The following is a 61,825-nucleotide window of genomic DNA, read 5'->3' on the forward strand; positions in this document are numbered from 1 at the left end:
TATGACTTACATTTCTTCAGTCAATTTTGCTTTACCAGTGTGCGGTCACCCTAAAATTTAAATGACGTCTGAATGTCGATTAGAAAAACGGAACATTCGTGGTATAAGTGATATTGGTCTATGGTATAAGCACAGAATAGATTAAATTTAATCTTTTCTGTGGTATAAGCACAGGGTATATAAAAATACTAGATAGACGACTACGACTCCCTATTCCTACAATGTAAAAATTATGAAGCCTACAAAATGCCCGAGATTATTTATCTATTCTGTGATTTGTGGGCTTCAAAATCATTTCCAAGTCAACTATCTAGTATTTTTAGGTATATATAGGTATGTGGGTATAAGGCTCTCTAGGTATTTGCGGTATAGGCTGAATTAAATTGATAACATTGATAACAGTTATCATTATTTATTTTGAAATAGGTAGGAGAAATAATTTTCAATTCGTTAATCGTTTTGTTTTAAAAATTTCATATTTTTCAACACTTTCATTTTTTTTTAGAATGTTATAAGAATAAAATAATGAAAAAAAGAGTCGTAATAACTGGTATGGGTGCCATTTGTCCAGCTGGTGCCAATAAATATACATCTTGGAGAAATATTTTGTCAGGAAAATCGTTTATAAGAAAATTGGACAATGACCTTTATAAAAACATTCCTTCCAAAATCGCGGCGACTCTAGACGGACTGGAGGATTTGCCAGGATCAGTGCCTAAGAACAAATTACGTACAATGGCCCCTTCGACTCGTCTAGCACTGATTGCTGCCCAAGAAGCAGTTGATGATTCAAAAATATTTTCATCTACAGTCGATAAAGAGAGTATTGGAGTCAGTGTAGGAGTGGGTATGGTAGACTTAGAGGATGTGTGTCAAACAGCCAAGGCTTTAGAAATAAGTTACAGTAAAGTCAGCCCATATTTTGTGCCACGTATTCTACTCAATATGGCAGCTGGCCAAATAAGCATGACTTATGGCATACAAGGACCCAATCATGCTGTGTCTACTGCTTGTGCAACCGGAGCCCATGCAATTGGTGATGGTTTTCGTTTTATTCAGTATGGACAAGCAAAAGCAATGATTTGTGGTGCTGCTGAGTCATGTATAAGCCCATTGTCATTAGCTTCTTTTTGTAGAATACGAGCACTATCTACTCAAAATGATAAACCAGAATTAGCATCAAGACCATTTGATGTAAATCGAGATGGTTTTGTTATCGGTGAAGGGTCTGCTATGCTTATACTAGAAGAATTAGAACATGCTCTCAATAGAAACGCTCATATTTATGGAGAAGTTCTGGGTTATGGTTTATCTGGTGATGCTTCACACTTAACAGCACCACCAGAAAATGGCCAAGGAGCTTTACTAGCCATGACTAGAGCCATTTTAGATGCTAATGTAGACAAGACACAAATTTCATATGTAAATGCACATGCCACCTCAACTCCGGTAGGAGATGCCATCGAATTAACGGCAATTAAAAGACTTTTTGATGAGCACTGCATTAATGTACATGTTTCATCCACAAAAGGTAGTCATGGTCATTTACTAGGGTCAGCTGGTAATTTAGAGAGTATTTTTACAATTCTTGCTTGTTATGAAGGTGTTATTCCACCAACAGCAAATCTAAACAACATTTGCAAAGAAGCTGAAAATTTAATTTGTGTTGCTAAAAGTCCAATGCAATGGAAGCAAGAAAATAGAATAGCAATAAAAAATGCATTTGGTTTTGGAGGTACAAACGCATGTCTCTGTTTTTCTAATTTTATTTCATCATAAAACTAGTATAACTTTAAAACCTAACTATATGGATCACAAAATGCTAAAGCTGTAAGTGATTTTTGATGTCCTTCATATTCACGTTCTATGTTGCCGCTTTCTACGTTCCATAATCTTGCCATGCCATCTGATGAAGCTAAAAAATAAGAAAAGAAAATCATGAAGTATAATATTATGTATCCACTATAAAATTGTAAAAAATGTAGCACTGCCAAATAAAAGTTTATGTATCTAAACCTGTTAACAAAATATAAAAATTAGTTTTACTATTTTACTAAAATAAATATCCACGTTGCATGTTCATACAAAAACTGAATAAATGTAATTTGATGAAAATAACTATTGATGAATAATGACTTATGAGTTCACACAAAAATTAATATTTTAGATTTAGAGATGTAAGGACCTTATAGAAATAACTTTCTATTAATAAATATGAATACATTTTTATCTTCAATGCTATTGATTATACAGTGGACGCCGCTTATAATACTCACATTGGGACCAACACAAAGTGAGTCTTATAACCGAAGTAGGAAAAAAAATTAATTACATATTTATGAATTTTATTTTACTACATATTTTTCTTTAATTTTAATACTCTAATACATATTACATGTGACATAAGTATTATTGAATAAATTAAAAAAATTCTGATAAAAAATTAAAATTACAATATCTACATACATTAATAAAAAATTATAAAAGATGTATGTATAATGTACCTATATATTATTTATGAAAAAGAATTGTGATTTTGTTTTTTTTTTTAGTTATAAACTAATATTCCGGAAATATATTGGAAAATGTGAAAGACGATACAATTTGTTGTACATACACACATAATAAAGCAAAAAACATTAATTTATTTCTAAATTTTGACCAAAAATGTTTATTTTTTACCATTTTTTTTTTTACAAAATTTGAGTCTTATAAACGAATTGTTGAGTCTTATAACCGAAATTTTTATGAAGTATTGGGATACGTCCGGACCGTTTCAGACAATTTTGAGTCTAATAAGCGACTGAATCCTATATCCGTGATTCTTATAAGCGGTGTCCACTGTATTATAAATACCAAAAACAAATTAATTAGTTAAGAGCAGAGGTGGAGGGATGTAGGATTATTTGAAGCAACTGCTTAATGTCCAAAATGGGTGTGTGGCCGAGTCCGAATGGGTAATGTTTAATTATAAGACCTAAACACAAATATCATGACAAATATTATAATTTAGTTATTAATGGTCTCTGCTACTTGTTTTGGTTCAATAGAGGGGTGGCGGTAAAAATATTAAAAGTAAATGATATGCTTCAAAGCCTCCACAATTTTGCAATGCCACTGGTTACATTAACCATAGATCTAATTTGTTATAAGCTTTTTAACCTTCTTCTTCTAGTGGGGGTTTCGGCCTCCAAGACCAACTCTGTAAACAAATTTACAAGTATCTCTTTTTATCCATTGACAACTCAACCCAGCATCCATTCGGTACTACTGCTACCACCTTTCTTATTCTATCTTCTAATCTTAAGAGAACGCAAAACCACCATTAGTTGTCTCCATCTTACAAGTATTCAGTATGGAAAATTGTACACTCAGCAGACTACGTTTTACTCTAAACATAATCTGCTGAGCATATTATAATGTATCTAAAAAACAGTTTTTTTCCAACCACCTCTTCCTCAATGACCCTTTACATGCAGAAATTTGTTTTTCTCCAAATGTGCCCAGCCCACATTAATCTTCTCTTTTTAATTATTTTTGTTATATCCAGTTTTAGAAACATGTTTATTAATTTATAAGTTGTTATAAATATTCCCAATAATACCTGTCAATAAATGTTCTGAATCATTACTAAACGCTGTATCCCACACCCATCTCTGCCGTTCATCTTTTAGTTCTTGTTTTAAAGAAAAATCACTAGTTTTCCAGATAAAAGCTGTTCGATCACCTGCAGTTGTTACTAACAATCTATTACAATTAAAGAAATTAATCGGAGATTAATATAATTACAAGTCAAAATTATTTATATTCTTACGTTGAATCAGGACTGAATTTACAATGAAGAGCATACTTCCTGTGAGCATTCATTTTGTGCTCTGGACTTAGTCTAGAACCATTACCGTTATAACTCCATAGGTAACAGTTTCCTTTATTATTTACAGAAGCAACATAATTTGCACTAGAATCAATAGCCACGCATTGTATAGATGCATCAACTTCAGGTATCTAAACTTATGAAAAGTTAAAACAGGAAGAAAATTGAAGAACTGCATTAATGTTTTACACTTACAAGTTGTTCATTGTGATCAGTTTTCAAATCCCATAAATGAAGCAAGCCAGACTGATCACCTAATATTAACTCACCTTGATTAGGATGAAGACAAATACTAGTGATAGGAGCAGTTGTTTGAAATATACGCTGACATTGCAAGTTTCTAGACCTGCTCAAAATATAATAATAACTTGTATGTTATTTTGTGTAATTTAATCTTCTTTTGTACCTTAAATCCCACACACGGGCACTACAGTCTTCACCACATGTAAACATCCATTTACCATCTTCATGGAATCCAACACCAGTAATGTTTTTTGATATTCCTTCATAGTTTAAAATTGGATTTGGATTGCTTGAATTTAAGTCATACATACGGATATGTTGAAACCCTGTAAAACAAAATACCAAAATTAAGTACACAGTTAAATATGGGATTTAATTATTTAAAAAATTACCTGCAGCAGCTAAGAGTTGTCTGTCGGGTGTGATTTCCAATGCATTTACTTGCTAAATGAATTAGTCAAGGATTCTATTCACACAAATTATTTATAAAAAGTTTAAAACAAAATATTTTAATATTATAATTAGTTTTATCATGTTAGACAAACTAATGCCTACTACAAATGTTTAAGTCACAATACAGAGTACATACAATGACTCTCAGTATATTAAGTACACAGTATTTGTACACAGGAACAACATGAACAAAAATTATGTTCCTACTACATATATATTGAATTAAAATTTTTCACAATTTGATTCATTCAACTTTTATCTAGACAAGAAAGTTCAACAGATTTAAAGCAAGATAAATATTTAAGATTGCGTCTTTAAGGATACAGAATCTAAATGTGTTAAGCTTCTATTGCAAACTCCAGTATTTGCATGCCATAACTTAATGGTGTGATCATATCCTCCAGTAGCCAACAGTACCTTTTCAGTTAATGCATTGTCTACCATTATTGAACTTTAAGTTAATACATTGATGGAGAATATCTGAATGAATAATTTAAAACTTTATTTTTCGGTGACAAAACTAATACATCCAAAATCAATTTAAAATTTTACAGTTTAAATTCATTTTTAATATTAGGAAAATATAAAATAATGGTATTTAATAATTGGGCTTAACAATATATTATGAAAATGAAATTGAAATATTTGAAATATGAATTATGAATATTGAATTGCGATTTAAGACTAAAGAATGACTCAATTATGGTTTTTATTTATATTATGGGAAATTAGGAACATTTTAATATTATTATTATTATTATTATTATTATCATCTTCGTTCGTGCTAAAGTTAAAATGTTCATATCACGTCGTGTCCAAATTATTATCAATTTAACAGTTTGTCAATTTACACGATCAGACATACGCGTGGCAGGATAAGGCAACACTGAAGAATTCCCGTCTTTCTCTCACTCATTAGTCATTGGTGGCTGATGTACGGCAGATTGCAGAGTGAAGACTGCAGACTGATAAGTCAACTATAAAACTTAACTATGATATTATTATGATAAATTTATATTTTATTTTAGCAAAACTCTAAATCTAAATTCTAAAGGTAATATACTATTATTGAGTATTTGAATTTTGTTACTGTCTGTAATTGTCTACTGATGTCTGATCCTTGATAATATAATGTGTTCTTTTCAATAGTTGATTGATGATTGCTAATTGCTGTTGTGTTTATAGCTTTCTAATGACATTCGACCGAGTGGCGTCATGACATGATTGTTTGAGTTGCAAATCTATTGTATAAACAAGTCGACAATTTACTTAAATAACACAAAATCTAATGAAGAATTAACCAAACCAAAATGGCTAACAAAGGTAAATGAGATTTATAAACTATTAAACTACTTCTACATATTATAAGATAATAATGATTAATATTAGGTATATGAAGCTATTTTGTGAAAATTGGTAGTACAGACAATATTGTGATATTATTAAAAATATATCTAGTCAAAATTACATTTGAACATATTATTTTCTCTTTTAACTTTGAATTAAAGTTGATACTTGTAGAATTTATTGAAATAATATGTATTTTAGTGTCATTACAATTGGGAACTATAAAATTATTATTTTCTTTATATAATAGAATTCTATTTCTACAATACTATTCAGAGATTATCATCATATTATGTTAAAGTAACTGTTATTACCTATTTTATTTAATTAACTTATTTTTCCTTTGCAGGTGGTCCTGAAACTGAAGAACAAACCAGATTAAGGTTTCAAGTAGAACTTGAATTTGTTCAATGCTTAGCTAATCCAAATTATTTAAACTGTAAGTTTTAATTTTTAACAATGGTATTTACAAGCAATTTAAAAAATGTATTTCTTATTTTTCTACTATTCAGTTTTAGCTCAACGTGGATACTTTAAGGATCAGTCTTTTATTAATTATTTAAAATATTTACTATACTGGAAAGAGCCAGATTATGCAAAATTTATTAAGTAAGTACTGATAATAATTAAACGTTATACCTCTAGATAGATTCCTGATTTTAACTAATCATCTATAAATAATTAGTTTGTTTATGTTATGTAACACATATCTATATTATCACATAATATTTTATTACACTTATGTGTATTATAGGCCTAAAATAATATAAGTATAGAGTAATATTAAATTTAACTGCATGCATGATTAAATATTAAATGCATTAACCTATTTTAATTTTTAACTTTATAAATCACTCACCAGTTTTTATATTTTTTTTTACATTCCATATGGATACTGACCATTGATATGCAATATTTGGTATGCTACTTAATTAAAAATGGAAAGTATTATTTAAGAGTTAATTTAATTATGAGTCCAGAAATTTAAGTCTTAAAATAATTTACCATGTATATACCATTATGAAATACCAATAGTATATAATTTATTAAATTCTAAAAATAAATATAAACATTTGTTCAGCATTTTAGAAAATTGTATTAACTATTTTATAATAAGAATGTGTGCTTAATTTTTTAAACCCATCTCACATCCTACTTCAAAAACTTAAGAGTATATTATATAGTATATTTAAAAAGTAATAAACAGTGATGACATTTTTAAAATAATTATAATCAATTAATTGTGAATCACACTTTATCAGTTTTATTTTTATAGTTTGATCATCAATTAGTATAGAAATCGATTTAATTAAGAAAAATAAATGAAATGTATAAATACTGAGTATAAAATACAACATGATGACATACAAATATATAATAATTATATTTTTTTTAAATAACTTACAGTTTACTCACAAAGATTTTTAAATTGTTTACAGGTATCCCATGTGTTTGTACTTTTTAGATCTTTTACAGCATGAACCATTTAGAAAAGAAATAGCTACTGCTATTTGTTCGAAATTTATTGATGATCAGTTGTTATTGATTTGGCAACATTACACTAGAAGGAGAACTAAATTGATTCATACTGCATATGAGCACAATATGAATATGATGAATAAATCTGGTACATCAAACATTGGACAAGCACAAACTAATGGCACAAATGGAATCATGCCAGCTACTATGCCCATTCCTAAAGTGATGCCTCCTTAATTTACTATCATTTATAATTTAAGATTATTTTATAACTTATTGTTGTATGTATCTTTCCATGTATAAAATGTGCATTAGGTTTTTAAATATAATTATAAGCTGTTTATCTGAAAATAACTTTAATTATTATGTATTAACTATTTGCATTAACATATTTTCACATTACCTAAAGTGATTTTTAAATAAATCAATACTTGAAACATACAATTTTGCACTTGATTGTATTTTGAAAATTAAAAATGTATTCAATTTAATTCTGATTGAATTATATGAAGGGTATTTATTTAAAAGAAATATCGTTTTTAAGATTTGTTATTTTATATTTGTAAATTGTAAATTTTTCATACATTATAATGTCATTTTTGTGAGTTGTATACTCCAAAGCAATTGTTAAAATATAAGACGCGTTAGGTCCGTTTCACATAAACACGTATGATATGCGTCCATGTGAAACGGTCCTTAAAGTATCAAGTTCATATATAAAATTAAATATAGTATAATACAAGTAAACAAAATGATATAATATTGGTTAATATTTATTTTCTCAGGCATTACTTGTTAAAAATTCAAATCAACTCGTTCAGCTCTGTACATTTCTATAAGATACAAGTTATGCCACAAAATCCCCAAAAAAACTTAATACAATTATAAGATAATCACAAAGCAACAGATGAAACTGTGCATGATACAATGGATTAAAAATACAATTTTTAATGATATTAACCATGTGATATGTTAGATCTTCAATGTAAACCGAATAGATAAGTGAAATATAGGTATGGTCTTAAATTCTTAAATGGGTTTTTGGTTAACCCATAGATAGTAATTATATTATATTAAATGTATTAAACTCTCAGCTCAGCAGTGAATGTATTGGTGTTGCAATACTGTGTTTTATTTTTTTAAATTTATTAACATGTCTATTATTGCCATTTGGAGCATTAAAAATAGTTCTATTTCTATCTTAAACATTGAGGGTGGTTTCAGGTAATTAATTTGATCTAGTTGATACTTTGAGGGGTCAAAAGTAAAAAATGTCTGATACCTTTCAAAATGACGGAATATTAAATCAAAACTTAAATTATGCCTGTCCAAAACTAGACGATTTACGATTTATAATAATGAAATAATGGCTATAGATTGCCTACCCAAAGCGCCGTCCTGAATTTATTCAATTTTATGGTAAAAGTGAACAAATATCGGCAAACGTAGATAGAACAATCAACAACAATTATTGTCTTAGACTCTCCCTACTTTTCAATCAGCACTTCCTTGTACTACAATTATTATATATTAATATCCAAATCAGTTATTCATAAAACTGCTGGTGATTGATAGTACACTCATTTGGTAGTCATATAAAGACATAAAGTAAACATCTTAATAGATTTATTTTAGGTATGTAAACCTACCTCTACAAATTGAATAAAATATGTTTAACTTAGGTACGAGAATATAAAAATGAATATACTTACAGATATTATCTACACATTTTAAATTGTAAATTGTACTTGTATAATTAGTCCACAAGTTAATATTACAAGTTTACATTTTAGTCCATGTGTCTAATTAATACAAAACATCTAAAAAGTATACCCATTTATCAATGGTGTGCATATACATATGTGCAAATATTAAGATAACAATAAAATCTAGAGTCGTTAAATTATATTTTTTATGACGATAAATGCAAATTATAATAACACAAAAAACATTCCTAGTATAATTCATAAGGGTTTAACGAATTTTGTAAGGAATATTTACATTCAAATATATTTGAGTTTAAACAAAGTGTTAATGATTCTTAGGTTCAGCAGTGAGGTGTAGCCTGCAAGTAGGGTTTTGAATAGCTGCTATTGGAATATTAGAACGTTGATAAATGTGATGATCTGACAAAAACATTACCTATGTGGCTATGTCACATTGTCACACGAGGTACCTATTGCAGGCGGCAACCTATAGTGACTAGCATGCAATTCGCAGTGCACTTAGCACTTAAATCAAAAATATGCACCAGGTGTAGTTATTTGTTGTACGATTACATTTTAAAAAACGCGACTTGTGCATACGTAAAATAACACATCTCGTTTCAAACGACAACAGTGAATCGGCCGTGAATGTATCATGAATGCAACCCGCGGTTGCCGCAACGATATTTCTGAATTGCTCTCGTCGGCCGAAAGATAAAGTCGTTATAGTACTTGATCCTCGATAGGTTCATGTAGATGATCATCATTTTTCTCCGTGATATCATTATTCATTCCTAACGTATTTAAAAAAGCTGTACATTTGCGGTTTATACATCGCCATTTTATTTCGCCTGAAGCTAACGGACGAGTTACTTTAGAATATTTAAAATTTTATAAAACGAAAAGTGGTTGTCCACGTTGGGATTCAACTATGCGTGCCATCGTCACAGTTGTGTAAACACTACTGAAACGTCGTTTCAAAAGTCCAATACAAAAAAGAAATTATTTGTCTCAATGTATTTATATAATAACACTATATATTTTAACACTCGTTAACACGATAAAGTAAATAGATACGTTGAAATCAGATCAAATTATGTCGTGCTTATTATATTTAATTGGTCAAAGTTAACGACCAACCTTTTTTATCACCTGACATTTTCGGGCCGAATCGATTTATTTTACTACCTGTAATTTCCGGGCCGAGTTTACAACAAAAAAGGTAACTTCGGGCCCAGTTTACATTTGCCTGTTCATGCAACCCAGCATAAGTCTGATAATATTAAAAATTGTATTAGTTGTTCTATGTATTGTTCTTTAATAATACGAGTAGGTAACCATAAGGATGTAATGACATTTGTTTTTGGTGATTTTAGACAAATATTTTATCGATAATGATACCAGTTACCTACCTGCGTGTCAAATAATCGAGGGTTTATCGTTTATTTTTATTATTTACAAAAGCACGGAGCGTGTCTCAAGTTTTCAACATTTAGCATGTGTGTCATAATTGCAATTTTTTTAAATATGGTTTTAGGAGACTGTTACTTTATGCTAGTTACTATGTTAATATTATATATTATAGAGCGACGCCAGTTATTATGGCTATCACCCAAAATGTGGTCTACCAATAATATTTTAAAGTATATTTGAGTTGTTGTTTGTTTGTATACTACGTTTTTATGAGTTTCCATCCTTATTGAGAGTCTCTAGACTCTAATACTTACAAATTGTATTCTCCTCGGAATAATATTAATTAGATTGGTAACTCTATGACGTGTAATATTGATTTATTTAATATACATATCACTGAGTTAACTGCTTCATTATATTTATTATAAATTAAATAAACTCAATCATGTTGTAACCTTTATCTTTTTATTTAAGATCTTTTTTTTTCTTCTTTTTATTCTTTTCGTTAAATCACTATATAGGTACCTACCTACCTACCTACCTATATAATTATCTTTTGATATAATATTTTTAATTGATAGATATCGATTTAATTTATCATAATTTACCTAAAGTTATTTCTATACTTGTTCACATTGAAACTGTCACTAAATAAATTATTGTAAATTGGAATATTTTCCGTAATAAAGATAATTATTATAAATTTGAGATATCCAATACTAATTTATCTCATGATAATATTTTAAAAGTTAAATAGGTACCAAAGTAAAAATAATAAATAATATATTCAGACATATCCGTATGCTACGCAGTAATGCTAATGCGAATATATACGATTGAATATGAACCATGTATACAGGGTGTATCAGAAAGAACCTACAGATTTAACAAACTAGTTATGTCTAACTATGTAATAACTTTTATACTACATGTTTTAATTTTGTTTTAATTTATGGTTATTGTCAATGATATAATATACAAAAAAAAAATATAGATAAGAACAACAGTTATTGCATAGTTATATTTGATTACACTTGTCGGCCATATTCTGTTATACACCCTGCAATACCTATATTATTCTAAACTAATTGCAACAGAATTTTTAATGAGAATAACAAAAGGAGTTTTTAATTAAATTTAACAAATTAATAAATTTACATTGCCCGAATGAAATCATAATAATTGTATGATAGAACGCGCCCAAAGTCCAGACAATTTTATTTTGTTATTAATATTATTATTATGAGCTACGTTTCGTATACTTATAGACTAGTTTTGGTATACCTCAGTATAATAATACTATATAGTTTACAACGCACAATTATTATATAATATTGAATACATTAATATAATATCAGAGTGTTATAGAAATTATGGAATGAAGGTAAATTTCTCGACCTCGAGTTATCGTAAAAAAATGTTGTAAAGGACGTATTTTATTAATCGGATCCCAAAGGTATAATATGAAGTGCCATAAATTAGCATGTTACACTATATACATAAAATAATAATATTATCGTATTGATTGCATCCCAGGGTTATTGAAACAACTATCCTATTTCTGTTCCAGTTGCGTTTACAGTTGACTAAAATATAGAGATGTCGTATTTTATTATATAGGTACGATGTACTTAATAAAATATATAATAATTTGTGTTAATATACATAATATATTATAAAGTATAGATTATAAATACGTCTTAAATACTATCGTAATTCATAGCTCGTTAAAAATTAACTAATTAACTATTTATTCTTTGTTTATAATTGAAGTGTATCGTAATAATATTATCCAAACTCATACGTTCTTCATTTACCAACGCATATTTAAAATTCGTATGTAGATACCAAGCTGACGAGGTTATTCATACCTACCTATAAATGTCGGGTCCTGTTCACGAAGATCCCCCTCCACCCTCGAGTAACAGAGTTGATTCCAAATCAGTGGCAATGTTTTGCAACTAATTTTTAACTGTTTGCAACCCAAAATTGTCATAATTGTCATCGATTTTTAATAGGTGATTGAGGGAAGGGAAACTTCACGTAGCCCAGAGTTGTCACATCGGTTCTACAAACTGGCAAACATTTATTATAAAATATTGACACTAATTTGGAATGGATCCGATGACATGGAGAAGAAAACTTAATAAAAAATTGAAATACATATTATGTACCTACGTTTTTATTCAACTTACCTAAATTTTAAATACATTTACAAGGTATACTTTTGAATACTATACATGTTCAAAATTCGACTTTTATAAAATTGTATTGAAATTCTCAGAAAAGATACTTTACTCAGGAATTAAAAATTAAAAATATATGCTGTCATTCGACAATGTAACAACTTTGAAAAACCATGAACAAACATCGTTGTTTTGCAATTATTACTTTAAATTACTTTAAAAAAATATTTCCAAAAACTTTTCAATACAATGATATTAGTATGTATCACTTTCCCTTATAATAGTTGGAATCTCATATGAATATGATCTGGTTTGGAATGTGTAATTAATAATGTATGATGTCATTCAAAAAAATAAAAATTTAAAAAGTCCTTAGTAACAAAACAATGTTTTGTAATGATTTCTTTGAATCTTGTATGAAAACAATTTTTTTCAAAAACATAAATACTTTTCGATTTATAATGACTAATGAGTGTGTTGTTGTTAAAAAGTGTCAATGTTACGTAACATTCCATACAGGCATGTATATACATTATGGAGGACATACCTTTATAGATATATTATACTTTGCATTGATTACCAAAGCACAAAATGAATTTGACTTTTCTTATTGTAGATATAATAACTACCTACTGAGATCTGATACTATGGACTATGGTAGATTGTATGTACTATCGAGGCTGTATTTGGTACTTAACAGTATATAGGTACTGCAGTCTGCATGCCACCAGCTGCCATATAAAAGTATAAATATATTTCATAACTCCACCACAAGATATTTTCTTACTCGATTTCTTCCTGTGAATCTCTTCGACACCCCGCAATACTCATTACTGAGTCAAGTTAACGAAGAAATAAAATAAAAAGAGTCATTTGTTGCACACAACGCGCATATTCTGGTATAATCTTCGAACAAAAATATTTGCGCTATATCTGCATTATAGGTTAGTGTACTTAATAATGTATATAATATGTTATATACCTATAATTTAAAATGAAATCGTAGACAACACGAAAACTGGCTTAGGCCAAATAGCTAAAATAGGTAATTTCGACAGAAAAATAATAACATAATAGGCGAGATGAATGAAACATTAATTAAATTCACTTTTCATTATTCAACGTTCGCTTGGACGAAAAGTGGAATGTAATATCCAGGCCCGAGGCCACTGAGTAAAATATAATAATAATATGCTAAACCAAAAAAATAAAATATTTATTCGTCAGAACAGACGAAATAATCAAAGCCTAGTTTCAATTACTCGTTTGATAAAATATTTATTGTCAAATTGGAGACAATCAATCTCGATACCTTTGTATTTTTTTCTTGTGTTACATAAAAGTAATAAATTCACCAATATATAGTGACACTCCTATACATAGATAAATATTATTATGTTGTATAAATATTTGCACCGTCGATAGTTTTATTATTAAAAAACACACGCACAATATTACATACCTACATAAGGAATGATTATATAAATTTACTATTCATGAAATCTAAATTAGAACCTTACAAATGGTCGAAAAGATGAAATGTTGACGTTCGTATTTTATGTACACAATATGCATTTTTCCCAATAAAAATGTATTACATTAAGCAAACTTTATTAATATTTAAAACTTAACATATGAATGTACGGGCCAAGCCGTTTTGTTTGATCACAACAAATGGGTTTAATACTCGCACAATAAATGACTTAAGCCTACACCGTACGACTATATAATATTTCAATTGAAACTTATGCATCCGATTGTGTATATGATTTTATCGTTTGATTAACTTAGTTTTTCAATAAAATGTCGGTCACGAATAAAGATTTCTACGAAGATATAAGATCAACGTTAATGCTGTACAAAATTATGGGACTAACGAGCCTTAAAAATGTATTTTATGGTCGAATAGATTTTCAATGGGGACCTAATCTTATATGGCCACTGGTATGTATTTAAAAACAAGTAACTAATATGTATATCAGGTATATCCTAACACTATTATAGGTATTATTATTTATAAATTATAATATACCTATTACCTAATATGTATTAGGTAATTAGTAATTACTATTACTTACTAACAGATTAAAATTTTGAGGTCCCTACATCTTAAGTATACCTACATTAGAACTAAATTGTTATTACCTAAGAACATTTTTACAAGTTTAGAACTACAACATGCTTTACCTACCTAAATATCAAAATAAAATTATAAAACACATTCAAAACAACCATATAAATTTCTCGTAAGAAATTAAAAGTAATTAAAAAAATACTCATAATTAATTCAAATGTTTGTTTTTATTTAACTACCTACCTATATACGATTTAATTTAATTCTTTATTATTTTCTTTTAAGGCTCTACATTTAAGTACCTATTTCATACTTATGTATAATTTCTAAATTATCATTTATAATAATTTTTGTAATCGTCATCCAGACAACGTTGAATGACGAATGTTCATTATAGTTATTACTTATTAGCGAGTAAGCTAATATTGTTGTGTAATATATATGAAATATAAATGATATTTAAATGAGTAATTTAGGTATTTAGGTAGGTATACAATTTTTTTTTATATGTGGCATATTTATTATTTTGATTTTTGAGAAAAGGAATTTTCAATAAAATTTTCAATATTCGACTATGAGAGTTTAGTAAATATGAAGAGTAATTACTATCAATTATTCGATATACCTACTTCATTACTTGTATAGGTACAATTACAGAGAGAAGTTTTTGTAATAATGTCTTTTATAATTTTTTGTGGTAGATTGATTCTGCTTAATTGAGTTGTAGTAAGTATTGAAAGTTTGATGTTAACGTCGAATGTTTATTAAACTTGTTATTTCTGTGTACATTGTATGATATAATAAACAATGTTGAATATAATATCAAAAAATTTGTCACTCGAATATTTTACAAAATGTTATAAGTAAAAAATTATATCATTGATTATGAAAAAAAAACATAACACATTTAGTTAATACAAGTATCTTGTTGATACAAAAGAAGATAGAATTGGAGAACTGACCACAGTGATCGATTTCAAACGACTGAACGTTAAGTATTGTCTAAATACAAAATTGTATAATAGAGTTGAACAACGAGTTAACCTTTCGTTAATAAACAGTGAATCAATTAAATTAAATTAGAAAGTTAAGGAATTGCTGCGATTGGCCACCATATATCCCTATTTGTTATTAAAAAAAAATCAATCGATTACAAGAAGTTTAAAATAGGTAAAAATTGCTTATGTATTTTAAATTTTAAATTTTAAATTATTATTCAAATATTTTGTATTGATTTGTATATATTTTATTTTTGTGTAAGATCATCAATGAAAATTTTTAGTACTATAAAAAATATATGAGGAAGAAAAACATTTGTTAAAATCTATTAACATTTAATACTGTTATTAAAATTATTATTTGGTAACCTTGGTCACCAAAATTTTGGACCGTCCTCGCTCAGAATCGTTTTCTTCGAATACAATGATTTATCATTCAAATTTAACACATCAATTACATTGCCAACTCAATGACGAGTTACACTTGACACCTACTTAACAGCAGAGCGGTTACCTATCTGACTGTTTTTTATAAATTATTATTTGCAACATATAGCCGAATAACATCAACCTTCATGATGATTTGATTAAAGATTTCATATTTTATTCTAATTCGAAAACAAACTGCTTATTTTTTAAATACAATTTTTTAATTATCTTTAAACTAAACAAAACATCATGTCTGATCTGAAATTCAAAACTGGACAGCTTAAAATGTCTGCTTGCTTATTAAAAACCTGAAAAACTGTAAACAGTACCATATAATGTAATTCCATAAAATATGAATTATATTGCAATACGCATTTTCATGATCGGTAGTAGACATTTTTAATCATACCGTGTTTTCAATGATTGTCGATCAAGGTAACATACATAACGCCATGCTATTTGTTGGTGTTGAAAGCCATAAGAAATCCGACAGCTACCCTGTGGTTTTGGACGATAAATTTCATACTGAGGGAATTTCTAAGTCAACTGACGTCGATCTACGTCGACATGCGTTTGCCGAAAATCATCGAGAACACAAACCGGTTCGATTCGAAATAAGGTCGGCCTACGGAACAAAGAACTCGGCCCCGCTACTACGTGATCGCCTATCTGGGATGTACGTTTACGTTGCTCGCGTGCGGCTGCATTGATATTTTGGTAAACAAAATTTCGGCCAAAGTGTTCTACGAATCGGTTTTGAGGTATGCGTTTTAAAATAGTGGCATCGCCATAATCACCGATAATATATTAAATCTATTAGGAACTCACGAGCAGACCTAGACGCAGATCTAGAAATTTCAAATGATGTGAAAAGATGGTTAAGGTTTTTTTTTTTTAGACAGCCGAAAAATATAAAAAATTATAGTTTTTCAAAATAGTTTCAAAATTGATATTGACAAAAAAAAATTAATCTCTGTCAATGTTTTCACCAGTACATTTCTAGTGATACCGGGCAATTGCCACCTGTAAAAATACATTAAATTCCCACCCATAATATTATATACTATGAATTATGACGCAAGGATATTGTGTTTCTACTTCTTTTTTATATTCCAGTTAGATCAAGTTAAGACATCTTGTGTTACATTTTCAAGCCCGAGGTATTAAAATGAAACATTTTATGAATTTTGATATTTAAAAAGGATTTGAACGTTTTAATATATTTATTTTAGAACCTGCGAACAACATTTTCAATTTATTTATCTGAAAAATCGTAATTACATGTTTACATTTTGAAAAGTCAAATACTTTGATAATTAAATTTGTTTAAAAGTTAGATCTCAATAAAATACAAAATTAGAAATCCAAACACGCTTTCAAAATCCATATCATGGAATTAGATCAATCAGTATTCAGAACATCTAAATGAAAATAAAACATCGTATCATGAAAACCAGTCCGATTCGAATCCCTTCAAGTGAAATAAAATGTGCTGCTATGTATCATAAAGGGTGGCAAATATCGAAAATATCCTATTCTTCGATTGTCAATCGACCAAATTCCAAAAAAAATAAATGTATAATTTATTAGTTTATTGAGAAATTAAGTATTTAAACACAATATCGTATAACATTATAGCACATAAAGGGGGAATAGCCCTTTACCATACCATATAGGCATATAGCCCTTACTCTTCTCTGATCTGCGTCTGCAGTCGCACATAAACGTATCGTACAAACAAAATGATATTGTTATCTGGGCACGCGGCACTGTTGAAATCACAGTTATTACTTATTAGGTGTTAAAGTCGGACACATTGAATTTAAATAATATGCACTGCAGAAAATACATTCGTAATCGTGTATAATATAAACTGCAGTGAAGAAAGTAGTTTATATTTATTTCGCACGTAAGGAAATTGACCAACAGAGACCATAATATGGGTAGGCACATATGTAGACGTGGGTGTATGGTGTTTTCTTATTATTATCATTATAATGTTACATAAAGTCGTAATATTATTACCAACTCGAGTCTATATATTATACTTAACTACCTATTATTGTTAAAATATTTTTCTTTATTTCGTTATAATAATATATCAGTTTTACAAAAGTAGGTAAATTGCAGCCGTATGGGTTACTTCAGTGTATACATGATATATTGATACAGTATAGTCTACGTAGGTACCCAATAACTAAACGAGTGCACGGGCGATGGAAATACAAAATACTATAATAAATTATATTATTTCTCTATAAAAACTAACACAGGACGCGTTTCTATAGACGATACTGCGGTGGAGTAGATTTGTGTAGCAAATTGTTCATCATCCGGTAATCCGGTTATCTGCGAACAAAATATAGAACGCAACGTTTTTTAGCGAACGATTTTAAACATCTCTCCGCAAACCCACAAAAATATAATATTTTACTGACTTTTCTTTTTTTTTATTCATTTTCTATTTTTTTCCTATTATTTGCTAGTTTATAGTTATTAAAATATGACATGCAAGGTATAAATGTCCAAGAGAATTTTTTATTTAGTGGGCGGGTGTGCATCCCGCGTAGGTGTGAATGTGTGATTAGGAATTTGAATTTTCTAAAACATTGCGTATTTTACTGCCCACTCGTCAGTCCATATTATATTACTCTCTTTGCGGGTCTGTAGAAACTAGATACGAACTCCTATATAGTGTGTCCCGAAAGCAAAGCACAATCATCCTAGTTGTCTTCACGGCCAATCTATATTACGCATCTAAATTGATAGGTTTTTTTTCAACAATACACGTCATAAGCCATTAAATCGAAATTTGTAGAGGGACTCGGGACACACTGCCTGTACATTGTTAACATAAAACCATTGTATTTCGCGCGCATACGATATAATATATATACTATGTCTCCATTTGTTACCACGCTGCCGCAGGTACATGAGTTCGATATTTCCGCTGCTGTACTTGCTGTTCTGCGACGAGATGTGCGTCCGCTTCCGGTCGTTGCGCACGCGGTGGCGCATGGAAGTGGCCAAGGTGCTCGCTTCCACGCCGCGTACCACGTGTCAAGTACTGGAATCGGAGCGGCTGGCGCACGCACAGCTCTGCGACCTCGTCGAGGAGGTGAGCGTAGCATTCGGACCCCGGCTCACCACGTACTTGCTTTTCGTGTTCCTCGAGCACCTGGCGCGGTTCTACTTCGACACATACGTGATGCCCACCTACAGGTATAAACATTCAGCGCTGGAGAACAAGGGCGTCAGCATGCTGGAGTCGTTGATGTTCCTGGGGCATGCCTGGATCGGTACATACCTGGTCGCCTATCTGTCCGACACGCTCACGGAATCTGTAATTAGATACATAATATTATTACGTCACTGCACGCATAAAGTCAGCAGAGATAGATGATAATGCACGGGTATAATATAACGATAAATAAAGAGCTGGACGGAGGCCCGTGTATAAGATGTCACACGACATTGCGAAATGCGTGTTCATTTCGTGAATTAATCGCTAATTAGCTGTATTTAAATGAGACAAATCCCTTTTTGCAGAGTACGTTTGCCCACTGCAGTATGAAAATAATATTACAGATCGTGTTGTATAATATTTCCCAGAATGCAGGTACATGTATCAACAGTGAATTGTGCAAAAACGTCGTCCAAGACTATTAGCATTTAATAATTCAGAAAATTATACACGAACGTGTTATAATTATTAATATTTTAATAAAAACAAAAAATAATGTAATACGGTTTACCATCCGTTTACCATTATATTATAAAATGTTTTTTCGGCATGATACGTACAATTACATAACAACTATTGTGTTTGTACTCTTCACTTAACTGTGTTCAGTATAAATACCGTATAATAATAAAATTGTTGTTCAATAGGTAAGCTTACCTATTAGGTATATATATGAAATAATAATATACATTGTTAGTGGTTTTTCCTAGTGTTTCATATTATGATATATTTTATCAAATCAATGTGTTCTATTCCAACATTATGATATTAAAATATCAATATTTTGAAAAACATTTCTGCTTCGGGGCATAAAATTCAAAACAAATATTTTTGTCGTTTGGAAAAAATTAAAAAAAATTAAATTAAGCTATAAAAAAGAAAAACATTTTTTAAACTATGAAAAGCAATTATTTTAAATCACTAGAGATGCACAAGTAAAATAATTGTAGCTCAATTAACGAGTGGATTGATTATGACGTCTAGTTCACGAAAAAGGTATTTTTCAACCTAAGAAGCTACACTAATAGTTGTTACAATCCACTCTGATTATCTGTACAGTTAACTTAAAAGACGTCGGGGGTGATTAACATTTTATGAATCCGTGACAAATGCTTTGAGGGAAACAAGTAAATTATTATAAGACCATTAAGACCCAGTGTTGCCCAACCACGGGGAGAAGCACTCGTAGCTGAATGTGGCTTTTGAGAATTTTTAGGTGGAGAGTACTTACAAATCGGAAAAGGCAGTAAGCGACCAAAAAAAGTTGGGAATCCCTGGTCTAAACTTATTCTATTTATTATAAAGTAATTTGAGACTACCGACAGGTTAGGTTTACCTATTTAATATACCTACATATACCTATAGTAAGTAGACCTGAATCTGGAACTCACGTGTTTGATCGTCATTGTCATTTGAGATCATATTACCTATCTCGTTATCGAAATGTTTTCGCCTGACCACATGAACATTATTTAAAAACACTCTAGTATCCGAGACAAAAATTAGTTTTCAACTATAACACACGACTTCCTATGCCATCCTCTAACTAAATAATAAAATAAGGCACGGTCTTCATATAAATTTAATTATTGCCGTGAAAATCAGCGATATTAAAATAATATTATGTACAATTGTCTATAGAGCAAAGAAATTATAACAGACTTAAGAAACATACCGATATGGAAATTACCCCAAGACTGCTCTGAACAGGTATATAATGAATTATAGTTATAAACATAAGTAACTAATTAATTTAAATCTAAAAATATATGATTCAGGTTATACATACAATTTTATAGAATCGTATTTAATATTTAAATAATAATAATATGTATTTAATTTCCTTTTCTGGCTTCCAGGTTACGTTAAAAATATAACATTTTTTTTCACAATGGGTACTTCCTTTACTTAAATGACAAATTGTTTTCATATATTTACATTTTCATTTGTTTTAACAGCTTAATAATTATTTATTTCTGAGAACTCCAAATATCTACAGGTTACACGTGGAAAATATTTTCAGTTTTATCCCAGATGATTATTTAACTTAATAGAAATCTCTGATATCTATTATATTTTTTTACAAACACTATTAAAAAAACAATTTTAAATATTCATATTAGATCTCATCATTTTAGGACAAGTTTTTAGCTTTTGAAAGAGTTACAATAACTTTTTGTTTTACATTATAATATGTATGTTGATGGATTGAAAACAATAAACTTAATAATAATAATAACTGCTATTCATGATAAAAAAATATCGTCTACCACCTTAATATGATTAAGTTATAACAAAATATTAACCATACTATACTTTTTTCCTTCAATACTTAAAATAACTGTAACCTATTCTGCAGTTTAACTCAATATGTATTAAATATTGCACAACTAAATTGTCTAAAATATTTAATAAATACAAATACATATCTATACCAAAACACACATATTATATTGTATAGTTTTAGATTTTGTCACGTTAATATATGTATAACAAAACGCAAATATGTATGTATTTTAATGAATGTATTGTACACTGTGCAGGTTACTTTCTTTATGTCTCAAGTACAGAATTCTCAAACCGTTATTACAGCTTCTGGTCTATTCACGGTCAATAAAACTATTCTATCGTCAGTAAGTATAATAGGAACAATAAACAATCATAATTTTTATCACCATCGCCATTCGTTTAATGGTGCTCATAAAATACCAGTCGAATTGATTTTGGGTTTCTTTTGGTGCGGTAAATAAACTGCAGCTGACTCCAGTGTTTGATAATAAATTGCATTATTGAAAAGTATGACATAAAAGTATATGCTAAGGGCTAACCAATTACACCAAGCCAATAACATTTAAAGTATCACTCGTAAGAATAAATATAGTTATACCACTACCTACTATTCAAAAAATACCAAAAACATTAATAATGTAAATAAACGAAACACTTTAAACTGTACTATACTGTGCTATACTAAATAATAGATATTTTTATTGGGGTGGAAATGTAATTTTGCAATTATTTAAAATCCATCACTATATAATGATCAGTATGTTGAGTACACTGCAAAGCATACGTCTTATCTCTACAAAAAATAAAAAATAAAAAACAATTTCACTTCAAGTCTTTGTGAGTGACGAATAATTTCTAAGAATATACGAACATACGTCATACTTAAGACGGATAGACGTGTATAGTCCACTCCACTCCAAACTACTCGGGTGAAGTGCTGTGTGGACGCATGTGTTATTACAGTAAATATTATAATACTATAAAATAATATGAGCCATTATTATCGCACTCGAATAACAATATTGAATATTCAACTGGGTGGGACTGTTTTTGTTCTTCAATTTTCCGAATTCTTTGAATTATGTATTCTTGACAGTGTCTACATATAGTACCTTTTTATATACATATTCGTCACTATGCATACAATACTCGTGTGGCACATTTATACTTTTAGCTACCATAAAAAGTGTTTTTCTAGACAATATTATACATAAAACATCGTTGTAAATCCAATAGAATCTGAATGTAAAACGTGCATAATTATATAATATGGTTGTTTCTCATAAATCGTATGGGAACGTGAATATTGTCAGCACACGTTTGTGTGTAAGAGATACCTATATATTATAAGCTTTAAGTGGTTTAAATGTGTTGACAAATCGTACATAACGCCAACGCGTTTGTGAATATTATTTTGCGTGGCATTGTACTCATTCATCGATAATTATTTATACCAATGTATGTACATAATATATAGCAACATGTAGTTCTGATTGTTCTATTTAATGATCAAAAATTATTTTAATATTACACAGCTTTGTTATTTTATAATATTATAAATTATTAAAATGTGTACGTATTAAATTACAATCATCAAAACGAATATTTCACAAAATATTTTTTTTACTTGCGAATCAATATATTTCTAAGATAACAATATTTGAATTCTGTAAAATATTATTACGGTTCGCATACCGTGTAGATTTATATGTATCATTATTTAATATTATTCATTAGTATTACAAATAATTTAATATAATACTTATTACTTATACGTATCCATATTATTGAACGCTCTGTAATTTATTCTCGTCTAATTATATTATCAAGGTTCGTTCATACTATTCTAGTATACTAATACATATTTTAGAATGCAAACATATTTTTCAACATTCTAATATAATAATGATAAAAATTTTTACTTAAAAAAAAAATCTAAATTGTACAAATACTGACCTAATATTTGTATCTCCAAGTTTTTATTGTACCTTACCGTCACCTTAAAAACATATCAGTAGGTACATCAGTATACACTTTTTCAATATTTAATTTTACGAGTATCAAGTCACCAAATCTCGTAAATTAAACTTGAAAACACACTTATTAATTAATATACTTAAACTAAATGCAATAATGTGTAAGGATATATTTTGGTGGATTATCATTGAGTAATAACCATAAAATATTCTACACTTGTATGAAATATAAAATTGCATAAAGATTTTTGGTAAAATTAACTGAATATCATATTATTATATAGGTAGTGTTTGATTGTAATTCGATGAATAAAAATTATGTTCAGTTGTCAATCATTTTTAAATATTTTAGGAATTTTTTTTTGGAAATATTTTATAGTTGAATATAATATAATAAAATTGTTAAGAAAAAATTATAGAAACCATAATATTACTATTCTCCAAATACTCAAACACAATTAATTAATAGGTACATGCACGATTATAATGATCATTAATAACTGCAAAACGATAAAAGCGAAATCTGAATCAAACAATAAAATAAACATTAAATGGCAATGTCAACATTTGGCAAATAGACACTAAATCACTAAAATTAAATATTTTCAAGTTTTTGTAAGCATATAATGCATATTTAATTCTTGGGTTTACAACTCCACGAGATGATGAAATAAGTAGATATTATATTATGATCATTTTATGTAGTTTACCAAACATGTATGATTAAAAACCAACATGATATTGAAATAATGAAATAGTTTAAGCTCTAAGACATAGTAATTATATTTCTCTAAAAATAAACTTAAGCATCTGTGATATTGTGAGACGTATTATTGAGGGTACTTATCTTCAATTACTTGTGTAGACATTATCGAAACAATAATGCATTTATAATTTATGAATACAAAACTTATTTACTGCAGTACTCCACGTTTTATAGACATACCTATTATATAAATATACAATTATAAAGTTTACGTTTTAATACCTATAGAATAAGTACATATGCACTTACCTATTACATTATTGTATGAACTTTCACTGTCATTGAGTAATCGGAAATTGTCTATGCACACATTATTTTTTGATATTTGTATAGAAATTGTGGTAGATGTGTTGATATTTAAATTTTGACCAACTCACATTTTTGTGTTTTTGTTGTTTTTTTAGATAATAATATCATTGGCTACGTACATTATAGTACTCATACAACTGGCGCCAGACTTAGGACGAGTATTTATCGAATAAATTGTGCAATATAAATAATAATAAATAACCATAATAATCATAAGTTACGAATACATTTAGAAATGTAATTTTACTAAACAATAACACACTCGCTTACTACCCACGCACACGGTGGCGACTCAGCCGATGCACTCTTTGGGGCACGCCCATGAAATAATGAAAAATAAAAACACGTCTCGAGGAATTTTTTCGTACACTTCAGGCATTCGTTGCCCTTCAAAAAATTCATATTAACAATCACCATCACATATTATATTTACCCGTTTGGATTGATCTCGTTTTGGTCAGGTTAAGCATAATTCGCCCAGGAAGTCAAACACTACGTAAATGGAACGATCGGATTTTTTTTTATTCTATGATTATTATTATTTAATTTTACATCGATAATGTTTCCCTCCATTATCTTCGGTTCCTTAGGGCGTATCCGTTAACCTTGCTCGCAAAGCGCAATGCAAGGCAATCAGGACTCGGGCGACGATCTTTTATAAATACGCTATCCACAAACACCAGACAGTACAGTTCTCGTTTTCTAGTTGCCGTAGCACAAGACAATATTGAAGAAATCATGAGCCGATTTGTCGTAAGTACCCACATTTTATAACACTATAATACAACTATATATTAGTATTATACATTTTAAGCTCCGCGGTGTCTGTATAAAATACATTTGAATAGAGACTTCGTAAGATCGATAAAACTACTGAGTTATATCTCATATTGTACGACGATCATTTTTTCATAAAAATATCCTTAGTTAAATATTTAAAAAAAAAACGCTGGAAATGACCGATCATATTTTAGCTAGAACTCTATAGCTCAATTTGTCTTATGCAAAAGTTTGATGCTAGTACTTTCATGAACACTGCAAACTATTCTCGTCTGTCGCTGCTTTAAGCGCGTTATAGTATAATATTTAATGTAATAAAATCTAGTCGATAGAGTTTAAAAATTTTTTTAAAATACACCTATTAACGCGTCAATACGATACAACGATAATACTAAGATGCAGTTTTCTTGCCTACGATACACACACGCCGAGAAATATTCTATGATTTCACTATGTGGTGCGTATTTTTTAAGTTTCAAGTCGGGTCTTGTACGGCTTTTGTCGTATACCTACGTGTGCACCTATGCTATTTCGAAGACTCGGAAATCGATAAAAGTCCTTTAAAAAATGAATGCTCGAAAGTCCGCGTCCCGACCTCTTATTATTATTTTGTGACCACCGTTCTTACACCGCATACCATGACGATTGCAGGTATTTGTCTCGATGGCGTTGACGTTGGTGGCGTTGGCAGCCTCCGCCCCGCAGAACGCCGCCATACTGACCGACGCCCGGTACCTGTCCAACAACGGTCAGTTCGGCGCCGCTTACACGCAGGGTGACGGTGTGGAGTTCAAGGAAGAGTCGGACGCTTCTGGTAACAGACGAGGCTCTTACAGTTACGTGGACCCCAACGGCCAGAGGCGCACGGTCAGCTACACAGCCGGCAAGGACGGTTTCAAGGCCACCGGCGATCACTTGCCAGTAGCCCCGACACCGGTCCCAGTGCCCGCTGCCCACGCCGTACCCGCACCGAAGTCGGGTTCATGGCAACAAGACCAATGGTGAGTGCACCCACAGTCCCTTTTCCACCCCTTCCCGACAAGGGTCGTAGTATAAGTAGACCGGCTGCGGTTGGGTTAGGGCTGCACTCGGCGCAATTTTTTTTCTTTCAAATTTCTATACCGTATACGCCGCCGGTCGCAGTCACGGTCAATACATTATTACGAGCGTCGTCTATCTCGGCTAATGACGCTTAATTATTGTTATAGTCATTGCAGTTCTTTGAGTATAAATAATGCTTGTTTCCACAATAGTTGCTGTTTGTTGTTGCTCGCGACAACGGGGGACTTCTACGGTCGTCGAGTCGACCGCTGCACAGTTCTAAAAATAACTGATATAGATGAGGTCTGAGATCGAGATCGCTACCAGGTTGGGTGTGCGTGTGCCGTGTGCGCGTGTGTGTAGGTCTTGGTGGTACAACAGCATATAGTTGACACTCGGTGGGTTTAGACAGTGTTTTATTTTTAAAACAATTTACCCGATTGTACCCAATATTATACTCATATTTTATTTGCACTTTCCGTTCGTAATTTTATAAAATATATAATTTCGATACGCGTTCGACTACCTACCTGTATATGAAATTAACCGTCGACTGTACAGGCGTATACGATTATTTTTTTACACATTTTTAGCCGGATATTAAACAATATAGTATTATTCCTAAATAATAGTGGATGGATACGACGTATATATATGTATTATAATACATTTTTACTCCGCTGTGGGTTTTGTTATTATTTCTAACAGTAAACGATGGTCTTGACATATATTATAATATTTATATGCTTAACAAATAATTACGATTTTATTATTTGGTTGGACACGGATTGTTATAATTGTCCACCACAATTATGATGCATTAAAAGTCTAAACCGCGGGTCCTCGATTTGTATAGGCCGTCAAACAACGACAATACCTAAAGGTACAACACGAGTTTTCCATTACATACTGGAATTATTAAACTGCTCGTATATTATTAAATTATGTTGACCTCTATCTATGGTGAACTTTAAGCCGAAACGTGATTTTTCCATTTTTAAATTTATTTCGAATTTATTTTAGGTCTCAAGCTCCAGCAGTCCCAAACCAATGGAACCAATGGAACGCCGAACCAGCACCCAAGAATGACGACGGACAATGGAACCAATGGAGCTCAGACGCAGCATCGAAGTCCGATGATGGCCAATGGAACCAATGGAGCTCAGACGCTGAAGCAGCAAAGTATGATGACGGCCAATGGAACCAATGGAGTTCAGAATCATCGAACGACGGCCAATGGAACCAATGGAACTCCGCTCCATCGACTGCGGCGCCAAAACACAGTCAATGGAACCAATGGAACTCCATCCCAACCACTGCCAAATGGAACCAATGGAACTCTGCCCCGACCCCACCACCCACGTCATACAACGTCAACCACGCTTCCGGCAAATTCAACTTGAACAGATCTCCAGACGGTTTCAGCTACACGTTCAGTCAAAACTGATGCGCACTTTTAGCTAAGCCCTAAGCAAAATACTAATTGTAAAATATTGTTCTTCAATCGATTTGTTTTTATATATTATTAAAGACTAGTCCACGTTAAACAAAAAAATTAATAAAACAATTATATAAAATATAATATCGTACAATCTAATTATTTCTGTCTTTCCGAAAACACATAAATAAATACTTATCGCTCATAGAATATGGTTTCGGGATGCTTATCCGTCAAAATCGTCATCAAGTCGAAATTATTAGTTACCTACATACAAACGTTTTACAATTGAAAATTGTTGATACGGTTTTGGACGTCGATTTCGATTTTCGATAAGTAATGCTCCGAAACACAAAACATATTCTATGAAACAACAATAACAAAAAAAAAAACAACAACATAACAACAACAATGCACCGAGTTTTCATTCACCATCAGTGTACGCTGCGAGCGATGACGATGGACCCGCAACGTACACGACCGTTACGGAACTGCCTGTCTTGTCCGTGTACACGTACTGTCCTTTGGTAGTACCATTACCCTGTCCGGCGAGCTGATCGATATGAGCCATTAGACTTTCCAGAGGTATTTCATTCGTGGTCGGTTCGGTAACGTCATCCTGGGTCGTGTCAGTAACGTCGTCCTGGGTCGAGTCAGTAACGTCGTCTTCGTAGTAGCTCCAAGTATGATCTTCCGACTCGTCCGTTGAAATCTTATAAAACTCATCGTCGTCGTCGGTCACGGTGAAGTCTGGAATAAATCGATCGATGGTACCTAATCTTCCAGGAGCACATCTCGACCTCGTAAGTACTAAGAAGAACACAACGGATTTTGCCTGTAAATGATAGTAATACATAATATAATTTCATTATTATTGATATTTAATGAAATAATTTATTTAATACAATACTAAATTTATGAATAATTGCGGTTTCGGTAATTATAATAATAATATAAAACGTGTACATGCGATCGGCTTTTGCAGGTAGACACTTACCAACAAAGATTTCATTTTAGCAGAGAGTGCGAGAAATATAATTTGAGCTTGAATTCATAGTTGCCCCGGGCTTTTATAGGAGGACGAATAAAAAAACAACAACAAGAGCGCTCCAGACCACGTTCAATGTCAACTGGTCCATACGCGTATTTAAATAATGATCGACATTGGGCGTATTCGTCGTTGTTGGTTTTAAATATTATTTTATTAGAACAATATAATTGTTTTTTTAAACATTTAATGATGTTATTATTTTATTTTATTCCTGAAATTTCAGCCCTACAAGACAAAACCTGCTATTACATATTTATTATTACTCATTATTGTTCAAATCGTGAGTTAACATATATATATTTATATATGTATATATAGCTATGCGGGCATATATACATATTATACTCATACTACTGGTGAGTAATGTTTAATCGTATTTGTCTATAGTTTTCTTATTTCCTTGCTGATTTGTTTATCTTTATTTTAAACAATCAACTTACAGATGTGACCGAAATTCACAAAAAATCTTAATAATTCTTTCTTGTCAAATAGGTAACACATAATAGCTGCCTAACTGAAAACACCTGTTGAACTATTATGATTTAAACATCTGACTAAACAAAACAATAATATTATGATTGAAAACTTAAAAACAATAATTTGTATTTTGTAGCAATGGAGTTCAAAAACACAAAAAAATTACCCACTTAAGAATTTGCTCAACACATCATTTTAAACTATGGTGTTTTTTATAATCTCGGATCTCCTCTTAAAATATTAATAACTATTGTATTAAATTACCATTAGGTAGCTAATAATTTTATATCGATTTACTAGAACTATATTTTACAGAAACTCTTATTGAAACTAATTAATTACATTTCAAATAATATTACGAATATATTCTCACCTTTAAATGATTCGTCTAAAAACATTTTGAGTGCCGCTTGTATATTCATTTAGTTTTTAAGGTATAAAACTGGGAAATAAATTGGAGATATAGTTATACACAGCTAAAATGCATAATAATATAAAAACTACTAAGTTAATTTATAAACAACGCATTTTACATAATTACACAATAATGAATAGGTATTTATTTACATATTTTGCAATAATATTTACAGTTTACACAGATTTCAAACCAATGTATTTTTTAACAATATGACAATGACATGTATGTATGTGGATACTAATATAAAACATCTTATTTTATTGCATTTTTGTTATAACAGTAACAACTACCGCTAATTCAGCATTCGGGACACAAAATGTCATAGAATGCACCTTTTTAAATATTTCAATAATTATCAATTAATAATTTTCATAAGAAACCTGTGCAGTGTGCATGATCCCAATGTTCAACAAAAAACGATTTATAACTGTAGAAATTTTAAGCACATACAAGTAATTTATTAACTGACGAATGAATTGCATTTTAAATCCAAACGCCCTATTGTTCGTTTTAACAAAGAAAATCCCACAACTACTCTCCCACCGAAATAAAAGTTATATTTTGTAGGTATTTAATAAATAGCAGTTGATTAAATATTTCTGTTGTTGAGTTGTCACAGATCGCATAAAAGTGTATTGAAAATACATGTACACGATATACATTAGACAGTCGTTATAAAATAATAAAACCAAAAAATTGTTTATTTTTATGATTATAGTAAATTAACAATAGTATTGCCTTGTTACAACGGTTATATTTATAATTAATAAGGCCCTTATTTAATGAACTAAAAATTTCAAATAAAAATCGAAAAGTTTTGGTTTACAAAAAAAAATCGATTTTGACGAAATCTGGTTTACCGTAAATTATATCGTTGCCCACCAACTTTTGTTAGTTTTTTCCACACACACACACACACACACACACATCATTATCAACCCAATAATACATTCCTCGCTTTGTTCAGGCATCAAAATCTAAAACGCGGGATAGTAATAGATATTAGAAATGTATTGAATGGCCAATGTTCAACAAAAAAATATAAAGTAAACTATACCGTCTATACCTACCTACTCTTAAACGTTTCGGTGAAAAAGTCACCTTGTGCACAACACTTTTGTTACATATTTTCGTAGTAGAGTATGCAGACATTGGCCTTTGCTCCTTCATATAATTCGATTTGACTTTAGTTTATTGGTTTATGATATGAAAATATGTAATGTATTATTTAAGTTCTTTGTACCTACTTCAGGCCACAATATATTCTCGTTTATCATGTGTGCAATTGATTGTTATGTAAATGGTATATTATACTGCAGCCCGTATGATTGTGATCATTGAGTAGTAGGTAGTTACTATCGTATGAATATTAATTTAAACACATTAAACTAATGTACAAGACGTGTACCTATGACTGATTAATTGATGAAAATTAAATTAACACGCTGTTATTTTAATAACATGTAAACACTTACAATACAGTATAGGTGTAGACTAATTAGAAATGTATGAATAATATTTCTAATGTTCGTTTATTTTTTTTTTCTGTTTTTTCGTTGTTTTAAACTCCGACTGCGTAATAAGGTATTTTTGTGAACTCGATCTAAGCTATTTAAGCATTGATAGTGGAAACTTATACTTTTGTTGAAAAACACTGTAGGTACCTACTTATGTTTGATATCTTACTTCAATGTCAGTATGTAACTATAAAAACTCATTGATTTTTTTGTTCAGTACTATCGTATATACTATATACCAACTGTAGTGGCATAATCTAGATATTCAATATTATTATTTGAGTGTAAGTATTATGCTAAATGATCGTGTCACACACCAAAATTATTCCATTGAATAATAAAATAAAAGTCGTTAATAATTTTCACTTGTAAAGAGGTATAATATAGGCACATTGCATGATCCAATATTAATTGTATGAAACCAATTGGGGCTTGGGGTGTAAGCCTATTTTAATGGTTTACTACCTATCACAATTTGTTTTTTGCATTCCATTCAGATCATAGTTTATATTTTATAATATGCATATAACAAACAGGAAAAATATCGTTAATTTCTTGCAGAAATATTGCCAATATTACACAACGTCGTAGGTATGTTATATTATAATAAGTACGCTTGTATATGTACACATTTTTATTTTTATTTCTATTTTTATCAAATACACTTATCGCTGATCAAATACACTACCTTAATAGGTATACGTATATGTTGCGTATTGGATCACGAATATTTTGTTTCACATTTCAAACAATTAGATATTATGGATATTTAAATTACTATTATAATATAATACATACACCTAAGCATTTATTTCATTATAATTTGTAACATAATTAGATAATTTATTATGAGACATTAGTCCTAATAATAATGATATAAAAATTAGTTTGATTAATTATCATTCGTGCGTATTCGAATTATTATCTAGACAACATTAGCTGCTAATTATTTTTACTTCCATACCAAATCGAACTTAATAGGTAGGTTAAGAATGGATATAATAGGTAACTGCTAGGATGGTATCGTATACCACAATTTAGAAAAATAATATTAATTTTCTAATTACATCTCGTTAATCGTGTGTAATCATTTTTTAAAAACCGGGAAAACCGTATTGCTGTAGATATAGTAGGTGTCGAGTGTATCTATCGTCATTAAGTAGGTCACTGTAATAGATGCAGTGTCAAATTTAAATTGAACGATAAATTATTGCATACGAATAATGACTATGCGCTGTGGCCAATATTTCTAAGAATATTTTATTGTATATTTATGTTGCCAAAAACATATCGCATGTTGCATATAATAATATTTTTTTAAATATTATTTCATATACCTACATTGTAAGTCAATACCGAAATTCCACGGAAATGTGTGAATAGTTTCGTAGTATTAGTATAGTTTCGTAATTTAAATATCCAATTTTTTCAACATTTGAACACAACATTGTAAAACTAATACATTTATCACTCTTCTCGGAATTTAAAATAATTACATTTTATGTTACATATTTTATATAATCCATAAATCCCTCTAAGTCATTGCATTAAAGGACTATCGACATACAAAATTAATATTGAACACATTAAAAAAAAAAAGATGTGAAACATTTAGTTGTTCGTTTTGAGGTGTGCAATTTTTGAAAGTATATAGGTGTACCGTAGAAATTTGTAAATTAAAGTATGGTAGAAAGACCAACTACAATTAAAGTTAACTCTCTGTCAATAGACTCTTAACTATTAGTATTGCATGGTCAATGAAGTATTAACTGGATTGATAAGTCACTGTGATGATTAGACCTACTCAATTGGTCAATACACAACCTATTATATATTATACAGACGAACGAGTTCTGTGATAGAAATTGTTATAATATGTGCGTAGGTACATAATAAAATGTAATAAGACTGTAAATACTTACTGAAAACATAGTCTAAACTCTTTAAAGACAATTTATGTATGAGTCGTAACCATATACCAGGTATAAACATTTAATTGAAGTTGTTAAGCTTGGAGCAAAATAATCGTTTCATCTACCTGGTTATTTTCTTTTTTGATCAATTCTAGTACGACTGTCCCCTGAGGGTACCTCAGCGGCGCCCTTACATTAAGAACAAATGATAAATAGTTGAATTGAAAATATGATTCTGTGTGGAGTTCGGTGTGAACCTACCCAAAAAATGATCAAGGTTTAGTTTTAAAAAAAATATAGATTTTCTGGAAAACTACCAAAACGTTTAAAAAATGACCTACTTAAAATCTAACCAGTGTCAATTTTAAATCCGTATGGATGATGGTGTTCATTCATCTCCAAATGTGTTTTAAACACAGAAATAAAATCAGATTAGTTGTCTGGTATTGCCGGTACAGCCTAGGTATAGCTCCAAGCTTAGTATTCTCGTTTAGTCCACATAGTTGGTATCTAATATAGCAGGGTATAACTTATACAGATCGGTGAGATGTAGGTACGACCTACGTACTACAAGCTCATTATTAACAATATTATTTCCAAATACGCATTATGAATACATTATTTGAATTGAAATATATACGATCAGTTTAGCGCGTGTTTAGACATTAAATATATCCAACCAATAAACATTATCCATTCTCCATAGTAATGTATAATATTGTACATTTTTCAAAAACAATATTTTTTTGTAGTGTACTTAATGAGTATCTGTACCCACGATAAAATAACTATGTGCCAAAACGTAAATCAAATATTATTTGGCAAAATGTCCATAACACATACACTACGATATAGGTATGTGGAATAATGCAATGGAATTATGAATAAATATAAATAATTTAAATAATGCGGTTACGTAAAAACCCGTCCACGAAAATGCTAATATTTGGCCTGATTTATTTTAATTTGTTCTACAATGTCGTGCTTTGAACTTTGAAGTTCGTTTCCTACGATATGATTATTCAAATATAATTACTTTAAGTCTTGTTTAACTCGATAGAATAACCATATTTGTTTTTGGATTCAATACCAACATATTGGACTGTAAAGACGCCCAAGACATGAATAATATATTTAATACATTACACATAATATAATAACTATACGTATAATATGTAATACCAATAACAATATTTTATTTGGCTGGTCCTTTGCGATTCCGCATCAAACGGTTTTTACTGAACACTCATTTTCACCACTTTTCTGGAAACATATTATATTAGTAATTATATTAGTATTATAAAAAATAAAGCTAATAATACGCTGTTATTTTTAAAGACAAATGTCCAAATAAAAAAGGGCTGCTCCTAATTATTGTGAGAATGATATTGGTTATATTTTTTAAATAATTTGTACCTATGTATAATATATATATATATTTACTTTATTTCTATGTTTTGATTTTTTAATACAACTTAGTAGTTTGGCCTCGCACTTTGTATCCGAATAAATGGCTTTTTAATATACGAGAGCATTCGAATCGTTTAATCATCTATTATATTATATTATATTATTGAAAAATAAGAATGAAGAAACGTAAATATATTAATTATTTACCTTGCCTTACACAGTGCATGTTTTGTAACATAGCGGGGTTAGCGATCGTTACTGTAATTGCAGTTTAGAATAGTACGTATATAGTTATCAATTAATAGTATTAATTCTTGAAATGGTTTGTCATAAGCATCAAAACAATTGCATTTTACATTTTACTATACCACTAATGCACGAAGACGTCGGTTTTGTGTAAGTAATATTGGATCCTAAATCAAACAGTTTATTTTTGAAAAAATGAAAAAAAAAATTTGTTTGTATGTTAGAGTTCTGCATATGGGTTCATTTTTCAGCATTTATGGAAATTTCAAGAAACGTGTAAGTATATTATTTCAGTTTTAATATAGCAATTAGAAACATGAAACAATTTAAAAAAAAATAACAAATAGGTAACATTTTTTTTAATGATTGTTTTAGATAATATTTTTATTTTATCCAATTAAACTTCAGCAGCTAAGGCCATTAGTTTTTCTTTTCCATAATAATGAATAGCATTGATTAGGCATAGGTTACATAACTTATATAAAATATTCTGATAACGTAAAATTTGAATAATATGTAATAATATAATATTTGTCATTCTATAATAATTTATTATCAGACTTTTACTTTATAATCAATAACACTAAACTGTGCAGTATGCATTCGTAGGAAATGAACATCGCAGGACATTGAACTTTTTATTTTTAATTAAATATAAGAGTATTAAAGCATTATGACGTATTTTCAAAGTTTTCAGGGGATAAGATTTTAAATACAAAATCAATCATTTTATGTACCGCCTATTTGAGGTAAGGGTAGCTTGCTATTCGTTGTTATTAAACCCACTCGTACAAGTGTACAACTACCGTCGGTACAAGTTATTAAAAAATTCACTCAAATAATGTGTTGACCTATTTCACGTAACGGCTTAAAACAAAATGTTTCAGAAAAAAAAACCAAGCTAAACGAATATTCAGCCTCCTATGATTAATTATAATTAACAATAATTATAGACCTCAAAACAACAATGCGACATGTCATAATATACAATTATTTACGACGTGTTACTCGTCAAAACTAAATTAATACGTTCGAAAATATTTTCGATTTTGATTTCGTTCAGAGCATTCCTATAAGTATGTAAAACACTGTTACTTATTAGTTGTATTACTTATGATGGCTCAATATTTTTGTCGTATTTATACTTATCGGTCGCACGTCGCCCAGTCGCCACGACTATCATCAACGCGTTTCCGCTCTGAAACGGAACCCGACGGATCGTGGGTTCTTATCACACTCTCAATAATATTGATTTACAAACATTTAACATTCACACACATAAATTATATTATTTGTATTTCGTCCGGGGGACAATGGAAACGAGAGCATTTATTCCGAGATAAAACGTTCGGTTTTAGTCGCTCGCGATCCGTTCCGAAATATTGTCATCGGAACTCCATTAAGACAATACTATATTATATTATTATTACAGTGACACGATGTGGTCGAAAACCGTCACTTTTACTGTTTATCTGTGGCTGTTGGTTGTCGTAGATTTCCAATTTGCGTTCGCCGCCCAAGATGCCACGTGAGTATAATATTTTGTGCATTTTGGTGTATTTCTCAATAGAATATATTTTTCCATTCGTTGAAGTCGCGACGAATGTAATAATATAATACATTATAACGGCGGTGGAAAGGCAAAATTATGACATGGCCATATAAAGACGTATATATCGCACCACCGACGAAATAGTGATTTTGACCGATACAGCAACTGATAAATTATCAATCGCGTTATTGCCTATACATAATCCTATCGATCGTATAGCCAGAGAATGTAATAATTTTAATATTTTTTATTGTTTTTTAATATGGGAGAATTGTATCCTTCTAATCAGGGCTTTTCAGTCATTTGATGTACATCACTAATATTATATCTTATAGGTAATTTTATTTTGTAAGTTTTACTTCTATTATTTTTTTCACTTAATCTAAATTACTAATGTACTACTTTATAATTCTTTGTTTTGTTACATAATAATATGAACTTATGTTATAGCGAGTGCACTAATTTTAGAAATATCGATTCTACTGTAGGTACATGACCCCGTATGGGAGTTTGCCCCAATGAATAAAGATAATAAATACACATTTCTAATAACGTATCCCTGAGATCGTTTTTTGGATATAAATTTAAATCAACGCTACTAAATCATTATTAACATTTAACCATATGTCCATATTAACAAAATTACAGTCATTCCTGAAAAATGCAATCTAGTGTGTCACACAAGTCTTGGCCTTTTCGCCGTTGACAATATTCTAAATCTTAAAGTAATATGTCTGTATATTAATCAATAAATAAATATTTATAGGCACGAAGACATCAGAACGGCAATATATTCATTCGCTCACTCGTTACGCGATAACGTGGACAAATTGGAGCGACACGAAAGGCGTGAAAAACAATCGGGTGATCAAATGCAAAATATGCTGTTGACGATCGTGAACAAGCAGAGGGAACAATACGTAGAAGACAAGGAGCTCGAGACGGCCATCAAAGGATTGGAGGAGAGCTTGAGCGCATTGACGAGAGCAGAAACAGAGGAGGTGAGAAACTTACCTAACGAAAAGACGTACGCACTACACACTATTAGAGAATATTATCCTCTATCGATGTCAAAATTATTCTGCACATCGATAAATGCACGATTCGGCACAACACCGATATCTTTTTAAGTTTAAAATACCACTGACCATAAAATATTATTATTTTTTAGTGATATTTTTCGGGCCAAAATGTAAATAAAACTATTAAAATTCGATTTTTATACCATAAACAGTCAAAGGCGCAATAATTACAATTTTTTATAATAATACCTACTCAAATATATTTATAGAATGACTAATCATACGATAGCTATCTAAATTTAAGTATTAATTCCGAAATTAGAGTCCTCATTATTAAGAAGCTCGTGAGAATAATAGAGTGGAAAGGATAATTTATTGTGAATTAATTAAAATAAAAACCAAATGGTGAAATAAAAAGCAAAAACGTAATGGATTTAATTTACATTATTTTAAGCCTTTTATTTTTTTAAATAAAATGAAAATATTGGAAACTGTTTCACCGCCTCGATAAGCGCTTCGTTGAAAAATTACAATTCGTTGCCTAAAAAAACTTTATCTAGAATTGGAGCGTCCCTTTAGCAGGAAACCCAAAACGAAAAAATATTTTATGTTAATGTTTATCCATTTTGTAATTGGAATTGAAATTAATTCGTCATGTTGACAAATTTAAATTTTATTTTCAGGCTGCCGATAGAGAAAGCATGAAAGCTATGTTGGAGAAATTGGACAAGCTCATCCTTTCTGGTGAAGCCGAAGTCAAGTCTATGTTGAAAACGGAACAAAAGTCCTCAAACCAACTGTACCAGTCGTTCGACAACAAGCTGACCACTATGACAGAACAGATTAGTGCGTTACAGTCCCGATTTGATTCTCTGGAACAGGCTCCCAAGTCCAATGTAACCAACGACGTTATCTTTGAACTTCTGAACAAAATTATCGACCAGAGCTCCCGCAACAGCGACACGGTATCAGAGCCCGCAAACGCCACATCTCAGCTGGTACAGGAGACCAGACACGTGGTCATGGAGGCGGTCAAGTCGTTGTCGGACCGGATAGACGACAGCGAGCGGAAGCGCGCTGCGTCGGACGCCAAATTGACGGTAGTGGCCGAGTCGGCCGCCGCGTTCCAAGACGACGTGCAGAACAGCTTCCGGTTGATGTCGAACGAAGTTAAGACACTATCGGACGTGGAGAAAGTACTGGTGCAGACGGCGGACAACGTGCTGGACACGAAGCGGAGAATCGAGTACGGCACGCACCAGATACTGATGGAAGTGACCGCGGTGATCAACGACCGGTCCAAGGAGCTGAACGATTCGGTGAACGCCGGCCTGGAACGGGCGGTGAAGACGGTGCTGGACGCGCAGTCCGTGGGCATGGCCAACCTGAGCGTCAAGATCGAAACGGAAATCAGCCAGGTGTGGAGGCAGATCGGAATCATGTACCAGACGCTCACCGACTCGGCGTCCACGCTGGCCACGCTCCAGCGGCAAACGGACATGTTCGTCAACAGCACGGCCACGTCGGTGGAAGGCATGAACGGAAAGGTGTCGGCGATCGCAGGCCGCATGACAGAGGTGGACGAGAACCTCAACTACCTGCTCGGACGCCTGTCCCTGGTCACGCAGGAGTTCAAGGAGATCAAAGTCGGGCTGGGCGAGGCGCTGGAGAGCATCAGGGTCGGGCTGCAGGCGGTGCAAGGCAACAAGACGACGGTGGACTTGGGCCCCGGCCCGAACCCCATCGACGAAGAACCCTTGTCGGAAAACCTCAACCAGAACATACTGTCGAAAACCGTTTACACGGTGACTTAAGCCGATCAAAATTATCAATATTATTATTATATCATTATAATTATGTCATTTTCTTTTTTTTTTCTTATACAATACTATACTGTTGGTAAGTCCGGAAAATATCATCACCCTGTTTTTATCGATTGCAGTGATTAGAAATAGAAAAACCTTTAAAATGTTAACACCTCCATTTACATATACTTACTTCATTTTGCTTTGATGGTCTGAAGTAAACGAATACAAATTACAGGTAATTATTTAGTTTGTTTAAGATTATCGTAAATTGTAATGATTATATTTGTTATGTTATAACGTAGGATACGGTGACGACCAGATAAATATAAGTAAATAATACACCGAATAATGGAGAAAAATCTAAAAATACTAAGCCTACCCATAATAATATGTAATAATGATATAACTTTTATAGAAGGAAACATTTTTACTAATTATAAAAGTTAGGTAGCTTTAATAATATCGCTGTACAAATTAGGAATTTAATTTTCAAGCTTCGACGTTTATACATAATATGTATTACAAAAAATACAATTTAAAATGTATCAAAGTTAATAGCTATAATTTTTTAATTATTATAATGATATCATATTTAATATATAAAAGTAATATTGTTTTCAATCTTCTTAGCTTCCTGCGTGGTTAAATGGTCATCAAAATTGTAATTGTTATTCAAGTTTGAATAGATAAATCTTTTCGAGATTTATTTTATTGTAAAGTCTTTAAAAATAAGTACATTCAAATTTACTAAACACTGTACAATTAGGTCAAGTCCAGTGTTCCTGCTTGGTGGAATAGTGCTTATATTGTGTCATACCTAACTCATAACACAAACCAAACTAGAAACAATTACCATAGCGTCAAAAATAATAATACACCTGGCAACATTAAATAAAATACATCATATTATTGTCTAGTATACGAGTAATAAAGTATGTTTTTTTCGAATTTGAATCATTGCGTTCGGAAAACAGTTATATACCTTAAGCTTTGCAAGAAATGGTTTGAACTCATTTGAATAGTATGAGCAGTATAAATTATTATAATTTCTCTTCAAAACATATTATCACATATAAATAATATATAAGTATATGTATAATTGTATGTGGTATAGGTAGGTACATTACAACGTCATTGTAATGTTTTTGTTAAATTTATAACTGCTTATTATCAATTATTAATACTGATATAATGGTACAGTGCTACATTATTATTACAGATTACAATATTTATGTTAGTTAATTTTTTCTATTAATTCGCTAGTACCCATGTCAACATCATATCAAAACTATTATCTTTTAGAAAGATAAAACTACAAAAAAATGTTTATTATTTTTGCTACTTACTTATTTATTAGTTGGATAATCTGATAACGACACCATAATAGATCCCTGAAATAGTGAAATTCTGAAAACTATACGAAATAGAAAATGGTAAATCAGCTTGCAAATTAAATATCTAAAACTGACATATATACATAGGTTCTACATTTAGATAATCATAGATACCAGTATACTCTATAATAAGCTACATTATACCAGTGGTAGCCAAACGGTTGATCGTGGTCGATCTCGGACGGTTTCAAGTCGATCCCTCTTTGTTAAAACTTATTATTATACATTTAGTAGACACTGCAGTTTCATGCATATTATTTCAAATTAATCTGTTTGTGTGAAATGGAATCTTTTCACATGAAACTTATAAAAGCTATTTACTGAACACTTTCTGACGATATTAATAGCAGCGTCTTCGTTTAGCAGTCAGTGACTACTCCCCAGATTATAATCAATTAGCAAATCATATTGCAATGAAGCATTTCTACGCCAACAGTATGATGTTTATTTTATTTATTTTGAAATTATTGAGAAATGTAATGTGAAATACTCGGCTGTATATAACGTTATATTTTAATAATTAATTATGTTTATAGTTAATAGTTGTAGTAAAAAAGGCTTGTAAATAAAAAAAATTTTTTTACTTGAGTCGATTTTCAAAGGAAAACTATATTCTCAGTAGAACTTAACCAAAAAAAGTTTTGCCACACCTACTAAATAGGTACTTTATAAGTAAACATTTTGTAATTGATTTATACATTTTTTTAAATATGAATGTCTATTTGATTAAGCACTTGATAAATAATGATTTTGGAAACACAATAAATAAAAGTCCAACTGAATACATAAAGACGACAACAGGTCTGAGCCCTCGACATGCTTCGCAATCGAAAAAAGATTCCAACCGGAACCTTCATCTCGTTATTAATTCTTTATAACCGTTTGGTTGGATTCGTCCAAATTAAAGATGAAATTCCTAAGCGTTGGCCGTAATTTATTCTTCATTGTTACTGCAGTTATACGTGTATCAGATATTATAATAATTCATAAATAAATGTCAGCGCAGTAAAAACAAAATATTTTTTATAAAAAAAAAATTGTTTTATATATTAGTCTCTTCATAATGTTTATCAATGTGTATAATTTTATATAATTGTTCACTTGATATCAAGTGTTAGATATTAAGATTTAAATAAATAAATACTAACGTCAACGTCGTATATACAATGTGTAAGAAGAAAAATCGTAATCTGTACATTTCATTCACAATGGTCGTTAAATATTTTGTTTGTCTTTGTTTCAAAGACTCGATCTTTGTTAAGCCACTAAGAACTTGAAGAATTTTTCAACGGTTTCATCGCTTCCGAATCGTTCGTTGAAATACCGTTTGGTTCCTCTGCAGCGCTTGGTCCGGAATTCCACGATAACGTTTTTGCCGTTCCAAATACCAAAAATATTATAGCACCACACATGTAAGTCCCAGCCAAAATCCAAAATACAATGCACCATTGCTCAAATGTTTGCTGCAAGTACATGTAAAATGTTATATTATATTTACAGGCGTGTTGAAATGTCAGTAAATCGTAATTTAGTGTTTAATGCGCATGTATACTACTTACATTGTTGTTCGTTAGTTTTCCCACCAAGTACGACGACAAGGACCCTCCGAACGAAGACAATGTATTTGCCATTCCAAATATTGTGCCTAAAATAATAGAGTGGTTATTTCACATTCATGCCGTTACATTATAATTATTTGGCGAGCTGTAAGTAGTTATCACAATGTACCAGAGAAATTAGGAGCTATATCCAAACCATTTCCCAGATAACCACCAGTCACTGCTCCGTTCAACGTCAATGCAATAGTGAATATCATTACTGACCACACTTGGTTATTTCCAAAGTACACTTGTAGGATCATCAAAATGCCAGGCGTAAATACTCCTGTAAATTAAAATGTTGTATTTTTTTCAGCTCGAGTTCAAAATCGCGATAAAGTTATAACAAGTAAGAACGTATGCAGGATTCTAGAATAAAATCATTTAAAGGAATATTACCGATAAAAGTAAAGATTTTTCTGGTCATTGTTTTGGATATTTTTTCAGAATTTAGTAGACGATCAGCAATTATTCCAGCTAACAACGCCATCAAATATTTACCCAAATAAGGGAGACTAGATAGAAAACCATTCTGAAATTGTAATAACGATAAATGTATTATTCAATTCTAAACTTTAATAATATCACAAATTAAGAATAAACATGAAGAATAAAACATCATATTTATTCTTTATCATATATATATATATATTATATTTACCGATTTAATGTCAAAATGAAGTAAATACTTCATGTAAGTAGGTAACTGATTGACAATAGTAAAGTAACCAAAAACACTAGCTCCGTGTGTAATAACGATGGCCCACACAGGCAATGACGTAAGTATTTGTATCCATGGCAGTTTTTTTGGCTGTAAATAAAAATACATAATATACGAAAAATCAATAAAATCTTATAAATTACAATATTATTATAATTTAAACGTTTTTTAAGTGGGTTGAATCAAAACTTTTGTGAACATGACGTTCTACAGTATAATACCATTCTTATCAGTTTTAATAAATTTGATGACACAAATATAATCTGTGTTATTCAAATTTCAACTATTTTGTGGTCTACAAAATAAAATTTCATAAAATAGTATGTATGAGCTTGATAGGTAAATCTAACTGTAGGTATCAACATAATATAAAATTCATTGTATCATTATATTATATTGTTATCGTTTATATCACATTATAATATATATATACACAAATTATAACGTATTTTTAAAAAAAATACTTAATATTGATCAATGTGACAAATCGTTGATTTTATGTTGTTGCATATATTCTAGGACAAATATTAATTGTGCCTCATTATTACCTTTGTACCAGGTTTGCTTTGCTTGGCGATTTCTGTTTCAATATAATGTCTTTCGTATTCGGTAATTCTAGGATGATCGGCAGGTGTCTCGAAAACTAAATTAAACCACAAAGTGGACCATGCAAGACCTACTAGTCCCGTGATATAGAATGCGGACTCCCATCCCCATGCAGAAATTACTATACCACAAATTGGTAATGTAATAGCTGCACCTAAAGTAGAAGCTGAAAATTTCAATACAATAATTGCATATTAGATCATTTTCAGAAACAATTAAATAGATAGCTTAAATATAGTTTAGAATAAACTTAAATAGAATTTTTTCTTGTATCAATTGAATAATATTATTTTACACTATTTTGGTTACATCTTTATTCCTCGATTTAAAATACATAGAAAATGTATCAACATTGATGATAATTATTGGTAGTTTTTGTATACTGTGGTATAAGTTTTACACAAATTTAATAAATTGGTGAAAAAATATTACTTATATCAAATAGTTAGAAATAATATCTAATAATTCTATAGTTACATCATACATAATTCATAAGGCAAATATAATACACCGAATAATTGAAATAGTTACATTTCACATAGGTACTACAATACTATTTTAATATCTATACAGCTATAAGGTACCTGTATACATAGGTTCCTAAACATAGGTATAATGATTAATAATCGCTAATTCGCTGCCTGTTTATTTTTTAAATTATCGTCTTATGCAGTTATTATTATTTCAGGATCAAATTCTAGATTTGATTTGTAAAAATTAAAAATTCTTCCCACGACAATATAATAGTATTATAATGAATTTGAATTAATCAAGAAACGAGACAGTGTAATTGGCAAATTAATTTTAGTGTCAGACTAAATTTTTCTACATTCTATACTAAGTGCTTTACAATTAATTGTCGAGAACTCAATTTTTTTATGACAGTTGAATAAATTAAGAAACCTTGTTTAAATATGAAAAGCCATGTACGTAACAATAAGCAGCTCATTATCAAAATTGCTACTAAGTAATTTCCTTGTATATCTAGCCAAAAATGGAGTTATAAATAATAAATAATCACCAATAAAAAAGTTATGAAAAATGGTGAAAGGAATTTAAAAGCCATATAATTTAAAGTAAAATGACATAATACCCATCATGTTAGACATGAACTTGCTACGTTCATTTGGTGGAATCCAATTGGCAGCAAGTGGTAATATAGCCGGCCATGTTACTCCCTGAAATATGAATAATGAGTTGAAGTTACATAATATTATAATAACCGCATTATAAATATAACTTTCGATATTAATTTAAATAAAAAATTAAAAACTACTGGTACTTATTTTAACGAATAACAAGATATATTCAGTGAGGCATTTTACATCTACTGTCACAATCAAAAACCAATTGGTTCAGTAGGTAGTATTGATTATCAAAGTCTATAAGCCCCTTATAAACTTTTTAAATTTATATAAACTACAATATAGATAGATGTATTAGATAATAATATATTAATATTTACTATTTTTAGAGCTTTATTTGTTTTTGATCAATTTTTTTAAATTTAAATTAGAACAATCTATTTCGTATAATATACACTCATTAATAATAACAATGTTTCGTTCTAATTTTAAAATTATTTTATAGTACCTAATCAATAATAAATATATTAAACATCACTCACTAAAGTAAATCCTAAAAACACCCGACAAAATATGAGGCAATATATGCTGATTTTGGCGGCCATAGGTGTCAATAAGGTAACCATTGACGCTAACAGCATAGAGTAGCCGAAAACTGGTCGAGCTCCAATCATTTCGGCCAAACGACCACCTGGCAATTCCGTAAGAACATAGCCCCAAAAGAAACTGCCTAATATCATATTTTGTTCATATTCGGACCAGTTAAACTTCACAACACCAGGTGGATTAGAATGTGTCCAGCTCACAGTAGCCTGAAAAAAAACATCAATTGGATAATGAATATTAAAATAAAAAATAGCGACATTCCCTAAAAATATACCTATAATACATAGTTTCTTTAATTCGTATTAGAATTGTTTATATTCTAAAATCACTTTTCAATCATTTATAAAAAAAAAAAATAGAACTAATATGCATGATAACTATGTATATTGTGGGAGACGAAAACCAAACATTGGTTTGGTATCGTTTAAATTGTTAGTTGATCAATTTTAAATTAAAATCTAATTGCTTTATTTTAAATGGATTTCATAAATTTATAAATCAAATAATTCAATTAACACTTTAACAGTAACATGCATCAGTGGCAGTTTCGGTCATGGCCATCTGTTATTATTCCTATAGGCTTTTATTCAAATACTGTGGATGGACTGTGGAAATTCCTAGCAGTTAGAATAGATTATTATTTACCACATTTAAATACTATATATATTATAGTACAAATAAACCAAACATCATAACGCATAATATTCTAAGAAATATTATAAGTACTTAAAATTTGTGTTTTTTTTTTTTTTGGTTTCTTAATACCTTATCCTAATACCTAGCCAAATAATTAATTCAACAATACCCAAATTTTAAGTATAAAATATTAATTTGTTAGAGGTATTTATTAATATTTGATTATATTATAAATACACAGCAATATTTATTATTTGTGATTGAAACATTTATTAATGAATTTTTAATATTTAATTAAAAAAATTTTTACAATTTATTGATGCCTATAAATTATTATAAATTAACCCAAAAATAATAAATCAATTATAACAATTTTTTTTCAAGTAAAATATTAAATATATGAGTATTGAGCAGTAATTATGTATACCTATTAAAAATGCATTGCTTCTGATTTCTATAAGTAATTTATGAGCTCAAAATGAAAATGTAAAACTGATAATTTCTTATACTAACTACTTAATCAAATGTAATGTATTAAAATTGACATTAATGAAACGGTAACACATTTGAACAAAAAGTGATAAAAAAAGTGGCTTTATAAACGAGTGTGTTAAATTATGATTAAAAATTTTAATTTCCTTATATTTTTTACTTATGCACCTACTGAAATTGTATTATAATTCAAAATTGTGACAATTTGATAGCTAGAAAACAATATTATTATATTGGTTAAAGTACCAACAAGGAATTATCACACTAATAGCGTTTTCTTTTCCTTGTTTGTTTATAAATTATAATATATTGTCAAAGTACATATCATACGTTTTTATACAAAACCGTAATGAGTAATAAAAAAATACCTACATTTAATGTCCCTATAATAATATTTTTAAAAAATCATCAATGATATTAGTAACCGTGGCAACGCATGTCAATATGTCAAGACGGATGTATATAGGGACAACGGTATTTTAAAATATGTTTTACCTAGATATGTAATATATGTGTTGACTCATTTGACTGCATGACACAATATCTATGTATAATAATAATATATATATAAGTAGGCAATATATCAATTTAAATTTTATAATTCATTTAGGAAATCAAGCATACCTTTAAATAAATGAAACATAACGGTATTTATTTAAAGAAAAAAAACAAAACCTGATCCTTAAAATATATTATACTACAATTCACATACAATTGCTCAAGGTATCAGGTTTTATGGTAATTTATAACATATATTTGCACTAATAGGATTAAAAAATCTGGTTTTTAAATTCCTCGTAAGATATATATTGTAGAGAATAAGAAAAAAAAAGTCACTCTAAGTTTCGTAAAAATGAACGCTGCTATTCTTGTTATAGTACGCCTATCACAAAATCAACAAAATAAATGGCATGTGACAAATTATAAATTATGTACCTATTCTGTCCTATTCTTTATTATTTATTTATAATAAGAAATTTAGACTTTAAAGACTAATTTGTAAGTTAGAAATTAATTTTAATTGCTACACGGTCACAAAAATAACTCTAAATGGTATTAATTACGTGTAACATGTTGTTTGAATTTTAAAATATACATAAAAATAAAATGTGAAAACAAAGGTATGACTGAAAACTTCATTTTTATGCAATTATTTACTGTTGTATTCTATTATAGTTTTAAAATTTAAATAAATCGTACTTAATATGTACAATAATAAATAATTTACCTGGTACTTACATAAATGTTGACATTAATATTAATACAAAACATGATGTACACATAAATTAAAATTAGCCATCATACTGGAAACATTGTAAATACAACATATAAGATGAAAATATATAATATAGAGAAAAAGTTAAATTATTTTATTTGTTTTTTTAACTATGCAATCCTTGCGTTAAATCACACAATTTTTCTTTTACGATAATTTCAATATTTAAAGACTTATATTTTAAAAATACATCGATAGAGATGTAGTGAAGAAATGTATTATTTCAGGGTTTCAGCATACAATTTGAAAATACTTGCTTATCAATATAATAGTTCAAGGTTGAAAAATATATCATAAAATATACAAATACGAAAATTTGTTTCATCGTCTATTAGTATATTTAAGCCCATATAGAACACCTATCCCAACATAATATTGTTTATCATTAGGTAATACATAACTAATGTACTAGGTAACGTAATTATTATAAAAAAAAAAAATTGTAGTCTACAGGTGTAATTTATACAGATATCAAAATATCGAAGGTCGAAATTATATTACAATCGAAAAAAAACCCGAACAAATCATTTATAGGTATTATGATTATTAAATAGCATAAACGATATCGTGATCCGATGCCCTAAATTATTATTGATAAATTATATTATAATCTATATTTTCACTACCTCGGGGCTCTTAACCTAGTAATTAGAAAACATAATAAATTTATATTAGCCGTAAATAATTATATTAATCATTCAATATAAACAGTTAAATATTCATAAATCAAAAAATTAGAAATACAACTCACTTTATATTTTATCATTAATTATACCCTACTTGTATAAAGACTAAAAATCCGGAGATATTAAATTAAATTATCTACTTATCTAAGTGTCCTCAGAGTTAATTTATAACAGTACAATACGTATTGATCAGTTTACGGATCATCAGTTAATGATTAGATTCTAATCTATATTATTTTATAGCATTCAAATAGTTATTACTATTATTTTACGATGTTGAGTTTATTAATATAACATCAAATACCTATATTGATTATTGAATATAACTAATAACTAAATCAAAAGGAAGTATGCAAAAAGAAATTAATTTAAAAAAACGATATTTTAAACATTCATTTACTATTCAAATTTTTTTCATCAATCGATTTCAATCAAATTCAAAACACATAAATACAATATACATAAATTATAATATTTTATATCTAAACCTAACATGTTATGTATTCTTATAAAAGGAATGCGTTTTAGATTTTGAGCGAAAAGACTAATGTATTAGTTTTTCAATTATGCTTGTTTTTATTATTTATTTAATTTATTTATTTATGATATTTTTGGTTTATCGACTTTTTTAGTTTTTATTTGGCTTATTATTATATCATAATATTTTTTATGACCATTTAATTTCAAATGTTTGCTGACAAAATTCGTTGAAATCACGAATTATTCAGTAGATATAATAAATTATGATCAGTGATCTAGTAAGGTAGCAATAAATATTTCGACAGGTAAACTTTTAATTTGATCGTGGTGTTTTTTTGCTACTTAAAAAACTTAATATTACACTTATTTTTGAAAAATTCAAACGGTTAACATTTTGTCCACGCAGGCACAGTAAATCAAAAAATTTTCACCTCCCTCCTTCATCAATCTCAGTGATCAACTCAATAACGAGGTAGACCAATATACCTTCAAGTAACTGTACCTAGATTAAATTTTCGTGGCATTCAAATAACATAGTTACTGCTGATCTTTTTATTCTTATTAATTTATTATTAAAAAAATTAATGCCCCACTAAATTTTAACGAGATAATAATGTATAATCTAATAATATGAATTAAAATAACAATCAAATTATTAAAATGTATTTTTTCTTTTCTTTATATACAATATACATATTATGTTTAATTTATTTATTCAATTTAAAAATATTCGCATGAAGAAAAATAATCGAATAACATTTATATGATATAGTGGGCATAATTGATACACAGATATATTTATTATTTATACCAGGCAATTAAAAATGTATACAAATTTAATTTTTTTACATACCTAAACCTAATTATTTATGAACTAAGTCGTACTTTGATCACAATGTGAATCAACTCTTTGATTTATATCAAAACATTCTCCAAAGTACAAAGACGTAATATTCTATATTGATACTATTCATACAATTGTACATAGTTTGGTTGTTTTATAATTCCTATATTGTACCTATATTGTAATAACTAACAATAGATATAGATATAATGAAGTCACCGTCTGTGTCTACGTTTTTTTTATTATTTTGGTTAGATTTAGAATATTTTGATCTAAACTGAAACTAAATATAGAACGCTCAAATGCTAAAGATATTTAATCGCATTTTTGATGTTGCGAAATGCAAAAAATGAATCTTACAGCTTTATGTCAGTGAATTCTGATGAGAAAAAATATCAAGTCACCACTTTAATAGAATAAGACAAAGCTCTACTTTTTATAAAAAGGATACTACTGGGCCTAACTCATAGAGAATAAAATCATACAGATATATTATGATATCCATTAGCATTTTGCTGGTAAGTTCCAAAGGTCTATTTTTTGTTAATTACAGTCTTTCCTTGAACGCAGTGTAGTTATTCCGAAAAATGTATTATAAATTACATCACTGCAGCAAAGTGCAAAGGAAATTTTCCTATTGTTACACTTTCATCCTTGACGCAATCTGATATTCTTAGAATTTACAATGCCATATGCTATAATCGTTTAATAATAGTTGTTAATTTAATGTTATTCAAAAATTAATCGTAAACATTCGTTGTTTATTTTCCAAATACACCATAAGTAACTAATGATAATGATGGAAAATTAATTTACCAAATGCAATAACCAATCTAACATATTAATACCAATATTACCTACTGATTAATGATTACCAAAGACCAATCTTAGTAGTCATTACAATATATATAGGTAGGTACCTAATAAAAGATATTATATTTTAAAATACCTCACGTTCAGTTTCAATGGAGTGAGACTAAACTGGGGGGAGAGGAGATGCTACAATGTTCATTTCGTGCACAAATTGTTTCAAATTTAAAGAACGTTTTGGAATGCCCCTGTCTTTAGATGAACTATGAATATATTGGATGTTAGATCATTTTAGCAGCTACAAGATCATTTGTATCTCAATAATATGTAAACAATTATAAACCCAATAAAAACTATTTAAATATAAATGATTAACATGTAGCCTAATACATTAATCCTATACGTTTAAATTAATGGTATACCTACACTAAAATATTTACGACCACTGATGGTTTACTTTCATTCATTGTATTATTTTATTAATTACATTCTGGTAAACATAGTGAAAATGTATATTGAACACAAAAATACAATTAGGTTGTTTCAAAAAAGTTTATAAATGCAATACAAATTCCTAAAACGAATACTTTCACAAATCTCGAAATTACACATTACCAAATACTAAAATAATAGGTTTATTGATTTAGTAAATATGTAGGTACCTAACTTTCCTACTTGTTTTTTTAAATAGGTTTTAAATTCAATTTTGTTGAATCAAAAATTGCAAATAATTGTCTAAAAATGATCTCTATATAAACAGTACAAGTATTAATAATAAAATATGTTAAATTAATATCAGTGTTATTGTATTATATTTTACTTATAAATTGTATGATTAAATTTAGTAAATAAATACAATAATCGTTGATATTATTGATTTTTTCACTTAATTTTCTATATACGTGATACGTCTTTATTCGAGAGCTTTTGGTCAAAGTTATATGATGACTGTTATACTTAGTCACTTACTAATGATTTTCTTATGGCTTATGCTATTGACCTATTGTCACAGTACATAAATTATAGATTTAAAACAAAATATATAACATAATTGATGAATAATGATTTTCTGAGATTATTAAGGTTAGGTTACAATTCACTAAAATAGTCAGAGTTCTAGTCAAATTTTTCTAATAGATAATCGATATTTATAAACAACATGTTACATGTTAGTAATTTAATTGAATTTTCAGAGAAATATTTTCGCAGGGACAACAAAAATAGAACCAGATTTTAATAATATCGTCATAGAAAAACCAATGTTTTTGCTTTGGGGCGCATCCAAAAACTTTTAGCTTTCGTGCCAATGATGTAAAATAACTGACCAACAATGTGTTGTCATAAAGTAGTGAAATTAAATTCAAGGGCAGTGTTTCTCGTAATAACAAATATTTCAAAGTATCGTTTAAAAATTGAAATTTATCAATATGAAATAATAAATACGAAATTAGTTACATCACCAATAGGTAATATACTAATATATACAGACCCTAACAACGGTTGTGCGTGGATCGATATAATTTGTATTACCCGGAGGCTCGATAAAATAATAGTAGATTTACTTACATTGGTATCATTCGAAGGTGTAGTTGAAAAATTAGTGGCTTGTTCTATCGATACATTATGCTTATGGGTAGGTACCATGTCTACAATGGCAATTGTGAAGTTTACTCGTAGCATATAATTGACCATAAATCCAAATAAAACCATAAGATTTAATATTCTTGAACAGTTCATCGACCCTATTTAAAATTAAAAATTATCAACACAGCTGTATATGCGTATATAAGGCGTAGCGTATTAAGTATTAACCACTAAAAATACTTACTGGTTTGTTTAATGACCAATCCAGTCTCCATGTTGGCTGGTTCTTCTTTCTTCATTTTTAAAAGTTATACCAACTTTTAGTGATTAAAAAATCGATCACTTTAGTCCTACAAATATAAAATAATTATTTGAAATTACAAATGATGATACTAACAAAATTAATATATTAAGTTTAAGTTTATAATTTATCGATTCAAATAAAATACAAATATTAATTTGTAAATATACGAATACGAATTGAAGATTGATATCACTCAATTACTTTGTCTGAAAGCATATTCATAGATAAAAGCAATTTCTGCCTAGTCCTACATTTTAATGCACATAAATGTATTGTTTATAATATCTAAAATGTTAGACTTTGAATTATTTAAAATAGTTGATTGAAAAAGTTTATGTATTTTATTATTTTACTAACATCGATTGGTAGGCACCAAACTATAATATAAATCACAATATAACAAAATACTCAATGGTTGATTAAAAACATTTTACATTTAATATAAAACAAGAACGTAATTGTATTAGTTTCAATGAAAGTTATATACTAGTGGTTAAAATAGGTATTATTACAATAATGACAAATTATATTAATAAGACGTTAAATAAATGACCTTATATATACTATGTACTTACTAAAGTTACAATTTTTATTTCTTAGAACATAGAAACACGAAAGGACTAGACATGCAATATTTTTAACGTTTGGGTTTATTTAATCAATACAAATAAATTTACATTGAAAAATTCAACAAGATCAATAGCCTACAATTTAGTTCAAATTACCTATAAGTTCAAGAACTATTACTTTTCAACAAAAATGATGTTTGTACCTATAATAGTAAATTACTGATTACTATAGTAAGTAACATTAAAACTTAACAGTTAGATTATTAAATTATATTTAAGAAACAAATATCCGCATTAATTAAATCAAAGGGGAACTCTTTTTCATGAATTAAAATTAAGTTTTTATTCAGAACATTTTAGTAAATGGAAAAAATAGTTTTATACTTTCAGCGTAGGTAAACTATAATTAAGTATATAGTTATATGTACCTATAGCTATTTTCATCTACACAATAATGTAAACAATATACATAGATATTAATAAATTATTATAAAAGTCATATGACTTATTATATGTATTAATTATTTGCTAATTTAAACCATACATCAGTCGATAAAAGAATTTACTAAATGTAATAGAATCAAACTATTCTGTATACAAGAAATATCAGTAATACGAACATCATTTACTATTATTTTCAAGTTCATTGTTGAAAGTCGATATGTCTCGTTAGCACGAAAAAGCTAGGTCAACCTACTTTATACTTATTATTTCTGTAAGCGTGTTACAAAGTTAATCAATACAAATTGACTGGGTATATATACATGACGAAATAATAAACAAATTTAAATAAAACACATTTGTTCTATTATTGTGATATTATTAATTTGTATTCTACACTTTTTGAGATTCTGAAAAATAAATTTTAATTAAATTTTTGTTAATAAAATTTCTATGATATCTATTTGTGTGAAATTTACTCTGCTATAATTTCATTTTAATTTATTGAAGCCACAAATGGTCGGTAGCTGTGTACAACATAAGAAAATAATTGAATTTCTTGCAACTCACACTTCGAGTAGAAAATCTATAGAAATCACAAATTTATTAATAAATAATTGTTTATCAAAGAAGATAAAAAAAAAATAGAAATTAAATAGTTCGATGCAATGAGGAATTGCAACTAAGTTAAAAAAATTTAATTTTTAAAGTAACACGTAAAAAATTATATTAATATCCTAAATTTGTATAAAAAAAAAAAATTTAATAAATAGTATTATTCATGTAATATATATGTAATAAACTTAGTAAAAAAAATAAGAGTAAACTGAAAAGAAATAATATACTTTTTATAATTTCTTCAAAAAAGTCATGTTTTTGTAATGATTGTTATGACTTATTATACATAAATACTTAATATATAGCCTATATACAATTGATTGGAAATCAAAAAGCCATTAAAATGGCTTAATTAAATGTATAAAAAAATTAATATATCTAAGCTAAACTTTAGTACCTACAAGTGTGTGTTACTAGTCAGTATTATTCGAAAATCTAGACTGTCACGTAAAACAGTGATGCACCAACAGCTAGCACCATGTATGTTTGTATACATATTATTATATTTATATTATTTAAATAATTTGAAAGACAATAAATTATTCAAAATTAAGTTATTAAATAATTTTTTTAAATAAAAATAGCCGTTTTAAAAATAAATATTTTATCACTTACTTTATTAGTTATTGTCTTATTTATACCAAATAGGTAAACATGTATAAAATCAAAAGTCAACATATGCACAGCCGTACGTAATATTATAGACACTAAACCAATATTATAAAGTAAATTATCTACAGATTATAATAAATATTATATAGGGTTAGTAAATAATTGTGCAGTTTAGCATTACTGTATCAGTACCTATATTAGTTTATAACATACTAAAATAAACTGCTGAAATCACAATGTATTAAAATAGGTACCTACTAAAGGAATTTTTTTCTAAAGTGGAAAAAGAGAAAGGAGCACTAATCGATCTCATCTCTATAAAAGAGATCGACTTGTATTTGCAAAATGTCAAGTAAATCGATTTTACAACGAAATTCATTTCAGTATTAAATAAAAGCAGCATATGAATATTCCTTCTAAACATTTCAGTTGTTTGTACATTGTACTTACCTAATATTATTTAATACTTTTAGAATAATAAACAACATGTAATTTTATATTTTTAGTAAGTAGCCGGTAGGCAGTAAGTATAAGTTATAAACATACAATTTAAAATTTAATCTGTTGTTTTGTAGATAAATAAATACAAATATTATAGTAATTGTTATTTATTATTATTTGTAGTTGTAAATTAAAAGCTATAGTATATAGACTATAGATTATAAAATATATTTTTATAAATAATTATCTAGCCGAACTATGAAGCATCCATGGACTATGGTAAGCTTCAACTGATAAGATCTATATATTAGGTATATACCTAATAGAAACTGAATGATTAAATTTTATTTTTCACAACATATTATTTTACTTTAAACTATTTACTTTTATTGTACGCAAAAAATATGATAAACATCCTTAAATAAACAACGCAATTTTACAATTTTCTTTACAAAAAACCATACTTTACTTTGTGCCTACGACCGACCTAAAGCAAATGTCAATTTCTAGATACATAAGTTATAAATTGTTTTATAAATTTCAATCGAATTAGCAGTAAACGAGGAGAAAACAAAATACGTGATAGTCGCTAGACACCAATGTAAAGGTAACAAATATCAAATATTTGGGGTTTAACATTAGCAAGAAAACCGACAACCACAAAGAACCTAAAATTGATAGAAGCAAATAGTTGCTATGTTGGACTAATACCCTTAAATAAATCAAAAAAATCTCTCGAGAAGAACAAAAATAACAATGTAGAAAGTGCTGCAGGTAACTAGTAACACATATGCATGCGGCACATAAAAATCTACAATGAAGATAAATTAAAATAAACTACTACATAAGAAAGAAAGATCCTTAGAAAGATATTTGAATCAAAGACAAACATCCTATAGGAGAATACGAGATAAGTAAAGAAAAAAAGAGAAAAGAATAACTGTACGAAGAAACACAAATGTAGTTGGAGTCCTACGAAGTACAAATGAGCTGAGCCGGTCATGTATGGAGGTCAGAAGGCCCCATAGATTTGGCTACAAGATGGAAACTAAACACAAAAAGCTCTAAATAAGATTAGAAAATAGGGAACAACCAGCAAATGAGACGGAGATGATGGACCTAGACAGCCCGTAAAATGCCATGAAGAAGAAGATTGGACAAATGTGTCAACTATGATAGTTTATATTGTTTCGTGTGTCTATGTACATAAACGCTGTATATAATCATAAAAAAAATCTGTTTATTATTGCTGCTTCGATTGATGATAACGTGATTATTAAACAATGGAATCTATGATCCAATTTATTAATATATTACAATACTTACATTTTATACACTTATAAATATTGTTTACAATATTATTCATTGAGACTAGTGTACCTAGATAAACGTTACGTGAACTGTATAGTTCATTGAAGTATTGAACCACAACAAGTACCTATCATTGTAACACCGAAAGTAAATGACAATATCCAATAAAATAAAACAAAAACAGTAATGCATAAATACACATTAAAAAAAAAATTAATGATCTGAAATATTAGAAAAGTAAATCATATTGTAAAAATGAGCGACTATATATGATCCTACATAGATAAAAAATATCATGACGTCTTCAAAAAATCAGCACCAACAAAAATAGCTTAAAATGTACACATTTTTATAATTTCCTGTGCATCATTAAATAATAATGAAAATATGAATATGGAACCCATATACATTTTATATAGGTACCTAATTAGTCTAAAGACATGTATTTTCTATTCTATGTGTATATTTAATACGAGTACAATACAATTACCTAATATTTAAATATAAAATATTCGTGATATTGTATTCTGCAAAAAGTCTAAGTACAACTTTATGATACGTATATCCAAACATAGGAGTCAACCTGACCAAATTTGGTTACGTTGGGGGCGGGAGAGGGACGGTGCTGCGTTCCACTCATATTTTTTTCTGTATTAAACTGTCCAAATATCTCATTCGATATTGCAAAAAGAAAAATTTGAGAACATTCGTACTAGATAGGAACTCGTACTCAGACAATATTTCGCTTCGTTGAAGAAAAAAATGTTCGTGACTTGTAATATTATTCAATATATATTTACCTAGTTGTATCTACATAATAAAATTAAAAACTAAACATAATTCAAAGCATAAACTAAATAACATTTTAATTTATAATCTATAAAGTATAGTCAAGTAGTTTGATAAGATAAGAAACATGAAATATTTACCTTTTAGTATAGTTAAACAAATAGCAAAAATAAAGTTTATAAAATAAGGTAGGTTAAAAAGACTAAAATTACTAAGTTCTTGATTTCATAATCAAATCATTTTTTAAACCTGAAATCTATCAAAACCTATGATTCCATTATATTTAACATCATTGATGATAAAAACACTTAAAACTTAATACTTAATACTTTATGGATTTTACATTTCAGTTATAATTAGGTAGGTACCTAACTTATATCTTTTATGAAATAAGAAATTATAGGGATCAATAAGCTAAACAATTTAAATACTTAATTCAATGACAATTCACTAAATCAAAGATTATTATCAAATATAACATTTCACACTCAACAAAAAACTGTAAATATTAATTTAATATAAGTTAAGAATGCATACAAAATTATACTTCGAACTTTAATAGTATAATGTACCAAGATTATATCGATCTGTTAATGTTTTTGATTATTAATTTAGTTCGACTAAATCTATATTATCACCATTGGCTTATACTATTTCTCATATAATGTGTAGGTACTTACATATTTACACACGTTTATTAAATAATTTATAGATTTTAAAATCCTTGTTGTGTAGTTTTTATATTGAATTAATAGAAATGTTTATTTAAAGTTGTTTAACATCAGACAAGCATCTAGCGTTTATATATATTATCGTATATAGTATATAATAGGTATCAAATATTAATTTAATAGGTAGTATTTTACAACTGTTAATTATTATAATTATTCCACTAAGTACTAAGGTTCAAATTTTAAAATGTAACACTGTGCAATTATGTATGTATGCATCTATCATCTACGTATGTAAGGATGCGGAGCCGAATTAAAGATCAGAGCCGCTCTGGAGCAAAATATATTTGGTATTCATTATTAAGAAGCCATTAAAACAACATAGATTTCATGTACATTACAATATTAATGTGTAAAAGATATCGCTCTATAAATGTGCAGCTCTTGAGCAAAAGCTTCTTTTGTAGTCATGTTAATCCGGCCCTGTGTGTTGTCTATACCTGCACGAGATAGGTACACGATTACACGAAAGAAATAAACCTTTAGTGGCGTAATCGTATAAATATCCTATTAACTTAATCCAAACATTATAAAATAATAAATGTATGCACCATTACCCGCAACAATATTTTAACACCACATTTTTGTCTTAATTGTATGCAGGTATTCGTTTATCCGTGATTACAATAATTATTTATTCAGATTTATAAAAAATATAAATTAAAAACTCTACAATGATAAACGATCGTAAATATTGCGAATAATGTATGAAGTATAATAATAATATGTATATTATATAATATGTTAGTACTTTTTCTATTTTAATTACTGCAGTTAGAAGTATGAGGATTATTAATAGTAGAATCAAAAACACTTGTCACCACCTAATAGGTACATTCGTACAGATAATTTCTTCATGTCCACAAGGAAGAGAGAAAACGAAAGTAGGATAAAGTAATATGAACCTAAGTATAATATATCAGAGTATGTAGTTAGTGTATAAAAACTTTTCAGAAATCTGTTATAGATGTTAAAACTATGTACAACACTATAACTACTACAATATTAATCCCGTTTGTATTTGAATTTCTATTCGCAAACAAAAGTAAATATACTATTATAGGTACATAACTATAAAATAAATAATTCATTATTATTTATTACTTATTATATTTCAATATTTGCGTATTATATAAACCAATACAAATGTTGTGTTTGAATTTGACGGTTAGCAAAAATCCGTTATACTTTAAAATTATTTCGTTTTAAATTGTTTTATGTATACCTACTTTATAATATTTTAGTAAGTAGAAAAAATAAAATAAAAGTACGTGTGATTCGATTAAACTATGCCCTATGATATACCTACCTACTTCATGTTATATATTTTTCCTGCTTATTTAAATTCAAAAACCTACCTAATGAATATGTTTACTCAGAGAAAACGCATTAAACGTTGGTATTGTGCACTTGTACAAAGTATAGTAACTCTAACTTTATGCTATTAGTCGACGCACACGTGCTGTGCCTTTTAATTTTTTTTTTTTTAATTCATCGTATAAGAAATTTACCGGTTGGTGTACACCAAACGGTCAACGAGAGCTTACTCTATTAATAAGCACATTGCGGAGAGAAGAAAAACAACACAAAATAATATATTATAATATTTATCAGAGCGTCGTACCTACTGAATAATATAATAATATATTTACTGAAATCAAATCAAAAAAAATAAAACTCACGGTTTATGTAATTTGGACCCAAATTGTGAGAGTGTTTAAGATCGGATAAAAAACTTTTTTTAAACTTAAAAAAATATATATAAATAAAAAAATATTATCACAGACGGACGGACGACTAAATACACACGCGCGTACACGTGTGTTCCACGCAGCGACGTACGGACGTAGTGCAGGATTCGCCTCGATGAAGACGGGAGGTTACAATATATGTACTATTATTATTATTATTGAAATGGACGACGGCGACAGCGGCGGCAGCGACGATATTACTACAAAGTGGTCGGCATTAGCTGCACCGGGACACACACGCGCGCACCACAGCGACGGTCGTCCTGCACACTCCTGCTACAGGTGCGCGTGGCGCGAACACTCGGAATAATAAAATATTAAAATATAATATGTTCTCGAGAGGAGTCGTTGTAATATTGTAATATTATTATTATTATTATTTTTATGGTCGGGAGAAGACGGTGCCGGCGGCGGCGGCGGCGGCGGCAGCGCGGCAAAAACGAACGGTAAAACAAAAAATTAAAAAACACCTCGTCCGAATAACAATGATAGTTGTAGTACCTACGTATAAAAGGCAATGGCCGATGATTGTGATTTATATTATTATTGTGTGTATTCTATAATTCGTCCGAAAATACGGCAGTGATACGGCGGACGCTTGCAACGGCGCCGGGTCGTCAAATTATTGTTATCGTTATTATTATTTACGCATATTATCGTATTGTGCAGTGTGCTAAACAAACGGAGCGCTCGAACCGCGGCAGACACCACACGTGAAACGGTGGCGGGCGAACTGCCTCGGGCGCGCGCGCTCTCGTCGAACGAATACGAAAAATATGATAAAAAAAACGAAATAACCGTCGCGCGCGTGTCTTCGGCGGCGGCGGCGGCGGTACTCTACGCGTTACGTTTTCCGCGCGCCGCCGACCCAGAGACCTTGTTTTCGATTCGCTCGTTTCCCGGTCGACTCCGCTGCCAGTGACCGACTGTTATTTTCCTTTTTCTTTTCGATTTCCTGTACACGTATTTTCGTGTTCCGCGTGCGCCGAGGAAACGCATAATATAATACGCCTATAATGTATTTTTTACACAACGCACATTATTATACCTATACGATATTATAGATCGTGACATCGTGTGAAGTATTATTGTATTATATCGTACGGTTAGTGGTTGTAGTATGCCTACCTGTACGGTATAATTTATAATACGTAGGTACCGAAAATAATTGAGTTCACGCGCGGATGTATACGAAACTACAAAAGTCGATGCGTATTTTAATTTTTGGCGGACGCGACTGCTCAAGTACAACCGTACCTATAGTATAATAATGTAAAACAACTTTGAACCATTTTAATTATTGCATAACATGTTATTCGAATGAATACCCGACGATACATGGTAACGAGTTTACGACGATACATAAACTAAAAAATATAAAACAAAATACGCGGCGTCTGTTCTTCCCCGCGCGACAACGACACGCAACGGGCGTTTTTCGTTTTCGTGGATTACATATAGCCATTAGCCAAATATTAGAGTGCACTATGTTCCTGGCAGGCATTATACGTTTTATTATAACACCATTTGATTTCTGCCACGCGTTTCGTGCGTATTACACGTAGCAATATTCTCACGCGGACGGTGAAACTGCGATCGAGCGGGGAAAAAAAATATTCCGGCGCAGCCGGTGTACGACTAATAACACGGTGGATTGATGTCACGTGGCTGACATGATGGGACACATTGGGACGGATAGGGAGGAGGAGGCGACGGCGGCGTCGGAAGAGAAAACGATAAGGTCGGATATCTTGTAAGGACCTACTGCTCAATAATAATTCGAGCAGACACTATACGCGTCAAAAAATTATAATATTTTGCTGTACGATGATTTTTGACATGGACATAGAACAATAATATTAAATATTTTTTTATATTTCACATATTATATTATTATATCATTATCATCCATACGTAGCATCATACTATGTGTACACTCATTACTATAACGACACTGTCCGGGACGCCCACAGCGTTGCAC

The 61,825-nt window shown here is 29.5% G+C and overlaps 8 protein-coding genes and 1 long non-coding RNA gene across 12 annotated transcripts; 5 read left to right on the top strand and 4 right to left on the bottom strand.

Moving 5' to 3' along the window:
• The first annotated feature begins 435 nt into the window (after positions 1-435).
• Positions 436-2,112, top strand: LOC111036807 (3-oxoacyl-[acyl-carrier-protein] synthase, mitochondrial). Its single transcript, XM_022319011.1, has one exon. It carries the CDS (start codon positions 526-528, stop codon positions 1,777-1,779), a length of 1,254 nt encoding a protein of 417 aa, XP_022174703.1. The 5' UTR covers positions 436-525; the 3' UTR covers positions 1,780-2,112.
• LOC111036808 (target of rapamycin complex subunit lst8) lies at positions 1,751-5,319 on the bottom strand. The gene is made up of 7 exons (XM_022319012.1): positions 4,895-5,319; positions 4,510-4,561; positions 4,281-4,443; positions 4,070-4,220; positions 3,815-4,005; positions 3,605-3,747; positions 1,751-1,915 (listed from the first exon to the last, which is right to left on the bottom strand). Exons 1-7 carry the CDS (start codon positions 5,012-5,014, stop codon positions 1,800-1,802), a joined length of 936 nt encoding a protein of 311 aa, XP_022174704.1. The 5' UTR covers positions 5,015-5,319; the 3' UTR covers positions 1,751-1,799.
• Positions 5,320-5,488: 169 nt separating this feature from the next.
• LOC111036809 (mediator of RNA polymerase II transcription subunit 31) lies at positions 5,489-7,927 on the top strand. Its single transcript, XM_022319013.1, has 5 exons — positions 5,489-5,624; positions 5,756-5,893; positions 6,267-6,356; positions 6,430-6,526; positions 7,357-7,927. Exons 2-5 carry the CDS (start codon positions 5,881-5,883, stop codon positions 7,631-7,633), a joined length of 477 nt encoding a protein of 158 aa, XP_022174705.1. The 5' UTR covers positions 5,489-5,624; positions 5,756-5,880; the 3' UTR covers positions 7,634-7,927.
• An 8,507-nt stretch (positions 7,928-16,434) lies between these two features.
• On the bottom strand, positions 16,435-19,232 carry LOC111036828. The gene is made up of 3 exons (XR_002604809.1): positions 19,118-19,232; positions 16,612-18,551; positions 16,435-16,518 (listed from the first exon to the last, which is right to left on the bottom strand). It is a non-coding gene; the product is annotated as an uncharacterized LOC111036828 (long non-coding RNA).
• LOC111036825 lies at positions 16,861-25,304 on the top strand. Of its 2 annotated transcripts, none has more exons than XM_022319041.1 (4): positions 16,861-16,963; positions 19,131-19,545; positions 21,088-21,156; positions 21,990-22,504. In XM_022319041.1, exons 2-4 carry the CDS (start codon positions 19,135-19,137, stop codon positions 22,194-22,196), a joined length of 687 nt encoding a protein of 228 aa, XP_022174733.1. In that variant the 5' UTR covers positions 16,861-16,963; positions 19,131-19,134; the 3' UTR covers positions 22,197-22,504. The 2 variants fall into 2 exon arrangements, with proteins under 2 accessions (XP_022174733.1, XP_022174734.1); XM_022319042.1 differs by lacking the exon at positions 16,861-16,963 and adding an exon at positions 24,882-25,304 and having other exon boundaries at positions 18,893-19,545; positions 21,990-22,079.
• A 111-nt stretch (positions 25,305-25,415) lies between these two features.
• On the top strand, positions 25,416-28,145 carry LOC111036824. Its single transcript, XM_022319040.1, has 3 exons — positions 25,416-25,539; positions 26,218-26,567; positions 27,631-28,145. Exons 1-3 carry the CDS (start codon positions 25,525-25,527, stop codon positions 28,052-28,054), a joined length of 789 nt encoding a protein of 262 aa, XP_022174732.1. The 5' UTR covers positions 25,416-25,524; the 3' UTR covers positions 28,055-28,145.
• Positions 28,146-28,179: 34 nt separating this feature from the next.
• Positions 28,180-29,171, bottom strand: LOC111036827. The gene is made up of 2 exons (XM_022319043.1): positions 29,043-29,171; positions 28,180-28,880 (listed from the first exon to the last, which is right to left on the bottom strand). The coding sequence occupies exons 1-2, from the start codon at positions 29,055-29,057 to the stop codon at positions 28,470-28,472; spliced, it is 426 nt and encodes a 141-aa protein (XP_022174735.1). The 5' UTR covers positions 29,058-29,171; the 3' UTR covers positions 28,180-28,469.
• A 5,926-nt stretch (positions 29,172-35,097) lies between these two features.
• Positions 35,098-39,828, top strand: LOC111036823. Of its 2 annotated transcripts, XM_022319039.1 has the most exons (5): positions 35,098-35,227; positions 35,302-35,353; positions 36,510-36,605; positions 37,396-37,630; positions 38,335-39,828. In XM_022319039.1, the coding sequence occupies exons 2-5, from the start codon at positions 35,334-35,336 to the stop codon at positions 39,463-39,465; spliced, it is 1,482 nt and encodes a 493-aa protein (XP_022174731.1). In that variant the 5' UTR covers positions 35,098-35,227; positions 35,302-35,333; the 3' UTR covers positions 39,466-39,828. The 2 variants fall into 2 exon arrangements, with proteins under 2 accessions (XP_022174731.1, XP_022174730.1); XM_022319038.1 differs by having other exon boundaries at positions 35,098-35,353.
• Positions 39,829-42,008: 2,180 nt separating this feature from the next.
• Positions 42,009-60,580, bottom strand: LOC111036814 (sialin-like). Of its 2 annotated transcripts, none has more exons than XM_022319027.1 (11): positions 59,776-60,217; positions 52,522-52,627; positions 52,260-52,435; positions 45,406-45,675; positions 44,872-44,956; positions 43,721-43,944; positions 43,113-43,262; positions 42,851-42,983; positions 42,582-42,737; positions 42,413-42,498; positions 42,009-42,316 (listed from the first exon to the last, which is right to left on the bottom strand). In XM_022319027.1, the coding sequence occupies exons 2-11, from the start codon at positions 52,574-52,576 to the stop codon at positions 42,119-42,121; spliced, it is 1,533 nt and encodes a 510-aa protein (XP_022174719.1). In that variant the 5' UTR covers positions 52,577-52,627; positions 59,776-60,217; the 3' UTR covers positions 42,009-42,118. The 2 variants fall into 2 exon arrangements, with proteins under 2 accessions (XP_022174719.1, XP_022174720.1); XM_022319028.1 differs by lacking the exon at positions 59,776-60,217 and adding an exon at positions 60,350-60,580 and having other exon boundaries at positions 42,119-42,316.
• Positions 60,581-61,825: the final 1,245 nt, after the last annotated feature.

This window comes from Myzus persicae, unplaced genomic scaffold (genome assembly GCF_001856785.1).
Source record: "Myzus persicae strain clone G006 unplaced genomic scaffold, MPER_G0061.0, whole genome shotgun sequence".
Taxonomy (NCBI): Eukaryota; Metazoa; Arthropoda; class Insecta; order Hemiptera; family Aphididae; genus Myzus; species Myzus persicae.

Coding starts and splice junctions, on each gene's coding strand:
- LOC111036808 (XM_022319012.1), bottom strand. CDS start 5,014: ATGGTAGACAATGCATTAACTGAAAAGGTACTGTTGGCTACTGGAGGA. Junction 4,444..4,509: donor ACAACTCTTAGCTGCTGCAG/GTAATTTTTTAA, acceptor TTTGTTTTACAG/GGTTTCAACATATCCGTATG. Junction 4,006..4,069: donor CTGATCACAATGAACAACTT/GTAAGTGTAAAA, acceptor TCATAAGTTTAG/ATACCTGAAGTTGATGCATC.
- LOC111036824 (XM_022319040.1), top strand. Junction 26,568..27,630: donor TCATGGCAACAAGACCAATG/GTGAGTGCACCC, acceptor AATTTATTTTAG/GTCTCAAGCTCCAGCAGTCC.
- LOC111036823 (XM_022319038.1), top strand. CDS start 35,295: ATGTTAGAGTTCTGCATATGGGTTCATTTTTCAGCATTTATGGAAATT. Junction 35,354..36,509: donor ATGGAAATTTCAAGAAACGT/GTAAGTATATTA, acceptor TTATTATTACAG/TGACACGATGTGGTCGAAAA. Junction 37,631..38,334: donor CGAGAGCAGAAACAGAGGAG/GTGAGAAACTTA, acceptor TTTTATTTTCAG/GCTGCCGATAGAGAAAGCAT.
- LOC111036807 (XM_022319011.1), top strand. CDS start 526: ATGAAAAAAAGAGTCGTAATAACTGGTATGGGTGCCATTTGTCCAGCT.
- LOC111036825 (XM_022319041.1), top strand. CDS start 19,135: ATGAGTTCGATATTTCCGCTGCTGTACTTGCTGTTCTGCGACGAGATG. Junction 19,546..21,087: donor CCGACACGCTCACGGAATCT/GTAATTAGATAC, acceptor AATTGTCTATAG/AGCAAAGAAATTATAACAGA. Junction 21,157..21,989: donor CCCAAGACTGCTCTGAACAG/GTATATAATGAA, acceptor TACACTGTGCAG/GTTACTTTCTTTATGTCTCA.
- LOC111036809 (XM_022319013.1), top strand. Junction 6,357..6,429: donor TAATCCAAATTATTTAAACT/GTAAGTTTTAAT, acceptor TCTACTATTCAG/TTTTAGCTCAACGTGGATAC. Junction 6,527..7,356: donor GATTATGCAAAATTTATTAA/GTAAGTACTGAT, acceptor AATTGTTTACAG/GTATCCCATGTGTTTGTACT.
- LOC111036814 (XM_022319027.1), bottom strand. CDS start 52,576: ATGAAGAAAGAAGAACCAGCCAACATGGAGACTGGATTGGTCATTAAA. Junction 45,676..52,259: donor CACCTTCGAATGATACCAAT/GTAAGTAAATCT, acceptor GTTTTTTTTCAG/GCTACTGTGAGCTGGACACA. Junction 44,957..45,405: donor TGTTTTTAGGATTTACTTTA/GTGAGTGATGTT, acceptor TTCATATTTCAG/GGAGTAACATGGCCGGCTAT.